Source organism: Marmota monax, unplaced genomic scaffold, assembly GCF_021218885.2.
Source record: "Marmota monax isolate L192 unplaced genomic scaffold, Marmota_monax_Labrador192_F-V1.1 WCK01_AAM20220418_F8-fsc00051, whole genome shotgun sequence".
NCBI lineage: Eukaryota > Metazoa > Chordata > Mammalia > Rodentia > Sciuridae > Marmota > Marmota monax.
In genome coordinates this window covers 10,942,880-11,003,827 of record NW_026695202.1, presented here as the reverse complement: position 1 = coordinate 11,003,827, position 60,948 = coordinate 10,942,880, and the positions used below count along the sequence as shown (strand labels likewise).

At 58.8% G+C, this 60,948-nt stretch overlaps 1 protein-coding gene, 1 long non-coding RNA gene and 3 other non-coding genes across 7 annotated transcripts; 4 read left to right on the top strand and 1 right to left on the bottom strand.

The window, feature by feature from the left end:
- The first annotated feature begins 6,341 nt into the window (after positions 1 to 6,341).
- Rpl3 (ribosomal protein L3) lies at positions 6,342 to 12,722 on the top strand. Its single transcript, XM_046429635.2, has 10 exons — positions 6,342 to 6,541; positions 7,653 to 7,845; positions 8,313 to 8,481; positions 9,082 to 9,217; positions 10,234 to 10,420; positions 10,680 to 10,840; positions 11,428 to 11,529; positions 11,926 to 12,021; positions 12,372 to 12,491; positions 12,629 to 12,722. Exons 1-10 carry the CDS (start codon positions 6,539 to 6,541, stop codon positions 12,671 to 12,673), a joined length of 1,212 nt encoding a protein of 403 aa, XP_046285591.1. The 5' UTR covers positions 6,342 to 6,538; the 3' UTR covers positions 12,674 to 12,722.
- LOC124083172 (small nucleolar RNA SNORD43) lies at positions 7,026 to 7,089 on the top strand. The gene has a single exon (XR_006848672.1). It is a non-coding gene; the product is annotated as a small nucleolar RNA SNORD43 (small nucleolar RNA).
- On the top strand, positions 9,027 to 9,081 carry LOC124083175 (small nucleolar RNA U82P). The gene has a single exon (XR_006848675.1). It is a non-coding gene; the product is annotated as a small nucleolar RNA U82P (small nucleolar RNA).
- LOC124083173 (small nucleolar RNA U83B) lies at positions 10,482 to 10,574 on the top strand. The gene has a single exon (XR_006848673.1). It is a non-coding gene; the product is annotated as a small nucleolar RNA U83B (small nucleolar RNA).
- A 34,762-nt stretch (positions 12,723 to 47,484) lies between the features above and the next one.
- LOC124083107 (uncharacterized) lies at positions 47,485 to 54,973 on the bottom strand. Of its 3 annotated transcripts, none has more exons than XR_006848633.2 (6): positions 53,130 to 54,973; positions 49,722 to 52,871; positions 49,497 to 49,623; positions 48,352 to 49,093; positions 48,034 to 48,235; positions 47,485 to 47,627 (listed from the first exon to the last, which is right to left on the bottom strand). It is a non-coding gene; the product is annotated as an uncharacterized LOC124083107 (long non-coding RNA). The 3 variants fall into 3 exon arrangements; XR_009225431.1 differs by having other exon boundaries at positions 48,034 to 49,093; positions 49,722 to 51,082; positions 52,725 to 52,871; XR_009225430.1 differs by having other exon boundaries at positions 48,034 to 49,093.
- Between the last annotated feature and the right edge of the window lie 5,975 nt (positions 54,974 to 60,948).

Genomic DNA, 60,948 nt, shown 5'->3' with positions numbered 1-60,948 from the left:
TCCCCTCCCCTTGGAGCCCTATGACCTGTATTTTACAGAAAAGGGAACTGAGTCTGAGAAGGGGAAGGAACCCCCCCCCCAAGGACACGGTGGTGACAAGTTGAGACCCAGGCCCCAGCCCAGACCCTAGTGTGCACACCAGGCACCCCCTCCTTGCCCCTGAACCCGGCATGCACCTCAGTGGACGGATGGCTCAATTGCTCGCGACAAAGCCAGGCAGGAGAGGCGGCCGGGGCTGGCCCACATCAGATCACTTTATTTTAAGATCTGCACGACGACGGACGCGGCATAGATATAGAGAAGGACTATGAGGACGCAGGAGGCCTTGACCTGCTGGGCCAGGGCCTGCCTGGATGACCACCTGGCGGCCCTGCGGCTAGGCCTGCTGCTCTGGAACCTGGTGCTGAGGGGTATGTTGGTCGCCCCAAAGCCACAGCCTCCTTCTCCCTGCCTGGTGTTTGTGTCCCCATTCACAACGCACAGGCTGATGGAGGCTGACGGCAGCTTGCTCAGCGCGGTTGGGTCAGGCCCAGGGAAGCGCTGGCTGAAAGGGACCGTGGTGGCAGGGAGGCTGGTGGTGACGGCATCCAGATCTTTGGAGCCTGCCCAGCACAGCCTGGATGGCCCCAGGAGTTTCAGGCCACCACCCCGGACGGCCCGGGCCACCCACACCACAGCAGCCCACAGCCTGTCCTGGCAGCGGGCCAGCAGGGCCATGACCACGGGCTGCAGCACCACCTGCAGCAGCAGCTCCAAGGCCTTGTTGCTCTCGTGCTGGGAGTCGACCAGGCTGTAGAAGGCCCACTGCGCCATGGAGAACAGGGTCAGGCTGGCCTCCCACTGCAGGTGCCGCAGGAGGTGCAGGGTGCCTTGGCAGGTTCTGCGGATCAGCGTGGAGAGCAGCCGGAGACTCCAGATCCTGGCGATGGTCAGGCGTCGCCACAGGATCTGCTGCACGGGCAGCAGCCTCTCCATGCACAGCCTGTGGACCAGGATGAAGGTGAGCACCCCTGCCACCGGCAGGCTGCTGCACCACAGGAGGCAGAGGCCCAGGATGGAGACAGAGACGCAGTGCGAGGCCAGGCTGGTCATCTGTGCCTGCAGCGCCAGGAGGGGCACATAGAAGTTCGCCAGGCCCAAGCTGAGCAGGAGCAGGAGCTGCCAGATTCTCCTGCCTGCCCCACCCCCTAGGGCCTCTCCCCCACAGCTGGTGGCAGAGGAGCAGGGTGAGGGGCTTTCATAACCTAGAGGCTCTGGGTCCAGGCTCCTGCCCCTGCGGAATGGGGCTGCACTCATACCACAAGCCCATATTAACTGACCTTGGCATCAAGCGCCCTGCCTGTCAATTGGGCTGAGTGGTTTTGCAACAATCAATGACAGCACAAAAGATGCGGGTGGGAGCTCCTGTCAAGAGGGGCATTGTTGCTTCACGGGCGAGGCAGGCTGCCATAGGGAATGTTGGGGTGTCCGTGTCCATTCCTCTCCTGACAAACGTGACTCAGTCTTGTCTGTGCGAGGCGATGACCTGCCTCACTCAGCTCCTCTGTGGCCCTCCTGGTCTCTCCATTCCCGTCCTCCATGGGTCCATGCAGTAGTAGTGAACCTTCTACTGCAGCTGAAGCACACACCTCTGGTTTTACCTGGCAGCAGAGAACCTCCGTCCTACAGGTACTAGAGCCAAATCTTGGACCTTTCCCACTGCTTGCAAGAAGCTCCTTTTTGAAAAACAGTACTGATGGAGGATCACAGCAAACAGTTGATCCATTTCTTTCCAGACTTTGGATTTCGCTTTTGAATTAAGTTAGCAATCAGCAATCACGAAACCCAAGTGCCTTGTTAGGGATTGAGGGGTTGCCGTGAGCTCTTTGGTCTGGGCTGAGTGTGCACAGCCTCTCTGCATCACTGGGAGGTATTCCAGGGACCATCAGCTGAATTCCACTCTGGCTCCTTTAGGAGGAAACCCCCTGCCCAGGAGAAATATCTAAACCCTTGGAGCCGGGCGCAGTGGTGCACACTTGTAATCCATCCCAGTGACTCAGGAGGCTGAGGCAGGAGGATTGTGGGTTCAAAGACAGCTCCAGCAAAAGCAAGGCACTAAGCAACTCAGTGAGACTCTGTCTCTAAATAAAATGCAAAATAGGGCTGGGGATGTGGCTCAGTGGTTGAGTGCCCCTGAGTTCAATCCCCAGTAACAAACAAAAAAACACTAATGCCTTATTTCAGGCACAGTGGACTCCTTTGGCTCTTTGTTCGTTTTCATCATGAGGATGCTGTGAATTACGTTAGTAACGTTCATTTTTTTGTTTGGCTACATGGAGGTTCAGAACTGAATGGCATAAACACAGAGATCTCTTGATTTTGAAAATATATATTTTGAACGTGATCCTACATCTCGATGAATCTCTCTTTCTCTCTCTGTCTCTGATTGAATCCAGCAGCACTCTGCCATTAAGCTACACCTTGGGCCCCTTTTGAGACAGAGTTTCCCTAAGTTAATAAGCCCTCAGACTTTCAATCCTTATGCCTCAGCCTCCTGAGTCGCTGGGATCATAGGCATGGCCACCACGCCGTATAACTTTTTTCTTTTCTTTCTTTGGCAGTAGTGAGGATGGAACCCAGGGTCTGCGCATGCTAGGCAAGTGTGCCACCCCTGAGCTACACCCCCAAAACCTTGATGGGTTGCATACATCTTGGTAAGTAGCCTTAAACCTGTTCTTTTTTATTTTATTTTTTTAAAGTTCTAGGTGAACAAATACCTTTATTTATTTAGTTTTATGTGGTGCTGAGGATGGAACCCAGTGCATCACACGTGCCAGGCGAGCGCTCTGCCACTGAGCCCCAGCCCCAGCCCCCTTTTTTATTTTGAGACAGGATCTCACAAAGTTGCCCCGACTAACCTCCAACTTGTGATCCTCCTGCCTCAGCTTCTCAAGTAGCTTGGATTACAGGTGTGCGCCACCACACCTGGCTCTTCTTAAACCTGAACATTCCACTCTTTAGCTCTGCAGTCAGAGCAGCGCATGGCAAAGAGCAGCCTTCAGTAAGAATTTCTTCTTGAGTCGTTGAGTGGCTTAGGACCCCAAAAGTTTTTTTGTGTCTTGTTACTTTTTTTTTTTTAAAGAATTTTTTTTTTAATATTTATTTTTTTTTAGTTTTCGGCGGACACAACATCTCTGTTTGTATGTGGTGCTGAGGATCGAACCTGGGCCGCACACATGTGAGGCGAACACGCTACCGCTTGAGCCACATCCCCAGCCCTGTCTTGTTACTTTTTGAGACAGGGTCTTGATATATTGTCTAGGTTGGTCTTGAACTTCTGGGCTCAAGTGATTCTTCAGCCTCAGCCTCCCTAGAAGCTGGGACCATAGGCATGTGCCACCACACTAATGATGGGGGTGTTCTTGGTTCTCAAGTCAGATATAGTGAAAACCCAAAACTAGAATCAGATAGACTTGGGCTCCATCCTTCATTAATTGTGTGACTTTTGTCAAGTTATCAATATCTTGGCCTTAAGCTTAATTTTCTCTGTAAAAAGGGAATAATATGTCAACACAAAAACAAAACCAAAAAACTTCTTAAATAATTTGGCAGCAAAAACTAAACTAACCTGAAATTATTAAATTATTAGGCAGCATTGTTGCGGAACTTGAGGAAACATCTGGTTCTTGGGAAGATCTGGAGGGCAGGACCCGAGGTCATGGGACAAATGTGAGGCTATTTATATTTCTCCTGCTCTGTGTGACTGTCGTCCCTCCCATCTGCAGTTTTGCTTTCCAAGGTTTGTAATCTGAAGTTTGAAAATATTAAATGGAAAATTGCAGAAATAAACAATTAATAAGATTTCATTGTTGTTGTTTTGGTGCTGGGGATTGAATTCAGAGCGTTGTGTATGTTAAAGCACATGCTTTACCAATAAGGTATATTGCCAGCACTAAAAATTCATAAGTTTATTTTTATTTAATTTTTTTTCTTTAGATTTTATTAAATCATAAATGTACAACAGCTTCTTAACTCTACACATGCACTTAAATTTTCTAAAGGAAAACGTTATGTCTTATTACATCATGATCCTGGCTAATACCTTTTCAAAACTTTAAATAAATTCTCTCTCTCCTCTCTCACTCTCTCTTTAAAAAAAAAAAAAAAAAAAGAATTTCCTTAACATTGTTATTTCGATAACCTGAAGCTGTTCGGTTACCTTTGGGCTCTCATCCTCTCCTGTTTATACAATGAAGCTCAAGGTAAATAGGATGAAGCTCAATATCGGCTCCTCCCACCATAACCCTCACTTCCTCCAGGACCATAATTTCCTCTACCACGTGGTCGCCCCATGTTCCTGCCACCCAAGTTCCACTCTTCATTAGACTATATTTAGAAGGTTGCTGGCTATAATTTCCAAAATCATTATAACTTCCACTTCCATAATTTCCTCCTCCGTAGTTGTCATAACCACCTCCATAGCCCCCACCCAGGTTTCCATATTCAGATCCTCTACCACCAGAGCCTCCTCTTCCTCCTCCATAACCAGGGCTACCTCCCAAATCACCACTTCCAGGTCCTCCTCCAGATCCATTATAGCTATCCCCAAATCCACGTCCGCTTCCATATCCATCAGATCTTCCTCTTCCCATTGCTCGTAGTAGTTAAACTTTCTTCTGTGGTTTTAAAACTTAAGCCACCAATAAAGAGTTTACAGAACTGTACCTTTTCTCTCTCCATCAGTCGCTTCAGGCAAGTGAGATAAGAAAGATCTGAAGATAAGAAAGATCTGAAGAGCACCTCCACACCAGGGACCGGCTGCTGCTACTGCTGCTAGAGCCACTGCTGCTGCTTTTCTAGAACCTTCCTCAGACTAACTCCAATTTACTTTTAAAATGGACTTGGTTCTTTCTTTTCTTCTCTCTCCCAGCTCCTCCCTAATCTCTACCCTCCCTAATCTCAGGGAAATGGGATTCAAAAATTCATAAGTTTTAAGTGGTCTTTACTATAGTGTATATACAGTACACACACACACACACACACACACACACTTTTTTCCCCCCTGCTATTTACCCAAATAACAAGACTGGGGATTGAACCACCCATGGGGGCTCTATCACTGAACTAAAATCCAAAAGCTTTTTATTTTTTGAGACAGGATCTCAATAAGCTGCCCAGGCTGGCCTCAAGCTTGTGGTCCTCCTGCACCAGCCTCTGAGGGCACTACAGGTGCTCCCCACCTCCGGAAGCAATAGTTGTTCTATCATATTACTTGCTATGGTTGATAATCTCACAATGCTCAATTGATGTTAAACTTTACCAAAAGTATGTGTGTTTGCGTGTGTGTATCATGTGTAAATGCTGTACACAGCATTCAATGCTATCTGCAGCCTCAGACAAGGGAGAGGAATGTCTTGGAATATATCTCCCTCAGATAAAAAGCAACTATAGGGAGTCACATTTCCTTGTAGAAATGCTAATGTGTCTCAGTCAAGAGTGCAGAGAGGATAGATAACACAGTATGCCAGCAACAGTACACAGTATGTGCATCATATTAACTTTCTTTCTTTCTTTTTCCCCTGGGTACTGGGGATTGAACCCAGGGGCACTGGGCTGGCTTTGAACTCGCGATCCTCCTGCCTCGGCCTCCCTCAGCCTCTGCAGTCTAGGATTATAGACATGCGCCATCGCGCCTGGCCTCATGTTTCCTCATGATCCCAAAAGTGCTGGATTTCAAAACCACTGACTCCAACGATTTCCAGTAATAGACTCTGGGACGCTGTGAGGGTTAAATGAGAGAATGGTTTTCACACCACAGTGGGTGCCACGGCCGTGCCCAGGATCACGATGCCCGGGTGGGAAGGAGGAGGTCGGGGCACGAGCGAGGCCTGGCATGGCAGTCTTGGGCGGCAGCCTCGGGGGTAATGCGGGACCCGAGGAAACCTCAGGTTCCTGGGAAGATCTGGAGGGCAGGACCCGAGGTCGTGGCGCGGGCTCAGGACGCGGAACCCTGCAGCTGGATACCGGAACGACCCAGGCAGGGCTTGAGGGAGCTCGCGAAAGCCGTGCAACTAGCTCACCCCATCGAGCTGCTTCTTCAACTCCGAAACAAAATGGCAACAACGCCCAAGTGGTTAGGCTTAAAACTGGCTACCACATGTGAAAGAAGCCTACAGCGGGGTTATTCAACCCCAGACGACTGCAGCCATTTTTCTCTCTCATCATAAAGTTTGGCTGCTGCAGAACACCGTAGACCTGTCGCAGTCCCCGCAATCACCCAGCGTTTCAGTGTCTTTTTAATAAGTCTGAACTCTTCCTCTCGCCGTAGGGCCTCTAAGTAGATTTTCTTTTTTTTTTTTTTTTTTTTCTGAAACACGTCCTCTCAGAATTTACGCTAGGAGTGGGAAAGCGTGCGTGGAAATGGCTCCCCGTACGCCCCTCCGACCCGACGTCCGCCGCGGGCGCGCGCTCGCACGCCGGAAGGGGCGGAGTCAAGAGGCTCTTTATATATCGTGTACCAAGGCCCAATCGGCCTCTACCGGCGGGATTTGGTGGCGCGATGGTGAGTTCCTTAATGGCGTCTTTCCTCTTGGCTTCAAAGTCGGCGTGGTGGAATCCGCCGCGCATCGTTGCCATCTTGGCTTGGCCGGTCCCGGGAGCTCGTTCTGGGAGCGCAGGGGATTCAGTAGGGACTGCAGTGAGGCCTATTTTTCTGGAAACTCGCGAGGCCTGTGGGGAAGGGAGTTATGGAGGAATACCCTGGGATTGCGAGTCGGCCACCGATCGGCCTTGGGGCGGAAGCTCTCCTGGACGCCCACTTGAAGCCGTAGATGGTTTCTGAGCTCCGACCTCACCAGATTTTAGCGATAGTTGTTATTAATCCTCAAGAGCAATTTGCCGGGCCAGGAGGGTCTTGAGTGGGACGCCCGGTGTTCTGGTAAACTGGGGCCGGCGCATGCGCGAGGGGAGACTATTGGCAAGAGTTTTAAAGGGTCCCTTTGGAAATTCCTTGGTGCAACTTGAAGGCCTCTAGACTCGCCAGAAACCTCACATGATGAACTTATTGACGGGCGGACAGAATCTGTGTGCTGATTGTCATGTTCTGATTTGGCTCTGTGAGTCCTGTTGGCCTACTATGTACCAGGCTGGCTCTGTCCCAGGGGCCGGAGAGTACTATGGTACCATTATTAGTGCCCAGCTATTGTCCCATGAGTCGCTTCACTGGTGAGAATCTTGGTGACAAATCATCTGTTAACACGGTTTTTAATATTCTAGTTCTCTTAGAGCACGTTGGATGACTTTGTTTCTTGTAAAAATAGTTCCCAGTCAACATTTAGAAGGAGCAGTGTGATGTGGTTGATCCTGGCCTTGCTGGGTGTCTAGTTAAGAGTCAACATTGTGGGATGAGTGTGCTAGGGCACACTAGTAATCCCAGCCACTCTGGAGGCTGACACAGGAGGAGCAAAAGTTCTAGGCGTCATAGTGAGACCCTGAGCAACTTCCACCCTTTCTTGGGATAAAAAATGAAAATGCTGGGGATGTGGCTCACAGTTGGGTTCAATCCCTGGTACCAAAAAAAAAAGAAACTCATGGTTGAGTATAGGTCAGCAGCTGGGAAGCAGTGAAATGAGAGCTGCCTCTTGTTTGGGTGCATATTTTTTTTCTTTCCCCAGTCTCACAGGAAGTTCTCCGCTCCCAGACATGGATCCTTAGGCTTCTTGCCTCGGAAGCGTAGCAGCAGGCATCGAGGGAAGGTGAAGAGCTTTCCGAAGGATGACCCTTCAAAGCCTGTCCACCTCACAGCCTTTCTGGGCTACAAGGCTGGCATGACTCACATCGTGCGGGAAGTTGATAGGCCAGGATCCAGTACGTATATGCTACTGTGTTGTCTAAGTTGGGGGATGGGAGTGTTAAATTTTAGGACTGATGTTTAAGTGTACTTATGGAGGCATGGAACGTGCTGAGTGAATTTGTGAAGAGCTACAGCATAGAGTGTGTGCTAACTTGGTGACCTTTCACTATCAAGGCTGGAATATACACTGCTTTTATTTACACTTGGTTGGCCCACAGCACTAGCTTTTAGCACTTAGTTTATATTGTCTACCCTGAGTAAATTTAGATCTGTTATTACACCCCATTGTACTTGGGACTCTTGTCCAGGCCACAAATTTGTCTGTTCCTAGAGATTGCTTAGGTTTCTAGAGAGAACTGAAGCTGTATTAGAGTCCTGATGTTGGGTTAAGTTAAATGTAAACACTTGAAGGAGAAGGTTGTGTGGCCACCTTGTGTGGGCATTCGTGTCAGCTCACTCCTGTCCTATTTTCTGCCTTCAGAGGTGAACAAGAAGGAGGTTGTGGAGGCTGTGACCATAGTGGAGACACCGCCCATGGTGGTTGTAGGCATTGTGGGCTACGTGGAAACCCCTCGAGGCCTCCGAACCTTCAAGACCATCTTTGCTGAGCATATCAGTGATGAGTGCAAAAGGCGTTTCTATAAGAACTGGTAAGAGCCAGAACATGCAGTTCCAGCATTGGGCTGCAGAGCAGGGAGACCCTGTACAGAGCCCGAATTCTAGTGGTGGGAAGCTGTTGTCTCCTTTTTAAGTTGGCCTCTTGAATAGAACCAAACCTGGAGGTCAACTTTAGCAGCACTGGTTCTTGATCTAAGAACTGGCATCTTAACTCTGGTCAGCCTAGTGCAATTGGTTGACTGTGTTCCTTTGGCTGTTTGTAACTCCCCAAAACAGGAAAGATAAGGCAGTGGTAGTGTTGGGCTTCTAGCCCTGGCTTAGCACCCTGGTTTCTTAATAGTAACTGAGAATAGTACCTGCTAAGGTAGAGAAAGGGAGCTTTCTGGTACCCTGGAGCAAGAATAGTGCTTTGGCTATCTGTGACTTATATTAACCTTGTTGGACCTCCGCTTAGCTCCGCTCGGCTCTGCCCGATGAGCTTCATCCAGGCTCCGCTTGCCGGTGGAAAAGGCTCCTTAGAAGCCGGCAATGAGCCCCATCCCCTGGTGGTGCCAGTGTGCCTTCCGCTCACCCCTCAAGGGTGATGAAGGTCTGCGCCCGGCCCCTTCCCCAACTCTGCTCTGCTCCTGAAGGCATAAATCTAAGAAGAAGGCCTTTACCAAATACTGCAAGAAGTGGCAGGATGACATGGGCAAGAAGCAACTGGAGAAGGACTTCAATAGCATGAAGAAATATTGCCAGGTCATCCGCATTATCGCCCACACCCAGGTAAGCATGTGCTGTGTCATCTTATTGGTGATGTACCTGATCAAGTAAGACTTTATTTTTCATGATGGGGATTGAACCCTGGGCCTCTTGCATGGTGGGCAAGCCTGTAAGGGTTTGAGCCTTCCAAAAAAGTGCTGCTCAGATGTCAGCTCATAAGGGTTTTGTGCCTAACCAGGATTGGTTGGGTTTAAGACTCAGATTCCTTATGAGGTCCCTTCAAGGACAGATGGTATCCTCAGGAGGGTCCCCATATGCGTAGGTCTCTCTCTTTCCAGTAGAGGGCGCTGTGTCCGCACTGTGAGTGAGGAAACCATACCTCATTTGGGAAAATCCCTTTCGAATTTGTTGACCCAGCTGGTTAAGTTAGTTGTGAAATGCTGCATTGATGTGAACTGAGTGGGCCCTTGGTAAAATAGGCACCTCTTGTCTGGTGCGGTCCTAGCTTCAGGGCCTCTATAGCCCTGTGAGGTTAGAGATCACTAGATGGGTGATTGCATGGACGGTAGAGGTTTTTTTTTTTTTTTGTACTGGGATTGAACCAGAAGACTACCACATAGCCACATCCCCAGCTCTCTTGGAGACAGTGTCTTGGCTAAGTTCCCCAGGCTGACCTTGACCATGGGATCTCTTGCCTTAAGGAGTAGCTAGGATTATAGGAACGTGAGGCCAAGCTTAGCTGGGGTACAGGATAAGCACCTTTGCCAGCAACCCTCAGCTTGTGCTTCGGTGCATTTTTTTCTAACCCTTAACACCTTGTGTAGGTTTTTTGTGTTTTTGGCACTGGGGATGGAACCCAGGGCCTTGCGCACTAGCCAGCTACTCCTATACTGAGCCACACCCCTGCTGTCTGCTCTTTACCAGGCCTTCCTGTCCAAATCAACTTTGTTAGTAGAGCAAGGGTAGATGAACTGGCTAAAAAGACAGTAATGGGGACAGGGCTGTCTCAGCCTCCGTTGATGTACTACCAGAGGGACTCCAGGCCTGAGCTGAGCTGAGCTGTGCCTGCTCTTTCCTAGATGCGGCTGCTTCCTCTGCGCCAGAAGAAAGCCCACCTGATGGAGATCCAGGTGAATGGAGGCACCGTGGCTGAGAAACTGGACTGGGCCCGGGAGAGGCTAGAGCAGCAGGTCCCTGTGAACCAGGTGTTTGGGCAGGATGAGATGATTGACGTCATAGGAGTGACCAAGGGCAAAGGCTACAAAGGTAAGCTGTGCAGAGGCTCACATTGTTGTGCTGAGCCTGGGGGGAGGTGGCGTCAGGCCCAGCTGTTCTGTGATGAAGCCTGGAATGTGCGCTGGGCACAGCGCCCGAGTCAGACTGAGGAACCATTCCCTGTTGCCTTCCTTCTGAGAACAGCCCTGTGGTCAGCCTGGCTGGGGTTCTGCACTTGGGCACTCCCAGCAGGAAAGGGCCAGTGGTGTGAGTGCCAGACCTCTGGTGCAGCAGTGCTTGTTCTCCCCAGGGGTCACCAGTCGCTGGCACACCAAGAAGCTTCCCCGCAAGACCCACCGAGGGCTACGTAAGGTCGCCTGTATTGGAGCCTGGCATCCTGCCCGTGTGGCCTTCTCTGTGGCTCGGGCTGGCCAGAAAGGCTACCATCACCGCACCGAGATCAACAAGAAGGTGAGAAACCCTGAAGAGTTGTAATCCATGTCACTGGTTGGGTGGCAGCCTGTGTTGTGTGTCAGTGGGCCTCAGATCTTCACTGGTCTTGGATGGTTCTGGTTCTTGGGGGTCAGGATAATTGCAGGATGCCATCAGGTGGTTCCAGGAAGGACGACTCTTGGTGTGATGCAGTGGCCCTCTGTTTATAGGCCTGCCTTGGGCACCTGGGCATTTTCTCTAGTAGTGTCCTTTTGTTTGGGATAGGGTCTGAGTCGGCGGTGCTTGACTGCTGAGCTATGTACATCCCAGTCTTCTGAGACAGGTTCTCACCAAGTTGCTGAGACTCCTTTGGACATGAGATCCTCCTGCCTGAGCTTTGTAGATGAATACGAATACAGTACCTTTATTTTATTATTTTTATGTGGTGCTGAGGATCAGGTCCAGTGTTTCACATGTGCTGGGCAAGTGCTCTAACCTTGCCCCTAGTGATTTTTTTTTTTGCAGGGGGGGGACTCTGTCCTATTTGGGGGATTCCCCCTTGACACCCCACCCTGAGGCACTCAGACCTATCTTCCCAGGTGCTGATCCTCACGCATCTCTTTCAGATCTATAAGATTGGCCAGGGCTACCTCATCAAGGATGGCAAACTAATCAAGAATAATGCTTCCACTGATTACGACCTGTCTGACAAGAGCATCAACCCTCTGGTGAGTGCTGGACTGACTCCACCTGCAAAGATTCCCTGGTACCCTGTGGAGCTGCCCGGGCCTTGGCTGTGGGGTGAGGGGCCTGCTCTCTGGGGTGCTGGGTGCAGTCAGTCATTGGCCCCTGCACAGCACCCTGTTGTGTGCCTTGCAAGTCATGTGTCTTAGGCCCTCCAGATGGGGCTGGCTAAAAAGGTAGGGGTTCATGCCCAGCTGTTCCGTGATCAGGCCTAGAATGTGTAACATTCCCTGTTGTCTTCCTTCTGAGAAAGCCCTGCAGTCAGATGGCCAGGGACAACCTGACCCCAAAGGTCTGCCATATCTGCAGAGCTCACAGGTCTGCAGGGCAGCTGCCTCCATGCTTACTCTGCTGACCCTGTGGCCTTGCTTTTTCCCCAGGGTGGTTTTGTCCACTATGGTGAAGTGACCAATGACTTCGTCATGCTGAAAGGCTGTGTGGTGGGGACCAAGAAGCGGGTGCTCACTCTCCGCAAGGTAAGAGTGGGTGACCTCTCCCGCATCCTTTCAGGATCTCACCCCTGTGGAGAATCACAGGCTCAGCCTTTGGTGCTGAGCCAGGGTGGGAGGGTTGAGGAAGGGGAGGGCGTTGGTTTCCCTTTGACACCAGCTTTGAAGTCAGGAGGAGGAAATTCCTAGTCTGGCTAGTTGGGCTCCTGTGTTCATGGGTCATCCTGCTCTCAGGGTCCTCTTGCTCCTCTGCCTGATGGGACAGGTTCAGAGCTTGGGCCACTAGATGGTGCTGTGTGGGTTCTTGGCCTCAGTGGGCCATGAGCTGAGATGCTGGGGAGCCTCTGTAAGTCACAGCCCCTTCCCTCTTGCCACAGTCCTTGCTGGTACAGACCAAACGGCGCGCTCTGGAGAAGATTGACCTTAAGTTCATCGACACCACCTCCAAGTTTGGCCATGGCCGCTTCCAGACCATGGAGGAGAAGAAAGCATTCATGGTGAGCCCTTTTGCCAGCTACCTCGCTCTGGGGTTAGGGGCTCTGGTGGCCCATCCTGGGTGCTCCCCTCCTCGGTCCCCTAGGGAGTGCTTACTCCTGCCGCTGCCTGCTTCATCTCTGGCCTTCCTTCTCCACAGGGACCACTTAAGAAAGACCGCATTGCCAAGGAGGAAGGTGCTTGATGTCTGGATCCTGAGCAGCTGGCTGTGGCCAATAAAGCCTTTTTAGTGACATTTGCCTCTGTTTTTTTCTTGGGAGTATTGAGGCCTCAGAGACAAAGGCCTGTGTGCACAGTGGCCAGAGGGGTCTCTGCCGCGCTCTCTGGGGCTTTGGTTGGCTCTGACCTTCTGCCCACCTGGCCCCATCTCTGGAGCAGAGGGAAGCTAAGGCCACACCTGGGAAAGCCAGCCTGTGTGTGGGTGGGGGGGGGAGTGCTTTGTATCAATGTTTGTCACCAGGGTGAGGCAGCTGAGCCTTAACTATAGAAGTCTGTTCTGTTTGCACAGCTTGGGTGATGCCAGGGCTTTGGAGAGAGAAGGAGCACTTGATGTTCTGGTGCCTGAGGCAAAACGAGGTCCATCCAGTGCAGTGATCCTGCTAATCCACGCAGGGCGCCTTCCAGTTGTGACTTGCTCAGGTTCCTTGTCCAAGACGTGGCAGTGGGAGAGGCCATGTCTCAGGAGTGGTGCCTCATGGCTTCTAGAGTAACTAGAAGGGTTCTATACAGGCATGATGTGGCCTAGAGGTGCAGCTGCACCCAGGTCCTTAAAAGTGACCATTCTGGGCTGAGGTCTTTCCCTTTGGGACAGACCCTGATGTTACAGCTGGGTTTTGGGTTGAGTGCCACCTCTACCCCTTGTAGGAACTTGCCCCCCAGATTATGAGCCATTTCTGTTAACACGAGGGATTCCTACCTTTCTCAGCACACCTCAGCCCCACTTACTTGGGTCCTGGTAGCTCTCAAATGAGATGGCATTCAGGCTAAACCCCCCATTACATGATTTAAGTGCTGAGACCTGTGAACTGCAGGCAGCCTAGTGGGTGACCTATGAGTGGGGAGGAGGTTGCAGGCTGTAGGTGTCGCTACCTGAGGTTCTGTTATCCTGGGAGCCCAGGAGCGGGTGAGGGTCCTAGCTGTTACTGCACTTAAGTCTTTGGCCGCCAGGGGGAGTCCCTCAGTTGTGCTGCAGGTATGGGGGGTTAGGGTCTCATCCCACAGTCCAGGGACTTGACTGCACAGCAAAGGGTGTTGGGCTCCAGGCCCTAGGTCAGCAGTACCTTGGGTTGTAGAGTTTGGCAAGAAGCTGTCCAAGGCCAGGGCTTTTCCCTGGGGCCTCTGGGTCTTCCTGGTTGAGCCAGGCCTGCTGAGGCTGTGGCAGGACCTCCTCCCAGTGCGGCCACCCTTGGCTTCTGGAACCTCCTTTCCTGCTTGGTGGGCTTTGCTGGTCTGAGGCACAGTGGCTGTGCCTTGTCCCCTGCCCAGGGCTAGGTGTCCAGTTGTAGTTATGTCTGGATGGGGATGTGGAGTCCCTAGGGGTGGTTTCCAGGCTGAGGGCACATGCAGGCCATCAGTGGAGGCTGCCACCCCACAGGTCCACCTGTCCAAGTTACTGGGTGCCTTTGGCAGCCTTGGTGAGCAGGTCAGGGCCACATCCCCACATCCCTTCCCTGACCCCCCCCCCCCCCCCCCCCGTTGGGGTGACTGGTCACATTCCACAGCAGTTCCAAGCCTAGGTCTCCTCAAGTCCCAGCTTCTGGAAGGCAGGCATTCTGCCAGAATGGTTCCTCTGAAGGGGGACCCCAAGTTCTGCTGTCCAGCTGGGGCTGTGAAGGCACAGTCTGCTGTCTGGACGATGGCAGGGACCTCCAGCTTCCCAGGGGCCTCTGTTCCACTGGGGAGGCAGACGATGAACAGTAAAGGGGGTGGGTGGCTTTAGAAGTGATAAACTGTGAAGAAACATGACACTGGGATCCAAAGGAGGAAGGCCCGGGCCTGGGGGGGGGTGATCCAGCCTGCGAAGCTCTGTGGGGACAACACCCAGGCAGAGGAACAGCACAAAGGCCCTGGGGCAGGATGAGTCCTCCCTGTCCTTAGAGCTCCGGGAGGGGGAGCGCCCTGGCCTCTTTGAGGAATAGAGTGGGCCCTGGGCAGGTCGGGCCTGCAGCAGTCCCTGGGACTAGTGGGTGGGTCGTTGGCTCCTGTGCCTTGCAGCTCCAGGTGGCATGGCGTGCACTTCCTGTCACGCTCTGAACTCCCAGACCTGCCTCTGGAATCTGTGGTGACAGAACACAGTCTCATTCCAATCCCCCTGAAAAGGAAAAAAAGAAAACGAAAAACCTGCTGGGAATTTCTGAGCAAGTGGGGACAGGGAGGTGGTGGCAGGAGCCGCTGTTGCCTTAAAAGGTGCGTCAGAGCCAGAGTCTGCAGAGCTCACAGGGGACGGCCCCGGGCAGAACCCAGGCCAGCTGGCCGCACCTGGCGGCTCACCCCAAAGTGCTCCCAACCTGGAGCCTGGGGAGGCCTTGCCAGGGCATGGGCCGTCGCCTGCTCCATGGCTCCCGGCCGGCAGCTGCTCGTCAGAGGCCTCTGGGGTCCAGCCCTGCCTCCCTGTCCTCCAGGCAATGCCCCCCAACTGCCCACCCACCCAGTATCACAGTCCCTTCCTGGGCCCAGCCTCTGGTCAGCTCCCAGGAGCCCAAACAGCTTCCCCTTCCCTTCAGGAGCAGGCCCAGCAGCCCAGGCTGGAGCACAGAGAGGAAGCCCCCAAACCCAGGGGGGGCAGGACAGGAGCACCCACAGGCTCTCCGGAGTACAGCTGGGAGGAAGCATCCAGAACCTTCCAGGGCCCAGCCTCACGCTGACTGAGGCCGCTCTAGGGACAGGCGGTCCTAGCTGGGAATGGCGTGTCTGCACCAGGCACCGAGACTGCGGGCTGTCCCTCAGGCAGGTTCTACTGCGCAGCTTGCCGGGAAGAAGCTGAGGCTGAGGGAAGGCAGTTAACTCGCCCGAGGTGCAGCTCTCATCCCCACCCTGTGCCATGAGGGGACAGAAGGCATATCTTGACCCATTTATTGAACACCTACTATGTGCCACGCCTCGTGCTAGACTCAGAGTTGTCTCATCAATCCCAATGACCGCCATTCCCACTTCACAGGTGGAGAGTGAGGCCTGACTGGTCCAGAGACACCCCCTAGATCACAGTAGGCTCCTTAGGTGCTCGTTCTCACTGAATGAGCCCAACAGTCCACAGGAGGAAACTGAGGCACAGAGATGAAGCATGGTTCCCTCAGGGCAGACTGCAGGAGAGGGAGGCCAGGACTCAAACCCAGGCTCCGAGCACCCCCTGCTCCACCCTCCCTGGAGAGCCTGCCGGAGGGGTCCCCGCAGCACCCTGTGTTCTCTGCCCCTGTCTCAGGATACCTCATGGCCCCTGCTTTCTCCACAGAAGGGGGTGCAGGGCTGCTTCCCTGACCCTCCCCACCAAGTCCCCCTCGGCCAGGCAGAGGAGGAGGCTGTGAGCGAAGGCGCTAAAGATAGCCGCTGGCCACTTCCCCATCCCGCTGGCCACCACCTCAGAGCCAGTGGCCACCCCAGAAGGCCTCCACCCAGACATCCGCACCCAGCCAGACTGCAGAGCCTGGTCACCCAGCCCAGGGCAGAGCTCAGGGGCCCAGGTGGTGGTCACGATGGTGACTGTCACTGAGCCTTGCCACACCTCAGGCTTGGGCCAGGCAGGCGTCCCTCGTCCCACGAGGCCCCTCCACTGAGGTCTGAGCTCAAGAGAGGCACCAGCTCCTGTGAGCACACGGCTCCAGAAACACCCGACGTCAGCAGGACCCCCGTTTCCACCATGGCCCAGTGCCTGGGGACACACCAGCCTGGCGGCACCCAGGCCCTTCAGGACGCCATGCCCACGCTGTGGCAGAAGCATACACCAGGGAAGCTGGTTCACCACACACCAGGGCCGTTCCTCCCGAGGTGGCTATTGGACACCTACCAGCACACTGCTGGCCCCACCTCCAGGGACCTCAGGACCCAACCCCATTGGGGCAGCACAGTAGCCAGTGGATGTCACCCATCATCCCTGGAGGTCAGTGTTCTGGGGCACAGAGCAGGGGCTGGAAGGGCAGCCCGAGGATATGGAGGGACAGACAGGCCCCCTGACACCGTCCTCTAAGCGCCGATGTGCGCCCCTTGTCCAGTGCAGGGCCTTCCCCTGCCCAGCGGCCTCCCTGGCTGCACCTCACATTTGTTTATTCACGTCAGCGACATTTATGAAGCACCTACTATGCGACCGGGCATCGGCCCATCTGCCTCCAGCTCACCCCAGGCTGCTGTGCCTCGGCCACACAGACACCAGATGGCCCGCCAGGCTGTGCCTCGAGGACCTGTCGGCAGTCCTGGCTCGGTGTGTGGGAGAGAGCTGGCCAGGGCTGGAGCGCTCAGTCTCCTCCTAGCACCAAACTCCCACTCTCAGGGCTGAGCTCGTGGTTAATTAATGAATTGTGTGATGTTTGGGCCCTGCTGGGACTCCAACCCAGGGCCCAGGGCCATGCTGGAGGTTAAGTGGCGGATAGCTACAGCATCTCTGATCTGAAGTGCCGGGGCCTAGGGGTGTTTCAGATTTGGGAGTTTTCAGATTTTTTAATATTTGCATAGACTAGTCACCAGAAAGATGGAGATTTCCTAATCCCCAAATCCAAAGTGTCCAAATTGGGAGGCTGAGGCAGGAGGCAGAAGTTGAAGGCCAGCCTTGGCAACTTAGTGAGGCCCTAAGCAACTTCGGAGAGCCTGTCTCAAAATAAAAATAAAATAGGGGCTGGGGTGGGGCTCGGTGGCAGAGCACTTGCCTAGCACGTGTGAGACACTGGGTTCGATCCTCAGCGCCATATTAAACGAATAACTAAACAAATGAAATAAAGACATGGTGCCCACCTACAAACTACAAAGAAAAAAAAATTAAAAACCCCAAAGGTATAAATAAATAAATAAAATTAAAAATAGATAAATAAAAATTTAAAAGGGTGGTGCTGTAGCACAGTGGTAAAGCACCCCGGGGTTCAATCCCCAGTACTAAGAAAAGAAAAAGAAAAATCAGGAGCTTTCACATAAAATTCAAATGTCCATCTTCCCTCGAACTGGGACAACGGCACTATCAGCCTGGGGCTGTGATGCTGCTGCCCTTCACCCGGGCACCTCCCTCTGACCTGCAGGTTGTCCTCCCACCCGTGAGCCGGGTCGCCTCTAAGTGCTGTGGGCCCAGAGGTCAGCAGGGCCTAGCACAAAGTAGGTGCTCAGCGAGGGACGGGGCGGGGAGCAAAGGCAGGGCAGAGGGATGAGCGCGGGGCGCCTGGGCGACCCGTGGACCTGCCCCGTGAACTCCTGTCACGCGGGGCTTTGGCCTCAGGAGCTGGCCGGCTGGGCTCTTATCTTTGAAAGCCTGATCCACGGCACCGTCCTGGGAAGGATCCGGAAGGTCCCGGACGCCAGAAGTGATACAGGACGGCGCGGCCTCCAGGCCTGGGAGCTTCATCCTGGCACAGACCAAGGCCCTGGAGCCTCCTGGGCCCCACAGGAGGGACCAAGGACCTCCCCTCACCCCTACCGTGTCACCAAGCAAAAAAGCAAGTCACAGGGAGACACGGGGGACATGGAGAGACCTTCCCACGTCCTTTGGTTTGTGGGAACTATTGTATAATCCCCCCAGGACACCCTGGATACGTGGGGCGCACCTGAAGTCCCAGCTACTGGGGAGGCTGGGGCGAGAGGACGCTGGAGCCCAGGAATTCAAGGTCAGCCCGAGCAGCAGAGGGACACCTGTCTCAAGGTGAAAAGTTAAAAAGAGGAAAGAAAATACGCAAAGGGTCAACCCGACGGCTGTGGGTTATGGACAGCGGCCAGGCTGGGCAGGGGGAGGAAGAGGGCAGGGGAAGGTCAGGAGGCAGGGGCCAGTGCCCGGAGCTCCGCGCAGGCCGCGCCCGCTGGGTGCCTTTCCTTCTCTTCTGGAGCGGCGTACCCACCCTGCTCGCCTCCTGGCCTGGCTTCAGTCACCTCCTCTTGGAAGCCTCTCCGGGCTCCTGTGCCAAGGTCCCCTGATGTGGCCTTTCGCCCTCTGCCTTTCCCTGACTGTCCCCAACACCACTTTTGCTGCTTTCAGCTCTGTGACCATCTTCCGGCCACAGGGGATCTTCTTGAGCCAGGTTGGCATCTGTCCTGCTCTCCTGACCCCCTGCCCTAGCACAGTGCAGAGCACATGGTCACCGTTCAAGACTCATTTATTGCCTATAATCCCAGCAGCTCAGGAGGCTGAGGCAGGAGGATCAAAAGTTGGAGGCCAGCCTTGGCAACTTACAGGGCCCTAAGCAACTTAGTGAGATCCTGCATCAAAATTAAAAAAAAAAAAGGGCTGGGGCCAGGCGTGGTGGCTCAGGAGGCTGAGGCAGGAGGATCAAGAGTTCACAGTCAGCCTCCGCAAAAGCGAGGCGCTCAGCCACTCAGTGAGACCCTGTCTCTAAATGAAATACAAAATAGGGCTGGGGACGTGGCTCCGTGGTCGAGCATCCCTGGGGTCTGACCCGGGACTGCAGGAAGAGTAGTTCCTGTTGGAAGACCCATCAGCCCGAGGCGTGAGGCAGGGTGAGTGCTGTGTCTGCCCAGGGTGACCCAGGGGCCTCGGCAGCGTGGCTGTGGTGTGGCTGCAGTGCCACCCTCTCTGGCCTCCTGGCTGGTCCCCCACCTCTGCTCTGGACCCCACATCTTTTCACCCAGCCGCCAGCACCCATGTCAGAGCCGGGCACAGCGGTGTGTGCCTGTCATCCCGGCTCCTTGGGAGGCTGGGTAACCTCAAGTTCGAGGCCAGCCTGGGCACTTTGGCGAGACCCTGTCCCCCAAACAGAAAATAAGAAAGGGCTGGATGCAGCTCAGGGAGAGCCCTGGCCCAGCCTGGCCCAACCCTGGGTTCCATGCCCAGCAAAGCAAATTCCAGACCAGGGCAAACTGTACCCCTCCTCTGCTCCCAGCCCTGCAGAGTGCCTGCTGGATGCAGAGCAAAGGCCCGAGTCAGCACCTGGCCCTGCGGCCTCCCCATCTCACCTCCCTGTGGTCCCTGCCCTCAGCCCCAGCCAAGCCACCTCCTCCTGTTGCTCTAGCTCGGCAGCTTGACTCCACCCCAGGGCCTTTGCACTGTCTCTGCTTGGTCCCTGGCCTGTTGCGCCCTGGACATTCAGCCGCGCCAGCCCCTCGGCTCCTCTGTCCCCTGCCCCGTCACTTCACTGTCCTGCTCCCAGGAGGGCAGGGCGGGACCCTTTCTTTTGGCCACTGTCCTCCAGGCTGCCAGACAAGTGGGGGTGGGAAGGACGTGGCGTGGAGCGCGAGGGCGCGGGAGGAGGCCGCGGCCACTTCCCCAGCAAATTGAGGGAAAGCGGAAGTGAGACAGGCCTGGGCGGCCGAGCGTTTCCTGCGGGTCTCGGGCCAGGCCGCGTCTGTCCGTGTTGGTGTGACCGCGTGCGTCCGGGCATGGTGGGGGGTGGCCGGTGGTCCAGGTGGGTGGCGCTGGGGGGCTGCGGCCTGACGGTTCTGGGTCCTTGGCGCTGGCTGTCCTGAGACTCCACGGTGCCGTGGGCTCTGGGCTGCTGTCCTGCCCCTAGTGGACGCCTGAGGTCACAGCCTGCAGCTCCTGGCTGGGTCCCACCGCCAGCTCTGCCCCCAGCCACATGACCTGGGGGAAGCCTTCAACCACCCGGGCCTCAGTCTCAGAACCTGCAAAATGGGAATCAGACGCGTCGTCCTGTGCCGTGGCTGACTGCGGTGAACGGAGGTGAGGAGGCCCTCGTCAACCTCCCCGGCCCAGGGTCCAGACCGGGGAGGCCAGGCCAGCGGAGGAAGGGGCGCCTAGTGCAGAGGGGGAGGCCCGAGGCCCCAGAGGAGGCCGCTCCCAGGAAGGTGCAGAAGAACTGGCCGGTGGGGAGGGCGGAGGGAAGGGGCAGCCCGGCTGGGCCAGAGGACAAAGCCCCCAGGGAGGGGGCGCTGGGGCTGTGAGAATCTGCCTGGCGGGAGGCCGAGGGCAGCCACGGCCCAAGCTCACTTGAAAGCCTCTTAGACTTGGTCCTGGGCAGTGGGGAGCCATGGGAGGTGTCTGAGCAGGAGCATCGGCGGGACGCAGGCTGTGAAGGGGCCACTGTCACACACAGCACCCAGCATCCAAGTCCAGGGCCCTTAGATGAGCAGTTAGAGGACCCGGCTGGCGCAGTGATAAAGGCTGGAGGCCGAGGGGCCGCAGGCCGAGCTGTGGAAGCCCTGAGGGCGTCCTGGAGGAGGGGCCTGCCAGTGAGCCTTGACTTCAGGCAAACCGCTGCCCTCTCTGTCTCAGCTCCCACCTGCCAGGCCGGGGACCGACCAGGGCCCTCCATGGGGTCTCAGCTCACAGTGGGCAGTCAGGGCTGGGAGTCTGCCGGGGGCTCATTCAGATTTTTTTTTTTTTAATTTTGAGTCTGGATCTCAATGAGTTGCTCAGGATCTCGCCAAATAACTGAGGCTGGCCTCGAACTTTCCATCCTCCTATCTCAGCCTCCTGAGTGGCTGAGATTAAGGGCAGGAGCCACCATGCCCAGCTCAGGTTCCTGATTTAGCCTGAGACCCCACCTGCCTCGGTTTCCCCGGTGACAGGCTGCGGGTGGAGCAGGGAGGATAATAATGGTCGATTGTGGAAGGCCTTCCCGCCGCAGGGACCAGATGCCAAGGATTGTTTTCCATCCTTAGGAGGGTGGGCCCTTCCTGCGGAGAAAATTCCAGGCTCCTGCAGCCAGGAGGGAGCGAGCCTGCCACCCCCTGTGACCACCGCTTGCCGCCAACCCCTGGCATCCACCTGGTCTTGCTCCTCTGCTCCTCTCTTGGCCTCGGGGCCTGGAGGGGGCCGCGGCTCCCTGGGCTTGTTCCCAGCTTCTCCCAGCCTTCCCGCCATGCTGTGGAGGCCCAGCCTCCTGGCCTCCTCCTGGGCTCCCGTGCTGTGGAACACTGAGATGTTGATGAGTTTTCTGGTCCTAAGAGCCCCTGCTCCTAGGTCCCTAAATCCAAGTCTCTGGGTCTGATCTGCGCCTGCCAGATGCTGCGTCCCTGCGGTGACGGGGTCTGAAATGTCTTGGGAGTGGAACAGGAAACGCTCCAACAGCCCCTGTGGGTCTAGAGTTTTCCGGTTCACAGGCACTGTGGTCCTGGACGTCTTGTTTGTGTCCCTCTGATGCCACCTGGCAGGTGGGGGTGTCCCGGTGCTGGGGGCTGGGGGAGGAGCGGCCTGGGTGGGGTGGTGGCGGTGGTGGCCAGGGCCAGGTGTGCTGCTGTGGGTGTTGGCGGCAGCTCCGATGCTGACAGCTGGGCAGAGGCCGCTGCCCGAGCCTCTCACAACTGGCCCTGACCCAGGAAGAGGAGGGGACAGCGACAGGAGGGACCCAGGGGCCAGGCAGGGGACCTTCCTCCTCTGTGCCCCTGCTGCTGCTGCTGCACTCACGCTCACGGGGCTGGGCAGGTGCGGGCACAGCGTGGGGAGGGGCTTCGCGGTCCCACTGAGCGCCCAGACCCCCTGGGCTCCTGGGGACAGCCGGGGCAGCCCCTGGGACACCCTCCTCCCTGGGTGTCGTCCCTGGTCACAGTCAGCCTCCCCGCCTCCCTCCGGCCATCTCTGGGAAGAGTTGGGCTGGCGTGGACCCCTGGGGGCCCTCGGCTGCCCCCTGCACTCGGCTCCCTGGGTGGAGGGGCTCCGGCTGCCCAGGGGCCTGCTTGGCGGGCTCCCAGCGGCCGTGGGAGCTGGAATTCGGCGCGGTCCCTGGCGTGCGCTCTGCCTCCTGCCTGCCGGGGCACCTCCTCTGACTCAGGGCCAGGAATTCCTGCCGCTGTTCCCCGCGGCCCCCAGGGAAGGGGTTGCCGTGGGAGGGGCCACGGCACATGCTGGAAACCGGGACAGGGAGGGAAGGGAAGGGACACAGGGCCAGGGGGGCCTGGCAGGGGGACGGTGGAGGAGGGGGCACAGGGTCCGGCTTCATCCCCCAGCCCTATCATTTCAGCCCTCCCACGTGCTCAGGTGGCCACTGTTCAAGAGGCCTTCTGTGCCAGGCATATAGTAGGTGCTCAATAAATTAGCCCTCGCTGGGCTGCAGCCCTGGGAAGGGCAGAGAGAAAGCCCGTCCACGCAGACACCTGAGAGGGGGTGCAGAGAGCTTCCTGTGAGGACAAGCAGCGGGTCAGGCAGCAGCTGGGGCCTGCTTCTCAGTGGGCTCAGGGGCATCTCTTGGTGGAGACACCTTGGTGGAGGTGTGCAGAGGCCAGAACCGCCCAGGGGACATGCAGATGAGCTGGAGACCCCGATGCTGGGGTGGTGGAGGACAGTCGGGGCACCAGCCGTCCCTGATGACCACAGGGTGTTTCTGGCTGCCGAGCTCAGAATGGGCAGTGGCAAGGCAGGGGGTGCAACGGGGTCCCAGGGAGAAAGGACGCAGGCTGGGACCCAGAGGGTAGAGGTGGCAGGTTCTGGAGGCGTCCCCGAGGGAGAGCCTGGCTCACGGGTGGGGTGTGGGCAGAGTTGTGCTGATGAGTGTTTAGCAGTTGCAGCGTGTGCCAGTTTCAGTGGTGTAAATACTCCTACCCGCCCAGTCCCGAGGACGGAACCCTGGGGCTCCACCACTGAGCCGCATCCCAGCCATTTCTCTTGTTTTATCTTGAGACAGGGTCTTGCTGAGTTGCTTAGGGCCTCGCTAAATCGTTGGCCTCAAACCTGGATCCCCCCGGCCTCAGCCTCCGAAGTTGCTGGGATTACAGGCGGGTGCCACCGCGCCCGGCCTGTCAGGGTCAGTTTCAAGCCACTGAGCCCAGTAGGTGAGACGTGCACAGGAGCCCCCCGGGGCATCACCCTGCAGCATTGCCACCATCCAGATGCAAGAGATGCTGGGACCCGGAGAGCACAGGCAGCAGGAGACCGGGCAGCGCGAGGAGGGGAGTTCCCGAAAGCGGAAGTTTGAAGACTTTAACATTTGGCAAAGGCTGTGTTCAAAAGCTGGTTGCAAAATTCCTGAAAATTTAGCAGCAGCTGAAGGAGTTAAGTCGTGGGAGGAGCCACTGAGGGAAGGTTCGGGGCTCTGCCAACTCTGGTCATCCTCGAACACAGCCGCCCTGACCAGCCGGCCCAGCGGGCGTGAGGGAGGGGGCCTTGGGCCAGGGGGCGAGATGTCCCAGGGGGCTCCCTAGGGGACAGCACCCTGTTGGGGGTCGGGGGCTCCTGTCCTGTCTGCCCCCTCTTGCTGTGACATGGGGTGGCTGTCACACTGCAGTCCTCAGTTTTCTCATCCGTTAGGCCCTCCCCAGCCCGATGGCCCCTCACTCTGGTTTCCGAGGCGCGTGGGGCCTCTGGTCCCTGTTGGGCTTGGCCCTGGGGCTGCGGACGTCCCTCTCTCTCTTTTCTGGTGAGTATTTCTAGACACCCACCTGGCCTGCCTCAGCCTGCCTGGTCCCCCAGCTGTGTTGCCCTGGGGCCTCTGGCTCGCTGATGATGTCACCCTGGGGAGACAGTGACTTCAGGCGGGGGTTACCCTGCCCCAGGCTCCCCAGGCCCAGGGCCAGGCCTGCTTCCTGGGGGAGGGGCTTCATGGGCTTACCCTCCTCTTCAGACACGTCCTGGACCCTGGACCCTGGGCACAGATTAGGTCTGACGGGGAGAGCGCTGGGCCTCCCCAGCCCACCTGGACACCCAGAGGGCAGGGTGGGGGTCCCCAGGGCAGAGCGAGGAGCCTGGGCTCAGCCCTACCCAGCAGTGTGACCTCGGGGAAATCACTGTCCCTTGCTGGACATCAACTCTTATCTTGAACTCGGGGTCAATTTCCAAACTAGGGCCTTTAGGCTCCTTACGGTGGAGAGGAGGCCGGAAGGTGGCTGGAGCAGGTGGCCCTGGAGCTGGTGGCTGCAGGTTTGATGCCATCAGCGGGGGGTGATTCAAGCGTCGCTCTGCGTTAGCCTGGTCCTGGTCCCGTGGCCCCCACACCTCCCAGGACTGTTCCCTGGTGGTCCAGAGCCCTGGCCTCCCTGCGGGCACCCACTCCACCTCGAAGCTGAAGCCGAAGCCACGGGTCACCCCTTGCCCCTCGGCAGCACGGTGAATCTCACTGGGTACAGAAGCCAGTGTGGGCGGGGGCACCCACAGGTCCTGTTGCATGAAGGTCAAGAACAGGAGGGGCACTTGGTGACAGAGAGTGCGCAGCCTGGGGACAGGGGTGGGTACCACTGAACGAGGTGCTTCTGAGGGTACGTTCTTGTCCTGATCTTGGAGGGTGCTGGGGTGCTCTGCTGAGACGCTCTGGGAGCCTCATCCTGATGCTTCTCTTTCTTCATCAGCAAAAGACACGAAACCCCGACTCTTTACATTTTCCATTCTAGTTGGGGAGGTGGGGGGGCAGGCAGACATTGGACAAGAAAAACAGGTAGAAACGTCATAGATGGACACGGGGAGGGAGAGACCGAGGACGCCTGCTGGGTGTGGTGGGGGACGGGCCAGTCTGCATGCATCTGAAGGGTCCTGAGGGGAGCTCGGGAAGGGGCTCCAGGCCCCTGGGGGAGAGGGGTCCCCGGGGAGGGACCTCATGCTGGGCTCCTCACTAGAGTGAGGCTGGTCACCACAGGTCATGGAAGGCCCAGGGGGAATGAAAACCCACGGGGATAGAGGTGCGGGGCTGGTGTTCACGGCTGATGTTCCCTGGGCTCCTTCGTCCAGCAAGCACTTGTCATCTGGCCCCATCAGTCCGTCCACACCCCGGGTGGACATCTCCACCTGGGCCTCGGCACGAGGCCTCGCCCGCTGGGCCGGCTCTGGACCCACTTTCTCTTGGCTGCGTCCAGCCTCCGCCTCCTGCGCTGAGCTGTGCCCTGCGGGAGGTGGAAAGCGCGTGGGCCGGGGATCCACGCTGACCTGGGTTGGCTCTCAACATGCTGCTGCCTCTCTGGGTGGCCTTGGCAAGCCTCTGTCTCCCTGAGCAGCTCCTGGTCCATAGAAGGGGGATACACTCACGGGCAGGGCCTGGCCCACCAGGGTGCAGGTTGGCGCTGGCCGGCTGGGCTGCCCGGTGGCCTGCACTTAGGGGGGAGGAATGAGTTGAGGCCCAGGGCTTTGGGCTTGGCCTGTGTGACCTGGGACAAGCCACCGGCTCTCTCTGATCCTAGTTTGGTTCCCAGATAAATGCATGGCTGTTCGGCTGCCTGTTGGGTCTGGGGACCTGGAAGGGCGCTTGGCTTGTGGGCCCCACCTGGAAGGGGAGGGCACGGGAGGTGTTGGGGCCAGAGCGGCAGTTCCAAGTGTCTGGGGCAGACAATGGGCACTGTGTATGGGGGACAGGGTGGGGCTCTGGGGGGGCAGAATGGCACCCAGCAGGAATGCACCCGGCCTGTCTGGGACGCTCCCCTGTGGCCGGCTCCCCTGTTGTGGGCGCCCGAGCCTGGCGTCCTGCCCACCTGACACCGCAGTCCAGAGTCAGAGCCTGGCACGGCAGGGGCTGGGAGTTTCCGGGGGCCAGGTCTTCCTGGGTGCACCCCCTGCAAGTCTGAGCGCCTCCCTGGGCTTTGGAAGGGCGACGGGGAAGGGCACCAGCTCTCTGTGCCGCTGACTTGATGGGGGACTCGGGCGAGTCCCCGCTCCCTCTGGGCCTCACTCTCCCGGGCTGTGTGAAGGGTCTCTGAGCCCATCGAGGGGACTCCCCACGTCTCACTCCCCTCCTCCTCCCCTTCGTGCAGCGGGACTTGCCTGCTCTGGTCCTGACTCTGTCCCCAGAACAAAGCCTACCCATGGCAGAGCCTTCTTCTGTCCCCAGATCCTCTGCCTGAGGCTGCCTCCTGCAGCCAGGTCCCTCCCTGTGGGCTCAGCCCAGGGGTGGCTCTGGCCTTCCTGCCCCCTCAGGCCCTGTGCCCACTCTGCAGGGCCTCCCCAACCCCTCGGCCCTCCCCCACCACCCGCCCAGCTGTGGCCCCCGGCCCCTCCCCAGGTCTTCTGACCTGCGGCAGTTTGTGTCTGACCAGGAGGGGAGTCACACCTTGGTGTCCCCTGCCACGGGGCCAGACGGCCTTCAGGATCCCCATTTCCCAGATGAGCAACTGAGGTCCAGAGGGGCAACTGTCCAGGCTCCAGGGCCTGCAGCTGGGGTGCCGGCTTGGCGCCCACGCCTCTGGGGTGGTCCTGGGCGGGGGACTGTCAGCTCCTCCGGTCATCAGGGTCTGCTTGGCAGAAGGCTCAGCACACGGTCACCTTCACGATCTGCACCCGACGCCTGCCACACCTGGCTCTGTGCCAGGCCCAGAAGGGCTCCTCTCTCACGTGGCTGCCGGGGAGGGGCTGCGGCCGGGCCTGTTCTCCACGGTGGACGCAGGGCCTGGGAACCTCAGGGTCAGTCTCCATGCACATCGGCGGGCGGGACTCCATCCTGCAGCCGCAGGACAGACGCTGCCCTTCCTGGGGACCCCCCAGGCCGGTGAGTCCAGGGGCCAAGACAGGCTCCTGAGCTCACACGGTGGCCCAGGCGGCCAGATGACCTCATGGGTCTTTCCCAGACCTGAGTCACCACGGCTCACTCACTGACCCTTTGGCACCTTCAGAGGAAGGGGAGGTGGCCGGCTCTGCTGGTGGCCTCGAAGGGCACGACTGGCCTCCGCTACCTGACGTGCAGGGGAGAGGGGAAGGGGACGGGCGCAGTCCCCAGCTACAGCCTTGCCTCTGGGGAGCTGAGATGAAGGTGACCCCTGGGCCTCTCTGGGGGCTCGTCTGGAACTCCCCCTCTCACACTCGCTGACTGGGGGCTGCTGGCACTGGCCACCAGGGGCCTGGGGGTGTGGCTGTACCTGAGGAGAGAAGGAAGATGTCCCTCAGTGTCCCCTCGGCCCCGCCCCCTGCTCAGATGTGAGGCAGCCAGGTGAGGAAGTTGGCTCACCTCCCCCACCTGGTCCTGGGGACAGGGCCGTTTTCTCTTCCCTGGGGGTTTGAACCTCAGGTGACTGTTACTTTGCCATGGGGGCAGGGTACTGGATGCCAGGACTCAGTGCCCCTCTCCAGGGACACCCAGAACCTCAGCGCCAGGCTCATCCGCCCACTTGGCAGGCGTCATCTCCAGGGGTCCTCAAGGCCACGGATGCCCTCGTTTGGCAGATGGTGAAACAGAGGTTGGGGGGAGCCTCACTGAGGGTCCCGCAGCCCAGTGGAGCTGTGTGGTGCCCGGAGGGAGCCCAGGGCGCTTCACCGAGCCACACCCCGAGCCCTTTTGTGGGTATTTTTTTTTTTTTTTAAAGAGAGAGTGAGAGAGATAGAGGTAGAGAGAGAGAGAATTTTTTAATATTTATTTTTTAGTATTTGGCGGACACAACATCTTTGTTTGTATGTGGTGCTGAGGATCGAACCCGGGCCGCACGCATGCCAGGCGAGCGCGCTACCGCTTGAGCCACATCCCAGCCCCCTTTTGTGGGTATTTAGAGAGAGGGTCCCGCTGAGTGGCTTAGGGCCTTGCCAAGTTGCTGAGGCGGCTGTGACCTCAGTCCTCCTGCCTCAGCCTCCAGAGGCGCTGGGATTCCAGGCCAGTCACCGCGCCAGGCCCCGAGATCAGGGCTCCAGTTCCTGGAAGAGCTTCCCTGTCCCCTCTTACACCGCCCAGCGGCTCCCCGACGTGAGGTCAGCTTCCCTTCCTTGGAGACCAGGAAAGGCTGGTGACAGAGGCGGGAGGGGTGGTGTCAGGGGCCAGCGGTGTCCAGGGAAGGGACAGGCACCGCTCTGCACCCCATCGGGGTTAAGCCTTTCCCGTTCTGCCCTCGTTAATCTTTAAGCAGCCTGATGATTAATTAATTGCCCAAGGCCCATGGGGGCTCGGTTGAGTGCACCTGATGTCTGGGCCGCCGCCCTCTCCCCGCCCCCACCCCCGTTTCCAAGGGGCTGGAGCCCCAGGGATGGGACCCGACAGGCCCCAGACCGAGCAGGGGAGTCCTGGTCACTGCCATCGGCCCACCCTGCTCTTCCTGGTCCCGGGCCACAGCACAGCCTGCAGCGGTCAGGAAAGGAGGGGCCCTCAGAGGGGAGAAGACAGAACCCAGAGCCAGACGGGGCGCGAGGCTGCTGGGGTCCGCGGGTCTGTTTGGACCCCCACGGCAATGGGAGCTCCCTGTCCCCGTGTGCCTCAGCGCTCAGTGTGGCACGACAGGGGGCCTGGGCCCAGGAGTGTCTGACTGGACGAAGGACAGGCCCTCCCCCTCCACTCGCCCGAGTGTCTGTGATCAGGGCTGATGTTCCTGTCCTGCTCTGCCCACCAGCTGACCCAGGGGGAGGGAGTGTCTGCTGGCAGGGTGGAGGGGGCTGGGGGGCAGGTTCCTGTTGAGACGGGATGGGACAGGAGGTGACCTCGGTCAAGGCCCTGTCAACCTCGCTTCCCTGTCTGTGCAACGAGGGGTGGGGCCTGAATGTTCAGGACTCTCAAGGACCCTTTCGTGGTGAGGTGGGTCACGGCTGCCCAATGGCGTCCCCACCCCTAGAGCAGGCGCCAGGCGGTGAGTGTCGAGGGTCATCCCGCCAGGAACTCAGGGAGTCCTTCCCCCAAGGTTCCAGGACTGTACTGCAGTGACCTCCAGCTTGGTCATCCCGGACAGGTGTGGAGAGGTGACCTCGTGGTGGAGGGGACTCTTGAGACATTGGGCTTGGGAGGCAAAGGATCTCTGAAGACATCATGTATTCTGGGAATTTGGAATTGTAAAAAGATCCTAAAGGAGGGGATGACAGAGTGCCACCCGAGCCGCAGACACACTAGCTTTGGAGCAAGACCGAGGGGTGGGGGAGGGGTGCCTGCCCTCCTACCCATGGTGAGCAGGTCCCCCAAGTCCGTGTCCACCCGGCTCTTCAGAACATGGCTATTGCTGATGTACTTAGAGGAAGGCACTCAGAATGAGGCCACATTGGATTAGGGTGAGCCCCAAATCCACGAGTGTCCCTATAGGAGGGAGAGGAGGAATATTTGAACACAGTCGGGAGAGAAGGCGGGACTAGAGCCCCCGGCCCACAGCCAGGGAGCATGGTAAGCCAGGAGCAGAACCGGCCAGAGCTTTCCCCAAGAGCCCACAGGGTGCTCTGCCCTGCCTACACCTTGCTCTTGGACTTTAGCCTCCAGAATTGTGGGAATAAAGTTCTCTTGTTTCAGCCTGTGTGTGTGGATGGCAGTGTGTGCTCGTTTGTTATAGCAGCTACAGGAAGCCCATACACACCCAGAGGCCACAGCCTTCCCAGTCGGCTGTGTGTCCCTCGGGGGTTCTCTCTGCTAGTCAGGCACAGCTGTGGCGTAGACACAGAGGTGTATTTGGAAATTTCAGTATGTGTACACCCTGGTCCATCCACCAGGGCTCTGTCCCCTTCTGCGTGTTATCTGGGAGATGGCTCCACCTGTGTTCTTTTCCTTTGCATGTGGGCCTGAGAATGGAACCCAAGGCCTCAATGCTGGACAAGCACTCCACCACCGAGTCACCCAGCCAGCCCTTTCTATATTGTAACGAGGCAGGGTCTTGCTAAGTTGCTGAGGCTGGCCTCAAACTTCAGATCCTCCTGCCTCAGCCTCTGGAGTCACTGGGATTACAGGAGGGCATCACTACTCCAGGCTGCTCCGTGTTTTTGCTCCCAAAGCTGACTCTGTCCTTTCAGGGTGTTAGCTCCACTTGTGGCTCTATCACCCCGCAGGTAATGGGTCCTCGTTGATGGACATGGAGGGCATTCCCAGCTTCTCCTTGAATCATCTCTTTTGCCCATGCCTGATGTAAGCCTGGAAGATTCCCTGGAAGAATCGCTGGATCAAAAGGATGAGCTTGGGGCTGGGTCTGCTGCTCAGAGGAAGAGTGTTGCCCAGCACGTGAGAGGCCCTGGGTTTGATCCTTAGCACCGCATAAAAATGAGTAAATAAAATAAATGTATTGTGTCCATCTACAACTAAATTTTTTTTAAAGGGTAAGCTCATTTGCAATTTGATGGATGTTGTCAAACTGAGTCAAAATGTATTAGAGCCAGGTGAGGTGGCGCACGCCGGTCATCCCAGCAGCTAGGGAGGCTGAGGCAGGAGGATCGCAAGTTCAAAGCCAAGGCATTAAGCAACTCAGTGAGACCTGTCTCTAAATAAAATACAGAACAGGGCTGGGGCTGGGGCTCAGTGGCCGCGTGTCCCTGAGTTCAATCCCTGGTACCCTCCTACCCGCCAAAAGTGTTAGAATATTAAGGAGAAGATCATGGAAAAGTCTCTCAGACTTGATAGTGTTGGGTCCCTCCCACCCAGACTCATGGAATTCTAGGGTTTAGGGGTAGAGGACCTTGGAAGGACGTCGATTCTGGCATCCTACACAGGATCGGGAAATGCCAATTTCCAAACCCTGCTTGGGTTTCCATCCCCTGCGGTGAGTAAGGAGAAAGTACAAGAGCTAGGGCAGGGGCTCTGGAACCCTGGGGACTTCTTTGGGACCTCTGGCAGGGCTGATGGAGTTCAGTCCCCAGCCTGGGCACCCTGTTCCTGTGCAGCACTGGGGCTGCCCGTTTGTAGCTCAGATGCCCGTGCAGTGGAGCTCTGTGGCCACACACAGTGGCCTCCCTGTGCTCGGCACAAAAGAAAATGTGAATGGAGAGGGCAGGGGCTGCCTGCACCAGGACCGAGGGCTGGCCCCGTGGCGTCCTGGGGTCTGGGACAGGGCAGAGCGATGGGGGCTCGACACGAGTTGCCCACCTTCCATCTTTACTTGGGTGGTCTAGAACGAGCTTTCCCTGCAATTATTGATCATTCCTCTTATTGAGAGGTGGGGGTCTACATGCCATTCCCTGGAATCAGGCTCTGCCAATGCTTGGTCCATGTGGCGGCAGTGACACTGTGAGTTTCTGGCCCCTGATGGTAAGAAACTGCAACTTCCCCTCCCCCGCGAGGATCACTGCTTGGAAATAGGCCGCCATGCTGTGAGGAAGCTCAACAGCCCCGGGGAAAGGCCCGCGCCAAGGGCACAGGGGCTGCAGCTGTCCCCCTGCAGAGCTCCCGGGCGGTCCAGCCCCCCACCAACTGGCCCCAGTAGACCCCACAGAGAGCAAAGATGTGTCTTCGCTGCCAAGCCCGGCTTCACTGCAGATCTGTGAGTGAAGCTAATGACCACTCTGTTTTAAGCCACTACATTTTGGCATCATTTGCTTCACAGAATTAGGTGGCTGGAACAACCCCATGACCAACGATGTCACCAGCACCCCGCAGGCTGGGTCAGGAGCATGGTGCTGGAGGCAGGCTCACCGGCTCTGTGCCAAGGCCTCCCTCAGCCTGATGGTGACAGGTGAGGTGTGCTGATTTGGGCGGGGCTGCTATTGCGTCAGGACTTGACCGACAGCCGCTGTCATGTCATCGTCACCCTTAGTGTCTAAGCAGTAGCACATTCCTCACTCCAGCTTCTTTTAAACAGACAGCTCTTTGCTGCTCATTCCTTTGGGGAGCTCCTCCTCCGGGAAGCCTTCCCTGACCACCAGGCCGGCTGCCCCGCCTCTGTGCACCTCCAGCCGTCTGCGCTGTCTCCTCCAAGGTCCTTCTCTTAGTCTTTGCCTGGTCACAGCCCCAGGCTGAGGCCTTCTGGAGGGCACCATCAGAAGGGCCAGCTAGTGGTTGAAGTCTGTGGAGCAGGGGACAGGTGTGAGTAGACATGGGTGGCACTCTGGGGACCCTTACACAGCTGAGTGACGCTCGGCCACTCAGGCTGCCTGGGGTTAGGGCGCCTGCCTGTCCGAGGTTCGACGAAGCGTCTGGGGGAACACCTGCAGGTGTGAGGCCGTGGACAGACCCCGGGCCCATTCCTGTCCCCGTATGAGCTTGTGCAGCCGCGTGAGTGCTATTGTACCTGGGCGCGTCCCCCTGCGTGAGCTTCATGCTGGGCGCATGCCCCTGTGTGCCCCGGGCCGGGCAGGGCCAGGGCAGTGCAGCAGCTGCCACATCCAGGGCCCACTAGTCCTCATTTGGGAGCTAAAAATAGCCGGTGCCCAGCCTTGTCCCAGCGGGCAGGGGGCCGACGGGCAAGCCCACAGGACACCCCAGCTGGGCTGTGGCTCTGGTCCCTCTTGGGCCACCGCCCTGCCTGTCCTTCCTTGCCTTGGGCTCCCATGAGCTCATGCGGGCCTTGCCCAACCAGGGCTGAGGGAGGGGAGGTGCCGAGGCCCTGCCCATGTCCAAGCGCTGGACACAGCCAGGCCTGATAAGGTCAAGCCTGGAGTGGGGTCGGCCCCTCCCTACGCCAAGGCCAGCCGGGCGGACATGAGTCAGCACAGGGGGCATCAGGCCGCCCGAGTCTGACCGCTGGCTGGCGACAAGGAGGGCTCGGGGTGGCTGCCTTCCCGGGCAGGCCCAGCACTGGCCACAAGGAACCACCTGCCAGGTTGGCCATGCTCTGGCCTCGTCCCCCAACTTGAGGAACCCAGGAAACCCTCCACCTTCCTGCCTGGCCCGGGGCGTCTGTGGCCCAGGACAGCTGACGCCCATCCCCCAGGAGAGCGCCCTGTGTAGTGGCTGCCCAAGGACCTCGGTGTGCCCCGTCCTCAGGAAGTCCTCCCCGGTCCCAGGCCGAGCTCCCAGCTCCCCCAGGGGCTCCCACGGTCCGGGGCCGAGCTGCTCAAGGGCCGGAAGTGTGTCTGTCCCATCCCTGTTCACACCGTGTCCCCTCAGAGGGCTCGGGTCATCGTCGTCCTCCTGTACAGGGGAGGAGGCCCAAACCCAGACACAGGGCGAGTGACAGGCTCAAAGTCCCCAGCAGGAAGTAGCCCACTTGGGATATGACCCCGTGAGTGCTGTGGAGCTCAGTGGAGCCCCAACCTCAAAGGCCCCAGGGCTGGGCGGGTATGCGGCTCCACGCGACAGCCCCAGCCCAGGCCACGCTGTGGTGAAGGAGGCTTCATCAGGTACTCCATTCAACAGCTGAGGACACTGAGGCTCAGAGAGGTAGAGTGACGGGCCCAGCCTCACACAGCCAGGGGCAGCCCAGGCGTTTCTTGAGAACACTGGCCCGCGTGCTCCCATGCACCCTCGTGGCCTGTGTGTCATAGTGAAAGAGGAAAAGTGGCCCTGGACGCCTGCCAATCCTCCACCCAGGGACACGACAAGGGGGCTGCATGTGCGTGAACCATGTGGGGCTATCCTGTGATCCCAGCGGCTTGGGAGGCTGGGGCAGGAGGGTCGCAAGTTCAAGGCCAGCCTCAGCCACTTAGCAAGGTCCTAAGTAACTCATCGAGACCCTGCCTCAAAATAAAACAGAAAAAAAAAGGGCTGTGGATGTGGCTCCCCTGGTTAGGCGTCCACTGGGTTCAATCCCTGGCACCCAAACAAACAAACAGACACACAGACACACAGACAGGCAAACAGACAAAACAGAATCCAACAACAACAGCAAACAAAGCCATCAGCAGAGGATCATCCGATGTTTCTGTCACTGACGCTCTTCTGTCCCCTCTTCCACATCTGGGGGACTCTTGTGCTCACATTGGGCCCCCCAAATAACCCCAGATAATCTGAGTTCAAGGTTCAAGGTGTGGAACACAGTGGACTCGACCCACAACACCACAGCTCCTGGGGACAGATGACATCACACATCCAGCTCTGTGGTATATCCCAGAGGGGACAACTGCTGGGGGCAAAGTGAGGCAGGGCAGAGGGACAGGCAGCAGTGGGCCAGGGCATCTGCATATTTGCTCTATGAACCAAACTGGCCTCCGTGTCTCCTGACCCGGCACAGCAGTGTCTTCCTCCTGCTGTGTGCCTTTAACCAAGTGGCCTGATCTCTCTGGTCTCTCCATCAGAGGAGTCGATGGGGTGCTGATCCCCTCCTGCAATGCTGGACGTGGCCCAAGGGGACACCACAGCTCCCCTGGACATCCTGCTGCAAGCCCCACCTGGGGCAGGATGTCTTGGGGTTCCCAGACACAGGCGGTGCTGGGGGCTGTGGCAGCCCCAGCTGGACCAGAGATTCGGGGGTGGGAACACGTCTTGCTGGACACAGGTGGCCTTTGGACCTGGGGCTTGAGCCATTCCCGGAAGGAGTCCAGCTGCTCCAAGTCCAGCTGGGCAGGCAGGAGCCTGGGGCCTGGCTGGGGGCTGGGGCTGCCCCCGTGGCTCAGGGAAGGAACGTGAGGCAGTTGGGGCGGGTTGGCTGGAGGCCAGCCTCCACTGAGAGGGAGGCCAGTGGGGAAGAGCAGGGTGGGCCACGCCCCTGGCCCTCCCCAGAGCCACATTCCACGTCTTGGGTTGTGTGACCTGGGTTGCGTGACCGAGGGTGAGCCCCCTGCCCCATCCTCAGCCCCCAGGGAGCCGCCCAGGCCCCTCCACGTGCCCCTTCCTGTCCCAGGAGTGGACGATGAATGAGGGGGAAGGAGAACAAATGACCCCAACGATCCCTTGCTGAGGAGCTGATGTCCACGTGTCCAGAGATCAAAGCCGTCGAGGGCCACCGGGGCTGGGCTGTCCTCGAGCTTTCTGCCACGGGTGGCCTCGCGGTGCCGGCCACGGGGCTCTCGCCCTCTTGCTCTGCCCCAGACACATGCCCCCTGGACGGCAGCGTCCAGGACAATGGTGGCCACCGGCACCACACACAAAGTGCTTCCTGCCGCCCGTGCGGCCGCCCTGGGTGGGTGCTCCTTTGTTCCTTGGCCCGACGGAGGGGACAGATGGAGGGCGGAAGGTGGCGGTTTGTTTTTTAAACAAAGGAATCGCCTGGTGGGGCAGCTTTGCAATCTGGGGGGACCTGGGTTTGCGGCTGGGCCCTGCTCCCCAGCCCCCGGATGACTTGAGGGTTCCGCAGGCCCCTCCCCTCCCCACTGGGCCTCACTGGGCGTCCACCACCCGCACGGTGCTGCTGAGGGTGGCCCGCGGCCTGTCACTGCCCGGGAGCGCACTTGGCTCGCCCGCCTGTCCGAAATCTGGAGATTCCGGGTACATTTCTGGCTTCTCTTGAAAAATCAGGTCTAGCCCAGCTGGCGGGGCCGGGGGCAGCTGTCCACTCTGGGGACAAGCAGGTCTGCTCCTGGGGTCCGCCTCTGCCCACTGCTCACTCATTCTCCCCAGGCGCCTGGCACAGGCGGCTTCACCCCCCAGGGGCTGTGGACGCCCGGGTCACGCAGGCCTGTGGCCCCAGCCTGGGCTCCAGGGATGCCCCCCCCAGAAGGAGCGGAAGTGCTGGCACCGGGTCCAGGAAGGGCTCTGGGCTCGGGGCCAGGCGCTGCGTCCCGGGAGGCGGCGAGGCCTCTTCCCCAGGCTGCAGCGGAAGCCGGGCAGGAGCACCTGGAGTTCCCATCTCCTGGTCCCCAGGATGTGATTCCTGCGCCCGCCCCCGTGCCCCCTCCCCCCACCTACGTTTGGCAGCTACATCCTGCCTTCCAGGGCGGGGCCAGGGCTGAGGAGACAGGGACGGGCCCCGAGGGACCTAGGGACCTAGGGACATCCTCTCTGGGATGGCTGAGATCTCCTCTTGGCCCGTCTGATAAGTGGGAAAACTGGCCTGTGTGGGAGGGACGGGAGGGCCAGCCTTGGGGCCCTTGCGGTCCCCTCTCCCAGTCTACCCTGGGCCTGGCAGGAGGACATGCAGCTGAGGGCTCCGGCCCTCCTCCCCACCCGGAAGGCTGCCTGGCCCTCAGCCCTAGCCCTGCTCTCATATGTCCAAGGGAGGTGTCGGGGCCCCTCACTTCCTGCTGGACACCCCACTTCTCCAGGACTCACCTTGCCTTCCCTGCCAAACGCCCACCTTATAGGTTGGTGTGAGGGAAAAAAAATGATGATAGTGAAAATAACAAGAATAATGATCCTAAATAGGGCACAGTGACTCGGGAGGCTGAGGCAGGAGGACTGCAAGATTGAGGCCAGTCTGGGCCATTTACCAAGACCCTGTCTCAAAAAATGAGTAGAGGCTGGGGATGCAGCTCAGTGGTGCAGCACCCTGGGTTCTTAGTTGGTAGTGCTGGGAACCGAACCCGGGCCTCGCCCAGGCTACACAAGCGCTCTGCCGTGGAGCCACAGCCCTGGCCCTTCTCGTGGGTTTATTTTTGAGACAGATTCTCGCTAAGCTGCCCGCCTGGCGTGCGCCACCACACCCGGCCCCTAAGCACACGACCGAGGGGTCATTCACGGATCGTAAAGAGCGCAGGCATTTGAAGCCCATGAGTCAGTGGTTTTGAGAATATTTGAAGACAGGTCCAACCATCGCCCCCTCCAATTTAGAACATTTTCATCATCTCCCAAAGGAACCCGATCCATCAGCCGTCACTCCCCAGGTCGCCTCCCCCAGCCCCAGAAACACTGATCTATGTTCTCTCTGCAAATTGGTCGGTTCTGAGCATTTCACGTAGGAATCCCCCCCTCTGCAGCCTCTCGGGGCGGACTTCTTCCCTTAGTGCATGTTGGTGCATTTCTGAAGCTCCTCCTTCTTTCTTTTTCTTTTTTTTAAACTGGGAGTTGAACCCAGAGCCCATGCATGGTAGGCAAGTGCTGTACCTCTGAGCTGCCCCCAGCCCATTTTGTTTTATTTTGAGACACAGAATTGCTAAGTCTGACCTTGGTCCTCCTGTCTCAGCCTCCTAAGTAGCTGGGAAGACAGGCACGTGCCATCACACCGGGTGACCTCCCTTCCTTTTCAGGACTGGATAATATTCCATTGTGTGACTCTCCCACAGTTGACACGCTCAGCAGCTGGTGGGCACGTGGGGCGTTTCCACCCTTCGCTATTAGGAGCGAACTGCTGGGCGTTGGCGTCTGCGCACGTGTGTGATGTGCTTCCATTTCCCCTCTCGTGTACCTGGGGGAAGTGCTGGGTTCTACGGCAGCTCCGTGTCTAACGTGTTGAGATGGCGTCACTGGGTCTTGCTCTGTCACCCAGGCTGGTCTCCAACTCCCGGGCTCAAGCGATCCTCCCGCCTCAGCCTCTGGAGGGCTGGGACCCCAGGCGCCTGGCACATGTCACATTTGAAGGAGCTGCCAACTGGTTTTCCAAAGTGGCTGAACTCTTGTCGTTCCCCAGAGCAGCAAACGAGGACCCCACTTGTCCTTGTCCAACCAACGTGGTCACTGCCTTTTAACTGCAGCCACCCAGGGGGGTGCGGGGCCTCTCCCCGTGGCTGGTGTCCATTTCCCTAAACACCAACCGCTCTGGCCATCTTTTCTCTTTTGGAGAAATCTCCATTTGAGTGACGGCGTCTCATTCAGTCGTCATCACCATCTGTGACAGGCTCAGTCACTCGGGAGGGTGGCAGAGGCAGCACTGTGGGGCAGCGGCCAGGGCGAGGGCCCTGGAGCCTGTCACCATCGTGGGGTGGAGGCTGTGGGCTCCCAGGGCCCCCTGGCACCGCGGGCCGCAGAGCTGGGCCCCGAGTCCGGCCCGTGTCTGCCGCCACCTCTGAGCCCAGCCAGGCACCGCCTGCTCCGGCCTCGGGTCCCCACCGGCCAGCTTTATTCTGCGGCGAGCGTCAGGTTAGGTCAGGTGGCCGCGGCACCAGGGACGAGGCTCGGTGGCTGCAGACCTGGGGGGGGCTCACCGGTTCTCACGTTCACCTCCTCGTTCATCGTCCCCCCCAGCCCTGGGTGCTGGAAGCTTCCACGACCCTCGAGGTCCCCAGGAGGAAGCACGGCCCATGGGTGGCTCTTCCCGGGAACCCGCGGAGGGGCAGCGCCCGAGGCTGGACCGCGTGGACCCGCCAGCCCCTGGTTCTAGCAGCTCTTGGGAGCAGTGGACAGAAGGGGGGTGAAGCAGCTGGGGGCTCCTCCAGGGCCGTCTGTGGGAGGGCGGCCCTGTCCTGCGCCCCTGGGACGAAGGAGATCCCTCGGCCCACTGGACGGCGCTCGGGGAAGCCGTCGTTACCCTCCCTGTTCTTTTTTGGCGACGCTGGGGCTAGCGACGCCAGAGCCCATGTCCATCTGTTCGGGCAGATGGAGACACTGAGGCCCAGAGAGGAGGAGGGACGTGATCGAGGTGTCACGGTGAGTCGGTGGCAGAGCTGGGGACAGAAACCTGGGGTCCCACTCCCGACTCTGGGCTCCTCCTCATGCCTGTGGCTCCTTCCTCTCCAATCCTCAACCCTCCTTCTGGAATTAGACCTGGTGTCTCTAACCCCCGGGCTCCCTCCTCACAGTATTTGAGGATAGAAGCCTGATGTGCTCAAGAGGAACATGCAGTGGCTGGGGGATCTGTGTTCAAGTCCTTCCTCTGGTGTCAAAATGCTGTGTGACTTGCACAGGCCTCCCAGCCTCTCTGATCTCCGCTTCTCTTCATTAGTTAGCAGAGGCCTGGACAGCCTGCATCCGCCTCCCTTGGACTCTTCTTTTTTTGTACCAGGGATTGACCTCAGGGGCACTCGGCTGAGCCACATCCCCAGCCCCATTTTGTATTTTATTGAGAGACAGGGTCTCACTGAGTGGCTCAGGGCCTTGCCATTGCCGAGGCTGGCTTTGAACTCGCGATCCTCCTGCCTCAGCCTCCCGAGCCGCTGGGATGACAGGCGTGGGCCACCGCACTGGGCTGCACTGGGTGCTTTTGAAGGGCCCTTGGTTGTCTAGGCGGAGGCTGTGTCTTAGGGCAGCTCTGGTGAGCACGGGGTGGCCAAGCTTGGGGAAGGGCAGCTGCCGCCTAGAAGCCCTTTTCCGAGGGACTCGGGAGTCACCGTCCTCCGCAGCAACGGCCCTGTTATCGCCGCGGTCCGCGCCACTCTTCCGAGCTGCATCTTGGGTTTCTGCCTGAGTCGGTGATAGCGGGCGGGGAGCCCGGGCAGGTGGGTGGCCGCAGCGCAGGGCTGGGCATGGCTGGCTCCTCCGGGTTATCTCCAGCCCGCGGCAGCGGGAAAGCGAGAGCTTCTTATCTGCCCCACTTCCCTCCGGAGATAGGCCGCTCGGAGCTCTCCTGTTCCGCCCCGGCTGCCCCTGTCACCCACTGGCCCCGGAGACGGGCACCGCCCGCAGCGCGGGTGCCTGTCCCTCTTGAGGCCATGGGCGGGGTGAGAAGTGGGTGGGGGTGAGCACTGGGGGGGGCTAGGAGCGCCGGGCCCCTTCACTCCGTTTTTCACTGAGCACCTACTATGTGCAGAACACAGCAGGTTTCAAAGCCGTCACACCCAGTGTGGCCTGGGCACGGGCCAGTCAGGTGCCTGGAGGATCCTGGCGAGGGCAGCAGTGCCCACTAGATCCTGGCTCTTGAGGAGTCTGGGGCTCTGGTGCGGTCCCTGGAGCAGAGGCGAGTTACCCAGGGTTCGGGTTCCCTTCAGGGTTTCACAGCTGCGTCGCTTCCCCTGGGCTCCCAGCCTACAGTGTCCCTGTCACGGGGAGACCCGAGGCATGCAAATGGGCACCTGTGAGGCTGTGCAGAGCTCCTTCCTCTGGGGGTCCGTTTCTTGGCTGTAAAATGGAGCCGAGGGCAGCGCATTCCGTCAGGCCCTTGCCAACTCGGCGGCAGGTGTGGACGGCCGGTCACCCGGTCACCGTGCCCGGTGTGGACGTGGGGGAGCCCGAGGACACTGCTGCTGTTTGATGGTTGCTTCAAAAATAACTGCTTCTGCCGGGTGCGGTGGCCTGTGGTCCCAGTGGCTCAGGAGGCTGAGGCAGGAGGACTGCTAGTTCAGAGGCAGCCTCAGTGAAAGCGAGGCTCTAAGCAGCTGAATAAAATATAAAGTGGGGCTGGGGATGAGGCTCATGGTCGATGCCCCTAAGTCAATCCCTGGTACCCCCCCCCCAATAAAATAGCTGCTTCAGCGGCGCCTGTGATCGGGGCTCTGGGGGCGGAGGCAGGAGGATTCCATGTTCTTGAACCAGCCTGAGCAAGACCCTGTCTCAAAATAAAAAATAGAAAGTGCTGGGATGAGGCGAAAGGGAAAGGCCCCGGGCTGGGTCCCTGTCATACTCACGTGCTGTCACCCTGCTGGGGGAGAGCGCTTGCTGGGGAACTTTGTCTTCGCTGTCTCAGGCCCCATCAGGGCACTGGGGACATGGCAGTGACAGGGCTAACCAGGCACGGCCTTTAGGAGCCAAGTCCCGCGGGGGCTCAGGGGGTCCTGGGCGCAGGCAGCTGGCGGGAAGGTGCACCTGAGCCTGGTAACAGCCGCGTAGGTGACCGCACCCGATCCACAGGGCCCGTGGGCAACCCTACGAGGGACTCAGCGCTGAGGTCCCTTGGCCGGTTGCCTGGAGCCATCACAGGTCTGTATGGGCGGGAGGCAGGGGACCGCAGACTTGCAGTGGCTACAACCAGGTGTGTCCATGTTCCCACAACTGTGTCCGCAGGTGAGGGACCCGGCCCTGGGCGGCACGTTCTAGATGGGCGAATGGTGTGACTCGTGAGCTGGGTCTCAATAAAGCAGCCGGGAAAACCCCAAATGGAGGGACACCTACACAGTGCCCAAGCAGCCCTCCTGGAAGGGACGGGTCAGGAGGCACTACAGACGGGGACACAGAGGGGACTAAGGGACAAAGGCCAGATGCCACGGGGTCCTGAAGGGATCCAGAAACGGGGCCATGGGATGAGCAGAAAAGCTGGTGATGGCCGGGCACAGTGGCGCACGCCTGGGACCCCTGTGGCTTGGGAGGCTGAGGCAGGAGGATCACAAGTCCAAGGCCAGCCTCAGCAACTTAGTAAGGCCCTGTCTCTAGAAAAAGAAGGGCTGGGGGTGTGGCTCAGTGGTGAAGCTCCCCTGGGTTCAGTCCCTGGTACCAAAAAAGGAAAGAAAAACTAGTGACCTCAGGATCAAGTCTGTAGTTTATGGAGCGAGCGGAGCGACGTTGATGTGCCAGTGTGATGAACACGCTGTCGTCATGGAGATGCCCCCAGGGGACTTGGTAGGGTACGTGGAAACCCCTTCTATGACCCAAGTTCTTCAGAATTAAAAGTTAACAAAGTAGAAGGAAAGGAGAGGGTGGGGTCAGAGGGGAGGTGGGATGACAGAGGGGAGATGTGAAGATGGAGGCCAGGGCCACAAGCCAAGGAGTTCAGGTGGCCTCTTGAAGCTGGAAAGGGGAGAGAACAGGTCCTCCCCCAGAAGCAACACAGCCCGGCCGACATCCAGGCCTTTTGAATTGCGAGATAAAAGATGTGTGCGCTGTTTTAAATCACCACATGTATTAGTCTATTTTCTATTACTGTAACAGAATGCCCGACACCGGTGAATTTATGAAGAAGAGAGATTTATTTGGGCTCACGGTTCTGCAGGCTGGGAAGTCCAACAGGGTGCTGTCAGCATCTGCTTGCCTTGTGCATCCTGCGTGTGGAAATGAGGAAGAAGGAGCAGATGCAGGTGGAAGAGACGAAACAGGAGGGGCTTGGCCTTAGAACTTGCCGCCATGAGAGTGACCCCAGTCCTGCAAGAGGGCGTTGCTCTCTGTGAATGGCCTGATACCTCTTAAATCCTGTCCCACCCTCTCAATATTGTCACATTGGGGACCAAGCCTCAAGGTGACTTTTGGTGAGGACAAACCGTGTTCCTGAGCGAGGGCACAGCCCGTCCTTCAAGCACCTTTTGGGTGAAACACTGCCGTGGCCATGGTCCCCAGGGCTGTTAATTTATCAGCCTCCTTGTTTTACAGACCAGGAACCAGAGGCACAGAGAGGTTCAGCAGCTTGCCCAAGGCCACACACTCTGCCCGAGGCGGGGTGGCATTCTGGGCCTGTGGTGGCTGAGTCCGAGGGTGCAGTCGCTGCACCTCCTGCCAGGCTTCACCTTGCCCCCCAGCCCCATCACCCAGCTAAGGCCAGGCCTTCACAGTGAGCACCAGCTCCTGGGGGGGGGGTGGTGACCTTGTCATTCTTCATTTTACAGTGGGGACAGCGCGGCCCAGCAGGGTGGAGCCCTGGCTCCTCCCTGCCAGAGGCTGGCGCTCAGTGTGGGGCACAGGGACTTCTGACCCCGCCACCCCTTGGCCCTCTCTGGCGCCATGGCTCCATTCCCTGGGTTCCCGGAATAGGACTGGTGTCCTGGTCAGATGTCCCCACACTCCTGCAGGCCAGAGGCTGAGGGACATCCCGGTCCCATTGTTCCACGCAGGAAGCCTGGGCTCTGGGGAGAAGGATCCTCCTGGGGAGCTGAGCCTGGCTGGGCCTGGACGGAAGGCAAGAGGCTGCATTGCCCCTGTGGTCACTGGCTTCCTGTATCAGAAACCCTTTGAGGAGGGGTGGCCAGACCAGGTGGTACACACCAATTCCAGTGACCTAGGAGACTGAGGCCAGCCTCAGCAACTTAGCAGAGCCTGCCTCAAAACAAAACAAAGAGACAGAGAACTATCTGATTGGTAAAGTGCCCCAGGGCTCAATCCCCAGCATAAAAAATAAAACCCTTGAGGAGGAGTGGACCCAGGGTTAGGACCACCTGCTGACATCAACCCAGGTAGCCTGGTAAGTGCTCTCATTTAAGGTGTGGTTCCCCCTTAAGGTTTTGGTTAAATCTCCCAATTTTTAAGAGAAGGCCAAATGTTAGGAAAGAGTGTGAGGCCAGGAGACCAGCTTTGCCCTCAGCGCTGCCCACTTCTTCCTGGGTGGCATGCAAATGAGATGGTATGTAAATTAGATAATATGCAAATAAATAGACCTCAGTTTGCAAAGGCTGCACTTGCCCTCCTTCCCATCATGCCTTGCAGGTGGCAGTGCCTTGAGGACCCAGGTTTGTCTGCTGGGTCCCCAGCGGTATCTCTGGGCCTAGGCCTGCCCCTGGCACAGAGTGGCTTTCCTCCTCTGTTGAATTCGGTGAAGGAACGAGTGACCAGCAGTACGGGAAGCCGAGGAAGGCTGTGGGCCTTGCTGACTGTCTGGGGCCATGGGCAGGGCCTCACCTCTGAGGGCCTCTCTGCTCACACACTCCCTCAGCCTGGCCCAGGTCCCCAGGGAGGCATTTGGGCTGAGGGCACCAGCCTGGTACCTAGGAGTTGTCCCTAAATATGGAAAACACAAGCCTTTCAATACAAAGATACCAATCAAAATCCATTATTATTTATAACTTCAAAAAAGTGGAAATAACCGTGATGTCCAACAAGAAGGGAATGGCTAGATAAACTATGGAACTTCCACGGGACCAAATATTAGGCGGCCAATAAAAATGAAGCTCAGAGAAAGGAAAAAGAAATGGGGGCAAAATAACCAAAAGAAGGTTCCGTGATCTAAAGGCAGGGCAGCAAAGCAGGGCGCCACCGTTGGCGGTTTTTTTTTTTCTTTTAATATACAGTATGATCTCAGCCATGGTTTTTTTTTTTTTTTAAAAAAGTCCTCAAACAAAAAAAACTATGGGAGGAAATACGTCACGCCTTAACAATGACGGTCTCTGGGGGGGGCAGTGGGCGGTGACCTTTCTCCCTTATTTTGACTTTTCCGCATTTTTCAGATTGTGTAAGTAAGCTGTATTGTCGCTTTTGTAGTAAAGAAATGAAAAAAAAGCGCGTTTTGGGAACGGGGGTGGGGCTGTGTGAGACCTGCCCAGCTGCAGTCCCGGGGGGCACTGGCTCAGGGAGGGTTCTGGGCTTGCAGGTGCTGGCCCAGTATCAGAACCAGGGCCGCTGCCGTGGTCCTGGGCAAACCCCTTGGGACTCAGTGGTACGTCCTGTCAAATGGGCCTGACCATCCGTGTGTCCAGTGGTGTCATTATTATCGGATCCTGGAAGAGCAACTCTGTCCTCAGACACCCCAAAAGATGCTAGTGTTCTTGCCAGGGAGTCCCCGGGATTGATTCTGGCCCCCAGAGGTTCAACTGTCCCCGAGTCTGAACTGGGGTGATTTCCAGGAACTTCTTGGTGAGGATGGAGCTCGGCCAGCGGCAGCATCCAGGGTTCCGGCCAGGCTCTTCCCCAGCGCTGTGACTGTGGGGGACTCACTCAACCTTCCTGGGCCTGGGCATCCTCCGCAGAAGGCCCTGCACAGAGGCCTCTAAGTTTCCTAAACTCCCTATTTACACGAAGCCATCTCCCCGGCCCTCGGGGGGAGGCACCAGGAGGCTGAGTGGGACCCCTGAGTGGCCGGGGTCTCTGAAACCTTACTCTGGCTGTGACGGTGATTCCAGTGGCTGTTCCCTGGGGGACTGGGTCCGCGGTGAGGGTGAGCATCTCCCAGGGGGTCTCTGCAAGCTCCGTCTGTTGGGAGATCACCTGCAGTGTCCCTCAGTCCCCCTGCCCCATCACCCTTGGGAGGGCCCGGGAGGGGAGGATGGCGGCGTCTCTGGGCAGCAGTGTGTCCACCAGCAGGAACCAGGTGGCACACACCCCCTCAGCCTGGGCCAGCAGGAGCTAGGTAGGGCCTGGGGTTTCTGGTGGCCTCTGTCCAGGGTGCCATGTGAGCCAGAGGACCTCAGTCCGGGCATCCCGGCCTCCTGCTCTGACACAAGTAGTAGTTGTGTGCACACACGTGTGTGCTATCCTCTAAACCCAGATCAGGGCCACAGACCTAATTAAGGACTCGTGTGTGCAGTGATTTTCATGGGTTCCGGCTTCCCACAGTCACCTCCGTGAATATTGAGAACCATTCTGCTAGACAGGCACTGATGGCGGGGAAATGAGGCTCAGGGAGGTGAAGAAATTCAGCCAAGGTCAGCAAAGGGCAGGGCCAGGCTTGGAAACGAGGCTGCCTGGCTCAGGTCGACCCTGTGACTTGGGCTTTGAGAGTGGTTAGACGCTCCCAGCTGCTGCTTCGGGAAATGCGAAGACGCTCCTCACAGACCCATGGCTTTCCTCAGACACATTAGTCACTTTGTGAACTAATGTCCATCCATCCGCCCACCCACCTATCCACCAACCCACCCACCCACCCACCCACCCACCCATCCATCCATCCATCCATCCACCCATCCACCCACTCATCCACTGCCCCTGGGGTGTGGGGGGCATCCCTTGGTGGACGTGTGAAAGCTAAGGCAAAGGTAACTCGACGCTTGAGGGTGACAGCCCTGATCCAGGGTTCTGAGGAGGTCACTTTGTGAACTAATGTTCATCCATCCACCCACCCACCTATCCACCAACCCACCTACCCACCCATCCATCCACCCACCCATCCATCCACCCATCCATCCACCCATCCATCCACCCATCCATCCATCCATCCATCCATCCACCCATCCACCCATCCATCCACCCATCCACCCATCCATCCACCCATTCACCAACCTACCCACCCATCCATCCATCTATCCACCCATCCACCCTCCATCCACCCATTCACCAACCTACCCATCCATCCACCCATCCATCCATCCATCCATCTATCCACTCACCCACCAATCTACCCATCCATCCATGCACCCATCCATCCATCCACCCACCCATTCATCCATCCACCCACCCACTCATCCATATACCCACCCACCCATCCATCCATCCATCCACCCACCCACTCATCCATATACCCACCCACCCATCCATCCATCCATCCACCCATTCATCCATCCATCCATCCACCCACCCACCCACCCACTCATACATATACCTACTCACCCACCCATCCATCTACCCATCCATAAACCCACCCACTCATCTATCCACCCATTTATCCATCCACCCACTCATCCATATACCCATCCACCCACCCACCTATCCATCTACCCATCTACCCGTCCACCCGTGCAGTAAGCGCTGGGGTATAGACAGGAACAAGATTCATTTTCTTCTTATAACTCAGGGAGTTTCGGGAAGAGGTGACAGCTGATCTCCAGTCAGATGGAGAAGGGCAGGAGGGGCGTCCAGGCCCAGAGTGTGTCTGATGCATGGGGGAGCCCCAGGTTCCCAGGAGGGCTGGGAAAGGGGAAGGGGAGGAGGTTCTGCTGGGGGCTGGTGGGTGGGCCAAGGCCGAGGGTCAGCTGCTGTGTCCAGTGCCTGCTCTGCCTGCTCCGCCCTCTGCAGGGGCGGGGAATGCAGTCTAGGAAAGGCTGTGCTCCCTGCTCTCGTGGTCTCAAGGGGAAGGGGAAGTGGAGGCTGGGCTGGGGCTGGGTGGGGCTGAGCTCAGAAGCCAGGAGGGGGTGGCAGAGCAGCACCCAGCTGTCCCTCGGAGGTGGGGACAGGGAAGCCTACCAGCACCCTGGCTTCTCTGGTCTCCTCATTCACCCCCAGGTCTGCCGAGGCTCCCCCAGAGGCAACCTGCCCGCCCGGCCAGCCGGGACATGGGCTCCACTGGGACAGGGTGTGGTTCGTCTTGTTCACCCCCGACTCCTGGCTCCAAGCACAGAGCTGGCCCTCGATGCCCACTCTGTGCCGGGCACCATCCCAGGGCAGTAACTGGCCAGCTTCTCAGGATGACCTTGAGGGCAGGGCCTTAAGGGCCATTAGGTGCATCAGTCTCCAGATTTTCTTTTAAGAGAAACTTGGGTGATGGTGCACATGGTGGGCGGGGCTCCTCGGGAGGGGCTGGCGGGAGGGAGGTGCTGGGGCTCAGGGCTCCACATAGCTGCGGGGTAAATCTTCCCCTGCCCCTGGGGTGTGGGGGGCATCCCTTGGTGGATGTGTGAAAGCTAAGGCAAAGGTAACTGGACGCTTGGGGGTGGCAGCCCTGAGACTGGAGAAGATCTGGTTCAAAGGTTCCAGAAAGTTCTGACATGCTGTGACCCTGTCCCTGCACCAGCATTGTTGAACAGGCAAATGACCCACCAGCTTTCAACAAATGACTCCCCTTCTCTGGGCCTCACTGCCTCATTTGAAGCACGAGGTGTAGCTTGAATGAGCAGGAGAGCAACCTAGTTTCTAAAAATTTAAATGTTGATTTTTTTTTTTTTTTTTTTTTTGCTACCAGGGATTGAACCCACAGGTGCTTGACCACTGAGTCACATCCCCAGCACTTTTTATTTAGAGACAGAATCTTGCTAAGTTGCTTAGGGCATCACTCTTGCTGAGACTGGCTTTTAACTTGTGATCCCCCAGCCTCAGCCTCCTGAGCCGCTGGGATGACAGTGTGCACCACCACGGAACCTGCTAAATGTTAACTTGGTGGCGGGTACTGGAGATTGAACTCAGGGACACTCGACAACTGAGCCACATCCTCTTTATTTTGTGTTTTATTTAGAGACAGGATCTAACTGAGTTGCTTAGTGCCTTGCTGTTGCTGAGGCTGGCTTTGAACTCACGATCCTCCTGCCTCAGTCTCCCAAGCCGCTGGGATTACAGGTGTGCACCGCTGCACCCCTAAATGTTGATTTTTAATTGAGACATGATTATTGTGCATATATTGGGGTTCGGCATGGTATTTCACTACATGCACACACTGTGTGCTGATCAGGGTGATTGTCGTGTCAATCACTTTAACATGGATCCTTTCTTTGTGCTGGGAACTTTCAGGATCCCTCTCCTGACGATGTTGCAATACACTCTCAATGACCTCAGCCCGGGCCATCCTAGGGCGCTGCAGAGCATGCGGTCACCCTCCTGTCCAGCCTGCACGCTGACCCCGCCATCCCTGCTCCAGCCCCTACCCTGGCTCTGCTAAGGGCTGCTCCACTGCTGCAACTTCCTCAACTTCTGCATATCAGTGAGCACACGTGGCTTTCCCTCCCTGTCCCCGCGTCCCCACACGCCACTTCCTCCCACTTACCCGTGTTGCTGCAGATGACAGAATCACCCTTTTTTCCGGCTGCGTGGGAGGCCACTGTGGACAGGCCACGTTTTCTTTAGCCACTAATCCCCCGATGGACACTGGGGTCGAGGGCACTTCTTGGGACCGTGAAGGACGCTGCAGGGATCATTGCGGAGTGCACACCTCGGACCTGCTATGCTCCTGTCCCGGGCTCTGGGCCCTGTGGCGGTTAGGGGAGCAGAGCGCGGTCTTGTGTTTTGAGGAACCTCCGCTCTGCGGGCTGTCCTGCCGGTGCTGGCCACAGGTCTGGGACTCTCCCTTCCTCCACGTTCTTACCTGGCATTTGCTATTTCTTGTGATTTTGATGATAGCCACACTGACGGGGTCACAAGCTCTCCGGTGGCTTTGATTTGCATCTCTCTGGTGATTCGTGATGCAGACGTTTCTCCACGCGCTTATTGGCCTTTGTAGGTCTTCTTGGCAGGGAGGTCTATTCAGGTCCTCTGTGCACTTCTTAGTGGAATTTTTCCCCTTAGTACTCGGGACTGAGTCCAGGGACTTGTGCATGATAGACAAGTGCTCTCCCCGGACCCTTATCCCAGCCCTTTTCAAATTTTAATTTGAGATGGGGTTTTGCCAAGTTGCTGAGGCTGGCCTCGAACTTGAGATCCTCCTCCCTCAGCCTCCCAGAATCACTGGGATTACAGGTGTGCGCCATGGTGCCTGGCTGGATTTTTTTTTTTTTTTTCTGTGAGCAACCTGTCTTGAAAGGCTCAGTGCTCTCCCTGTCACCCTGTCACCATCAGGGGTGAGATGAGTCATGCATGCATCCATCCACTCACTCACAGCTGCATGGCGGGCCAGGCCCTGCTCTGGGCCCTGAAGATAAACCGTAGAAAGTCCCCGTTGGCAGGGGCTTGCAGAAACACAAGAAAGGCAGGCAGCGAAAGACCGAGCACGATTTACCAGCCTCAGCAGGAGCAGGAGCAGGAAGTGAAGGCTGGGGGTACTGGAGGCAGGGGCAGGCGTCGGGGAGGCCTGCTGATTGGTGGCATCTCACATTCCAGAATGTGGGAGCCTGTGGGAAGGGACATCCCAGCTAGTGGGCACAGCGTACCGGGTGGCGGCTCTGAGGAAGGGGTGTGCTTGGTGAGTCTAGGGAGGAGCCCGAAGCCCCAGAGCTGGAGTGAAGTGAGTTAGGGGAGTGGGGGAGCTGAGGGGAGGGAGATCGTGGGGTTGCACAAAGCATGTGTCCCTGTCTGGGCTCCGCGGGAGTCACTGGGGGCTTTGAGCTGTGGTGCTGCATGGACGGGAGAGTCAAGGACAGGGCGGGAGGCCAGGCAGGAGACCACAGCGGCCTGGATTTTGGTGCTGGTGGTGGGTTATTTTGACCATTGATCCAACAGGATTGGCAGTGGATCATGATCCGTTAGCTACTGCTGCGTAACAAACCAGCCCAAATTTAGTAGCTTAAAACTTACAAGAAGCCAGGCACGGTGGTGCACTCCTGTAATCCCAGTGGCATGGGAGGCTGAGGCAGGAGGATCACAAGTGCAAAGCCAGCCTCATCAATGGTGAGGCCCTAAGCAGCTCAGCGAGACCCTGCCTCTAAATAAAATGCAAAATAGGGCTGGGGATGGGGCTAAGTGGTCGAGTGCCCCTGTATTCAGTCCCCAGTACACCCCCCCAAAAAAAAAAAAACTTACAAGAAGCAGCTTGTTCTCGTAGCTTCTGCAGGTCAGGAGGTCAGGAAGGGCTGAGCAAGGCTGTGTGGCTTGGGGTCTCACACAGCTGTGGTCAGTGGCTGGACTTGGGACTGTGTGGGCGGCTGAGTGTCCTCCTAGCGTGGCCTCCTGGGGCTGCAGAGGCCAGCGTCCAGAGAACCAAGTGCTGCTTCCCGTGACAGCCTAGGGGCCACGGAGCGCGCTCCACTCACCCAGCCCACCCTGGCCGGCCCGCGGCTCCTCCCTGGGCAGCCTGGAGGGGGTTCTCCTGGGCAGCGAAGAGGGACCAAGCAGGCCCCGGCCTGGACCTCGTCTGCCTCGGAGCCGTCCTTCCGGGCCTGGCCTGCTCTCCTCCTTGTATGTGCGAGCAGGAGTGTGCTCACGTGCTTGTGAGTGCACACTTGTGTGTGTGTCTGTGAGCCCCCCTACCCCCCCCCCCGAAACTTCTCCTGGCCTCTGCTGAGGAGGCCCTTCTTAGATCTGGCCACAGAGTCCTCCCAAATCATTTCTCCAGCCAGGCCTGTTCACCTTTCCTGGGCCTGTCACTTGTGCCTGTCACCTGTCACCTGCTGACGGGCCCCTCCTCTGACCCTTGTGGCCATGGGAGCTGGCTCTGCAGAGGCAGGTGTCGGCGGTCACACGCTCTTGCTTACGGGAAATTCTAGAAAAGGCAAAATTCTGGTGCCCGAGGGCAGGTCGGGGCTGCCCGGGAGGGAGCTGGAGAGGGAGGGCCTGAGAAAGGGGCAGGAGGGGCCCTGGGGCAGCGGGACGCTCTGGGCCTGGTCACGGGGGTGGCAGTCGCGTAGCTCGCTGAGCACCTACTATGTGTCTGGTGCTGTTCTGGACACTGGGTCCCTGCAGTGGACAAAGGAGAGTCCACAGGATGGGGGGATGGCCAAGGAGGACTCGCAGTGTCACAGGCAGGAGCCGAGGATGCCCAGGCCGGAGACGCCAAGCCCTTCCCTTCTCCCCCGGACCGTCCCTCTCCTCTCCCAGGAGTCTCCCTCTGGGGTGGGGGGGCCAGGCTCGGGAGAGAGGGGACCTTGGTGACCTGTGCTCCCCGTCTAGCAGGAAACGATACTGGCGAGGAGGGGTCCCCCGCACGTCCTCCTCGTGTCCCCCTGCACCCCCCGGGCGCTCACCGAAGGTCGCAGCCCACACATGCCCCAGGCCTGGACACAGCCTCGCCCAGGACACAAATGCACACCTCCAGCCTGGTGCCCGTTCTCGTCCCCACACGTCCGGTGTCCTCCACACTCTGGGGTCACCCAGCGCCCAGCTTCGCGTTTCTCTGACCTCGTGGCAGCCCCGGGAGGCGCGGTGGGGCTTCAGCCGTTCTGCAGCTGAAGAGGTGACGGCGGTGACCTGCCTGACCTTCCAGATCCGAGGCCGACAGTGGCAGACCTGGGAGAGACGCAGGTGGCCTGGCCGGGGTGTGGGTCTGTGGGTCTCTGTAGGGACCACAGGGGCTGGGCCCCCATTTCCAGCGTCCCCTGCCCACCCAGAAGCCAAGACCGTTCTCGCCGTGTGATGGGCGTGGGGTGGCTTATTGTCCCTGTTGCCCAGAAGAGGAAATGACGGGACAAAGGATGGTTATGGGTCCTGCTCAAGGTCACACAGGGGCTGACATTGGGTTCCACACAGGCTACTCCCCCTGACTCTCATCCAGTCACCCTTGCCTGGCTCGACTGTCACCGCAGGTCACTGTCAGGGACACTGTCCTGCTGCACAGGGGCAGGAGTTTCCCACAGGGCTGTGAGCAAGGGGACTTGGGGGCATCAGGGGGTCACGGGTGCTGGACAGGTCGGGGGGAGCCTTCCCAGGAGACGGTGTCCAGCTGCCCTGGGGAGCGACAAGGGCTGGAGGGGCTGGTGGGGGTGGCGGTGGGTGTCCTGGCCAGGGCCCGGGGCTGCTGAAGATTCTGGAATCCCGACCCCCTGCGGCTGAGAAGGAGGGCCCAGCGGGCTCCGGGCCTGTCTTGGAGGGGGGCGGCGTCCTCTGGGGAGGAATGCTGGCCCAGGAAGCCTGGCCCCTCGGCTCCACGCTCTCTCTGTCCTCGGAGGAGAGGCTGAGCCGGGCCAGCCATTGTTTGAGGTTTAAAAATAAAGCCTCCTTGGCCTGGGTCCTGCTGCGGAGGGAGGGGGCTCAGCCGCGGGGCGAGGAGTCCTCACCCGCCTGCCATCCTGCCACGGCCTGGCTGAGCGGGTGCCCGCGCACCGGCGACCTGGACTGGGTGGATGTCCGCCACCTCTCCTGGCCCCGGCTCCTTACCCTCCCCAGAGGTTTCCAGCACCCCGGGACCACTGGGGGCGCGTGAACTCCCCTACATCCTCTTACCCCAGCTACTCACTAAGAAAAACGCTCTGCCCCAGGAACCCCAGCGGGTTAGGCCCTGTAATTATTGCTGTTAGACAAATGAGGAGACCCAGGTTCAGGGAGGTTCAGTCACTTGCCCAAGGTCACACGGCTGGAGTCAGGGTCCTCGCTGAGTATCCCACTTCCCATTCGCTCCACCTTCCCTGGGCTCCCCTGGCCAGCAGAGAGGTTTTCACCTTCTTCTCAGGGGCCAGGTTGGGGGGATCAGGAGTGCTAGGGTAAGCCTGGCCTGGGTTGGGGCCTGTCACCTCCTAAATGCGCACACTGAGCCCTTGTGGCAAGAGACACTGCAGGGATGGGTAGGGTCACCATTGCTAGGCCTCGGCTCCCACCCTGGGGGAAGCAGGGACAGCAGCTCCAACAGGAGATGTCCCCCAGCTGAGACCCTGCCCTCCTCGGCTGGCCCCTGCCAGCCTCCCCATTCTGGAAGAGAGCTGATGGTCCCTCTGTGTGCCCCCCAGGTCTCTGCCGAGGGTGGCACACAGTGTGGCATCAGAAGGCCACATTCCAGGCCCCCCACTCCCTGCCTACCCTGGGTTCCTGGCAGAGTGGGGGAGAGGGGCTTCGTGGAGCCATTCAGGGAGGGACAGTGGGGAGGTCGCTACCTACTCTCAGCGGTGTTCCGGGGACAGCTGACCTGCTGTGGGACACATATCCTCTCTGGGCCACTGTGACTCATGAAGGGACTAAAGGAGGAAACTCCTCAAGGTGCCTTTGCCCGCAGTTGAGGGTGCTCAGTTCTTGTCCTTCCTCGTCCTGTCCATGTGGCAGCGACACAGCTTTTTAAAACCGAGTCGGCCGCTGGCCGATCCGCACCCGGCCCCCTCGCAGCCACCCCCCCTCCAGCTGCGCGCGGAGCCAGGGGGCTCTTCCCAGCGTCTGCCTCACCCTCCGCTGGCCTGGAGGGTGCAGCCCCACCCAGATCTTCGAATAGTTCTTCTGGTCATCCGAGCCCCGGCTCAGGTGTCACCCGGAGGCCTTCCCTGACCCCTCCAGGCGATGCCCTCCGCTCACCCTGGTGCCGTGATGGCATCTCTCGTTTATTTCCTTTATGCCACTTTCCGTGAGTGACATTGTCTGGTTGGTTTATGGTCTACTTGCTGATTGTCCCTGCCGAGAGGGCAGGACATGTCCCGGTCCGGTCCGCTGCCCTCTCCTGGGCGCAGGGCCAGCATGGACTGGACTCTCCATAAGTCATTTTGGTGACATTCCCGGGACTCAGCGGGGCCGGGGTGGCCAGGAGGACGTCGGCCACAGGGCCAGGAGCAGGAGGGGCCCCAGGGCCCTGGAGGGAGGAGGACGCTCAAGGCCCTGTCCCCAAGAGCCGCAGAACACCCCGGACCTGGAAACCCCCCGGCCTGGCCGCAGGGGCAGGCGGTTCCGGGGTGACCTCATCGCCTGGAAAGGAGGCAGCAGGGGCAGGAAGCTCGCAGTAGCAGATGGGCTAAATTTAGAGCCTTTGATTCAGCCTGGGGGACAGTATTCCTGGAGTCCCTATTGTGTGAGGGGCCAGAGGGCAGGCTACCCATTGAATGGCAGGGTCCGGGCCATGCCAAGCTGTCTGGGCATGCAGGGGGCCGGGCAGGGTGGGGCTGTGTCTCCTGGAGAAGAGACAAGGCCAGGGTTGGGAGCCAGGGGCGCGGCTCTGGGGGCTCCCTTTGGACAAAGGCCAGAGATGGCGGGGGGGGGGTGTTGCATGGCCGAGGTCGGGGTTCTGGGGTCCCAGTGCTCAGCCCTCAGCTGTGCCACCTCCCAACAGCCAGGAGACTCTCGATCTCCCTCTGACTCTGGGGTCCTCAGGCTCAGTCCCAGGGACAGAGCCATGTGGTCACATGGTCACCCTAGTGCCTCAACAGGCGGCCTGGACAGAAGACCTGCTGTGCCCCGCCAGACACTCCCCCACCAGGACAGGTGTGATGGGCTCCTCCCTTCCATGTGGCCCTGCTGTCCCCACCAGGCCTGGTGGCCCGAGGCGGACAGGAGACGTGGCCTGGTCTGCGCTGGCTCCAGAGCCCGTTGCCATGGCAACGGGGTCCGGGCCTGTGTGGCTCTGGAGATGAGTCGGAGCAGAGGACTTGGGCGAGGAGCCGGGGCTGGGTGGCTGCTGATCTAGCCTGCAGGGCCAGGCCCTGGCCTTGCCGCCTGGCTGGTCACACGGCTCCGCCCGAGGTCCTTGAGGGTGTCCTGTTTCTGTGCCCACGCCGCAGCCAGGCGCAGAGGAAGGTGTTAGGCAGAGTGTCCTCGATCCAGGGCCACTTGGGTGGGCGTGGCCCCGCAGGCCCTTCTGCTGCTGCCCAACCCCCTGCTCCATCCCACAGGTCCCCATCGAGGCCCAGGGGACCCCAAAAGCCACTTGCCCTGGAAATGGGGCGAGGGGACCAAAAGTTCCGATGGACTTACTCTATATGCCACATGTGACGGGCACAGGGAGAGGACCCAAGGACGCTGGGAGTGTGGCCCCTGCCCTCCTCCTCCCTCCTGGCTGGGGAGGGCCCTGGGAAGGACGCCGCCCCTCCAGATGCGCAGAGAGGGCGGGGACACCGAGCTGTCCCACCCTGCCTGTGGCCTGGCTGAGACCGTGCTTGGCCTGCGGCTTCTCCGCGGCTCGGACCGTGCAGGGTGCTGTCCCAGTACGGGCACCGCAGCCCCTCCCGGGAGCCCACCTCTGCGGTGCCCGGGGCGGTGCCCGGGCTGACGGCGCTGTCTTGATTTCGCGGGTGACTCATGTTATCATGTTCCCGAGGCTGAGTAACCACCTGCGCTATTTATACCCGGCGGAGAGAGCGGGGCTTCCTTCCCCCCAGCGAGGCCGGAGGACGGTGGGGGCGGGGAGGAGCCTGGGGGGGACCAGGACTGGAAGGAGGCAGCCTGGCACCCCACATCCCCTCCCCTGGGGCGCCACCCCCGCAAGGCACCCAAAAATAACTGCCACTGTCCCAGCACAACAGGATGGGCCTGGATCTATGGCATCGATACCAGGCATGACGGCGGCGTGGGGAGGGGGAATTCCTTTCCCCAGCGAGTCACCCGTCTGGAAAAATAAAGAAGGAAAAGCTGAAAATTTTTCCTTCCATCAAAACAGGAAGGAGCTGGGGGGGGTGGGGGACGGAGGGAGCTGAGATCATCCTCCAACCGGCGGTGGTCTCAGGAGGGCAGGCTCCTCCGGCCTGCACGGGGCTCATGGCCGCGTGGCCAGGGCTGGCACCCGGGTGTCACCTGCCCGGCCAGTCCCCGCGTTTGCTGTCCCCCGCACAGGCCTGTGTAGCTGGGGTGCACACACACGGCCGCCTGTCTCCCCAGGCCCCTCTGCCCCCGGCCACCCAGGCTCACCCTCCTGCGCACCAGCCAGATCCCACCTGCAGCCGGCTCCGTCCCCAAGCCTCCCCTTCCCTCCCTGGGCCCTGTCCTGGGAGTCCTGGGACTTAGGATCCAGCTACAGCTCTAGGCACCTGAGCGACCTAGAAATCACTCTCCCGCTCTCGACCTGACCTTGATTTTCCCTTCTGTGACGCGGGCAGGCCACTCCCATGCCACCGCCACTGTGGGGATGGAGTGAGTTTGGTGACCCGGGAGCCCCACCCCAGCAGGGGCACTGGAACCAGGCACCCACTCCCCAGCCCTCTCCGTGCTGAGCACCGGTGTCCACTCACCAGGTTCCAGATGTGGTCCCAGGACATCGAGAGCCCTGTGTTCACCCAGGGAAGAATGTCACGGCCCTGGGGTGGGGGGAGGGGCGGCGGGAAGCCTCCAGCCCCCATCTAGGACCAGGGACAATACCTGGGTGACCTCAGGGGATGTGCACGGTGACTGGGAGTACATCTGCCCCCAAGGAGCACCGAGCACTCTTGAGACAGTCAGTCACACCTGCTGGGCGACCTGCCCTACCTGTGCCACCCACTCCTGTGGCCACTGCCCGGCTGTGTGTGCACTTGTCTGTCGGCCTCGGCCTGTAGGCCCGCCCCCAGGACAGGGGCTCCCCGACAGTGAGCTGGCAGTCATACCTTTCCTCTGTGAGGACACCCTCAGGGCACCAGCTCATCTGCACATACTCCCCAGAACCAGACCATCTGCACCCCAATTCTACAGATAAGAACACGGAGGCCTTGGACTCAGTTTTTCTGTCTGTAAAATGGGGAAAACAAACTTTCCCTAGGTTATTGGGAGGTCCAGGCAGTTGATGTAGGAGTGAACCATGCAGCATCACCATGTTTGCCTTAAAAAAAAAAAAAGAGAGGCTTTATTTTTAGGTTCCCAGCACAACTAAGAGCCAGGTGCAGAGGTAGCCCGTCAAACTCGGCAGTGAGGGCAGCCCAGTTGCCCGGGCAGACATGGTCTTTGCTTTGCCTGTCGGGTGGGTGGAGGAGAGGTTCACTGGGTGCTGCTGGTGCTGGGCTGCCTGGGTTCACATCCCAGCTCTCTCCTCGTCACCCCAACCCTGGCAAAGCCTCTGGAGGCCTTGGTTTCCCCATCTGTAAGATGGGTGGCGATGGCCGTGCTCTTGCAGGCACGCTGTGCAGATTGAATGAGTGACGGTACCTCCCGGGCCTGGAGCAGCTGCGTGACACAGTGTCACGGTGCCTCTGCTCGGATGGATAGTGATCACTTGTGCCTTTTATACCATGGCTGCTTCCCATTCTTCTGACAGGAGGTTCCCTGAAGTTACAAGGAGTTCTCTTTGGCAAGAGAGGCTGCCCCCTCCCTGCCTGGGCTTCTCCTGCCCCGTCCCTTCCAGAATCCCCCGTCGGCTCCTTAGGAGGGGACAGGAGGACGCCCTGATTTGCAGAGGGCAAGTTAACCCACATCCAGGACACAGCCTCTCTCCCGAGGTAGCACATGGCTTCCTGCCCTGGGGTGATGGGTGGGTGCTGGAGGCCCTGGAACCCCTGCTCCTCACCAGCTCATACCTTTCCTGGGTGCATCAGGATGTGGAAAAGGCTGGGCGTCTCCCGTTAGTCCACACGGGGAGGCATTGGGTTAATATTTGAGGGGGTACTGAGGATTGAGGCTGGCGGCACTTTACTAGTAAGCTGCATGCCCAGCCCCCCTTTTTTTTAAATCTTAAGATAAGGTCTCCCTAAGTTGCTGAGGTTGGCCTTAAACTTGTGATCCTCCTGCCTCAGCCTCCCAAGTCAGAGTCACCAGGACAACCAGTGTGTGTCACTCTGCCCGCCATGGGGAAGCCTCCTGTAACATGGAAATGGCTTTGGCATCACAGCTTTGGGTCAAATGCTGGTGCTGCCACTTCCTTTCTGGGGGATGCTGGGCCAGCTGGTTTGCCTCTCTGAGCCTCAGTCTCCTCTTCTCCAGGTGTGAGCATCCTCTAAGCACCAGCCCTCCAGGGCAGAGCGGAGGACTCAGGGGCTGGTCACACTTCCTTCCTCACGGGCTGCGGGCCTCGGCAGGAACACAGCCCTGGTGCTCAGTACTGGGGCCCGGGAGCTCCTCCGGGCCAGCCCCGACCCCCGCAGAGGCCCAGGTGGACCTGTCTTCTCTGGGAGAGATGACCTTCCTGTCCTGTGCGGGCTCTCCCAGCCACGGGGCCTGGCTCCCCTCGCCCCCGGAGAGCTTGGCTCCAGTTCTGCCAGCGTCCAAGGCGGGTAGAGGGAGCTGCCGGGCCACTGGACCACGACGTCCAAACATCCACATCCTCTTCCTCGTCTGGAGGAGCTAAAAATGCCCGCGGAGCCCCAGGAAAACAAACAGGCGCTTCCCCGCCTTTGTGTACAGCACCAGTCCCAAGGCCACGGGTGGGCTCCGGGGCTGGCCCAGGCCTGAGGTCTGTTTGTCTGCCTGCCTGCCTTCCTGGGGTCCCCAGCACAGCAGCCAGAGCCTCACCAGGGTGATGGGTGAGGGAAGAACCTGGTGGGGACCCCCCTCCACCCCAGGTGCAAGCCTGTGGTCCCTCCAGCCCTGTCCACCCCCAGCTCTGGCTCTGCAACTCCAGCCAGGTGTGTGTGTGTGTGTGTGTGTGTGTGTGGACACACAGCTTGGACGAGTGACCACGGTGATGACCTACATCTGCACAGGGCTATGTGCTTCAACCCTGCAGATATATTAGCTCATTGAACCTAGTGAGGTGGGAACTTGGGTTGCCTACATTTCATAGTGAGGTTCAGAAAGGTTAAGTAATTTGCCCAAGGTCACACAGCTAGTAAACGGTGGAGCAGGGATTTGAACTCCAGTGGTCTTGGATTGGAAGCCTTGCCTCTTGCCCCCTCTGAGGTCCACTTTCCCCCTCTGTGGGCATGCATGGGCTGGCCCTCCTTCCCTCACTGGGTGACTGTGAGGTGACGCAGGCAAGGGCTAGGAGGTGCTTTATAGGTAGCCCAAGGCCCTGCCCACAGGGAGCCGGGGTGGGGGTGGGGGTGGGGGTGCCTCTGGGAGCTGCTGGCAGCCACCCACAGCCCGGGCGCGGACGGCCCCTTATCCTCGTCCTCCTCTGCCGGGTGGGGCACGGCAAACTCTCGTGGCACAGACGAGGCTCCTGAGACCCAGGGACCTGGGACACACGGGTCCCCACCCCTCTGGACTAGTGGGCAGGACCTGGGGGTGGAACCCTCCTCCTTCCCTGGCCCCACCCGGGGTGGAGGGTGGTTTCCTCCGAGGGGGCTTGAGTGGCACCTGAAGCCCAGTCCAGAAAGCCCAGCCCGGGCGGGCCCCACCTCAAGGTCCGTGACCCATTCCCTCCGGGAGGGCACAATCCCCCGATGGCCCTAATTTGGAAGATGGGTGGGGCCTTCCCAGCTCTGATACCTCCAGATTCTCCACTGTGTTCCTGGGAGGGGGGCCCACAGGTCCCCATGGTTCTGAGGCTAAAGTCTCACGCTACAAAGCGGCCAGGATTCAGAGAAAGAAACAGGCAAGATGTTTATTCATTTATTTGTTCCTTCAGTAAACATTTAGTTGAGCAACTACTACATGCAGGGAGCGGTGACCTTCGTTCACCCTGAACTGTCTAGGGCTAGACTGACACTTGGGCATGACAGGACACACTGGGGAGCCCAGAGCAAGCACTGGGCCTGAGGGCTCCCTGGAGGAGGTGCCACGAAGAAGAGGCAGATGTGTGCTTTCCAGAGCCACCTGTCTGCAAGGAGAAGGTGCAGGAAAGGGGTTCTGCTCCTAATGGCATTTAGGTCCAGGTGCCAGGTGGTTCCCAATGCCTCTGCTGGTCCCTGTCCTGCCACTTCTGGATTGTGGAGGAGTCTGTCTCTCTCTCTCTCACTCGGGGACGGGGAGGTCCCGGAGCACCAGGACTGGTCTCCTTCCTGACTGTATCTCTCAGTGCTTCACTCGTGTCACATGTGTTAATGCACTTGATGCTCACAAGAACCCCGTGCAAAAGTTGTCACTGTCTTCATCATCGTTGTCGCCCGCCAGGAAACAGCTCAGCTTAGTTGGTAAGCATGGGGCTTGGTAGCTGGTCCACCTGGGTCAGGTTGTGCCTCTATCACTTACTGGTTGTGTGACCTTGAACAAGTTGCTTGGCTCCTCTGTGCTTCAGTTTCCCCACCTGAAAAACAGAAGTAAAATTTCACAGAAGCACTGAGAAGCTAGATGGACAGAGGAGCACTCCCCCCACAGGGTCCGCTCAACAGTAATGGAAGCTATTCTCATTTTTAGGTGAGAACACAGGTCAAGGTCAAGATTGTCTTTTAATCTCTAAATCTTTAAACATCAAGTCAAGTGTGTAGGGATTACCCTCCCCCCTTGCTTGTGACCTTGCCTCCCTAATTTATCTGCTTATGCATGTGTCCGCCTGTCCGCACGGGGGTCCCCGGGGTAAGGGTCTCTGTGAGCAGGGACTATTGCATCTGAGCTCCAGACCACTCCACGAGGTGGGCAAACGCTCTGCACAGTGTCCCGGGGTACACAGGACTGCCTGCTTCAGTTCTATAGAAGTATATACCCAAGAACCCATTACCACAAAGATGACAGACTGCCACCGCCCCAAGATGCCACTAGGCCTCTTTGAAATCCCTCCACTTATAGGAACAGTTCCCAGAGGAGACAGTTGAGGTCCTGAGGCTAAATAACCCTCCTGGGGACACTTGCCTGGCCACCTGCCCTGGGTCACCTCCCAGCCTCAGCACCAGGCCGCCAGGCAGCCATCAGGGAGGATGGGTGCCTGTGGCCATCTGTAAAGAGGCCCCTCTGGAACTCCTCCTTAGGCTCGCCCGGCCCCGTGCAGGTCCAGAGAGAGGCAGCTGCAAGACTCGGTGTGTGCAGGTGTGAGCAGCAGCCGGCACCGGGGTCGCATCTGGGTACAAAGGACAGGTGACAGGACTGTGCAAGTGGATGAGAGGCAGGTGCCCTCAAGCCAGGCGGCCGGGAGATGCGGTGGGCCTGTGGCTGTGTGCTGGGCTTGGCGTGTTGAGTGTGACTGTCACTGTGACAGTGTGACTGCTGAAGGCAGGGACACAGCACTCCCTGCGCTGGGGGTGGAGGGCGTTAACTGTGTGAGTGCTGGTGTGGGCGGGAGGCCCCTGGGCTGGGACCCGGCTGCGGGAGGTAGTAAACACCAGGGCGACTGCTGGATCTGGTGGAGCCGGAGGATGCGGCAGGGTGGTAGGGTTCGTGTGACTTTGCAGTTCAACAAATTCCAATTCCGCCCAAGCTGGCGGAGCCGCTGTGTGCCAGGCAGCAGCTAGAGGAGGATGCGCAGACCCAGCTCGCAGCCAAGTGGCGGTGGGGTCTGCAGGGCTACCCTGTGGCTGGAGCTCAGCTGGGTGCTTCCGGACCTTTCTGATATTTAATCCAAACCATAACCCTGCCCACACTTTGAGCAGAGATGGGGAACACAGGAGGGAAGTGACTTGCCCAAGGTGACCCAGCT

Bases quoted from the DNA above. Each gene is read 5' to 3' on its own strand.
- Rpl3 (XM_046429635.2), top strand. The intron at 7,846-8,312 runs GTACGTATATGC...TTCTGCCTTCAG, and splicing joins AGTTGATAGGCCAGGATCCA to AGGTGAACAAGAAGGAGGTT. The intron at 11,530-11,925 runs GTGAGTGCTGGA...CTTTTTCCCCAG, and splicing joins ACAAGAGCATCAACCCTCTG to GGTGGTTTTGTCCACTATGG.